We start from the raw sequence: 59,147 nt of genomic DNA on the forward strand, positions 1-59,147 counted from the left end.
TATTGCGGTTCACTTAACATGGCTTCACTATATTACAGGTTTTTAAATATATATATATATATATAGTTCTGTATCAAAGTATACATATACATATACATATACATATATATAGTTCTGTATCAGAGTTAAACTTATTGCGGCACATAATTGGCTGATGGAATGAAAGGCAACCGACCACAGAGCTGTATTCTATATCCTGGATGCTGATTGGTTCAGTAATTATAGTTTAATAAGAATGTGAAAAAGGTTTATAGAAGAGTGAGAAGGGTTTATAAAGACTTAAAATATATATAAATAATGAAATTAATAGAACGCACTACTTCGTGGATTTTCACCTATCATGGAGGTCTTTGGAACGTAACTCCTGCAATAGGTGAGGGATCACTATGTACCCAGAATATTTTATGTTCCTCATTGCCACTTCCAAACCTTGCTATGACCATCATTTAGGAACCCTCTTTGAAATTTATATGTAAACCCCCCCCCCCACTCCTACCCCCAGGTTATCCCCTTCCCGTTTAAAAGAGTTCAGCTCTAAGGGCTCAGTCTCTACCTCTAACCCATACTTGGAGGATTAGAAGTGCCAATCTCCCCTCAAACACCACCCTTCCTTTCCAGTTCATTAACCTGATTGAACTCCCATCATTTGCACCACACAGTGGCTGAATGAAAAAATATTTGATTATGTACAAATTAAAATTAATATATAATAACTAAAATTATTATTTTTTGGTAAGATTTATTAGTAATCACTAGAAAATAAAGCCACGTGCCATGCTAGCTTAGGCTGTTCAAACAGCTCACTGTTCCTTGCCGGCATAGGAAGGAGAGAGAACCACACCAGAATCCTCAATTTTATACTCCTGTCTACGTCAGCAAGTAACGACAGGAAGCCAGTGAGCTCGTGGGAAATGTAGTTCAAAGATCCCAAAATTTCCAATAACACAATATATATATATGTATATGTAACAGTGGTACCGACTCTGTAGAGTTTCCTAGCAGGGAAAGAACAGTGGTACTGACTCTATAGTACATATATATATGCTAGGAAAAAATTTTCCTGCTAGGAAAAAAAACTTTGCTATCCTTTCCCCAGTCCTACAGCTCTGAACTCCCTATTATCCCCATGCTCTCTTCTGTTCTAATCCAGAGCTCTATTTCTGCCCTTGATTCCATAAATCCCACTTAATTCCTATGGGAGCATCCTCCTTCATTTACCTCCTCTCTCATCTGAAATCTCCTTATCCCCTGGATCCTTCACTGATGCCAAGAAACATGCCCAGAGCTCCTGCCTTGAAAATCTAAAAACACTTAATTTGATCCTCCCCTCCCATTATCACTCTACCTCATTACAGTCAAATGCATATGAAAAGCCATCTACATTCATTTTCTCCACTTCATTTTTCTAGTTACCCGTTTAACCGTTTCTTTAGAGGTAGCCAATTACTGAAGTAAAAAAATAAAACTTTTGAGTTAGTGGAGCTGGATTCAAGGCCTTGTTTCTGTTATTTCTGAGACCAGAAAGGTTAAGGGCCTTTTGCCTAAGAGTAGCTTCCTCACCTCTAAAATAAGGTGTTTGGGATGACAGCGTGGATAAAAGGTCTTTGCAATCTAATGTTCAACCCCCAAATCTGATAAAACTTTCTCAAAAAGATCACCAATGTTATAATCCACCTGTCTCTTCTTAGCTCTTAATGCCTTCTTTGACGCTCTGAACACTGTTGGTCACTTTCTCTTCTTTGAAATTCTTCCCTCCCAAGGTTTTCCTGACACTGCTCCATCCTGGTTCTATTTTTCCACTCTGACTGCAGGATCATTGTCCATATACTTCTCTCTAGATGTGAAGTCCCAGGCCCACTTGATCCTTCTAAAGCCTCAGAGATCTCACTGATCATTCTCTATTCGTCACCTTTCTTCTCCTCAATATTTATCAGTTGCCAAGCCCTGATGATGTTGCTTTTTTTCATCTATCCTTTTCTTTCCACTTTACAATGCCAATCCACAGTTCAGGCTCTCATTACCTGAACTATGGTAACAGTCTCTAGTTAGTTTTCCTTCCTGTAGTTTCTGCCTTCTCCAATCCATTCTCCACAAAGCTGCCAAAATGATATACCTAAAAGCACAAATCTATGTCCCTCCTCTACTCAATAAGTTTCAGCTTTGGTGTGTCAAATTTGGCATTTAAAGCCCTTCACAATCTTATTCCAGACATTTCATAAAATGCCTCTTTATAAACTTTAATCAAACTAATTCCCTTTATGCTTCCAATATGCAACATCCCATTTCTTCTCTATGAGCCTGTACAGACGTCCTCCACTAGCTGAAAGCTTCCCCTCCTAGAGGCTCAAGTGCCAGTGTACTCATGTAGGACAAGAAGCCTTTCATAAATCTCCTAATTGTTCATGTTAAACACATACCCATTTACTTATAGATTTTTTATTTCCTCATGTACATACTTTTTCCCTAATGTTGAACATCTTTTTTTTATTTCTTGGTACTTAGGACCGAATAGGCTCTTGATAAATATACTTGAACTGATTTGAAATTAAGTTTTTGGTAAATGGAACTAATTTCTTAAAAATACAAATCCTGGAGATATGAAAGTGCTAAATTTTGCTTGTTTTTAATGTTACTAAAAATAAATTTTCTACTTGATCTTTTCAACAAAAGGCTTTTCACATTTTATATAATTTAAGATTTATAAAAGCTTGTTCCTTCATAACAATTTAATGCTCCCTTCCTCCTGTTAAAACTTCTATTTACTTTATTCATAAATCCCACCAATAAAATTGTAGGCCCCTTGAGGGCCAAGATGTTTCATTTTTTAAGCTCCCAATGCCTTACACATGAGACATTTAATAAATGCTTTTATTCAAATAGTCAAATGGATCTATGGTCTCCATCAATGTGAATATTCTCTCTGATGATGTAAATCATAATCCATCTATGCCTACCTAGCTTATACAAATCTTTCCCATGTCTTCCTATAAATTTGCCACCAAACATACTGGTAGCCTTCTCCACTTTCTTTAGACATAGAAAGGAGGCCAATGCAGCACTTTGGCTTGTCCTTCATTTATCTGTGACGCTCTGGGTAATATGACCAGTCCATTTTCCAATACTTGTTGAAGTGAGGTATAACTAGTACAACCATTATTATCCCTATTTTGTAGAAGAGGAAAATTATTTGCTCACGCAACTATTAAGTCTTTTGAGTACAAATCTAGTGCTCTTAATAGTTACACACTTGAGGAAACACAGAAGAAAAACAACTGCTTGAACACATGGGTTAATGTGGATATGATTGGGGATATAGATTCGAAACGATCACACCAATGCAACTATCAATAATATGGAAATGGGTCTTGATCGATGACACATGTTAAAACCAGTGGAAATGTATGTCAGCTATGGTGGGGAGGGATGAGGGAGGGTGAAGGGTAAAGTAAGAATATGAATTGTAACCATGGAAAATTTTTCTAAAAAAGAAAAAATAGTTACATACTTGAAATAATCCCTACGCCTTTTATTAGGCAATAAAAATAAATATTAGGTATTTTTAGTTCACTGAACTACTATAAAAAGCCCAACCCCAGCCATCTCTAGTTTGTATCTAAATATTTGTAGTTTCTTTTGAAAGTATAAGGAACCAATGACTAGAAAAAATTTCACTTGTTTTTTTCTTTTAAATTAAAAAAAAAACTTAAAAATAATATTAACTTGGCCCTTTATATTTTTCAGATACTCCAGTATAAAAAACATTGTCTACAAACATAGGAAGTAGCATTATATAAATAACTTTGGGTTTGGGATTAGAAGATCTGCACTGAAAAGTTCAGGCTCTACCATTAACTTGGGCATGTCATTTAACTACTCTGAGCCTCAGTTTCCTCATCTGTAATTGGGGTTCATAACTTTATGAAATGCTACTAATTATCAGTTATTTGTATGAACTCATTATTTGACTGATGTATAATAAAAATGAACTTCACAAATATTAAGTTCCAAAGAGTATACTCAGAGTTTCTGAAATCCTATTCTGTCACTAGAATTTCTCTAGTTACAAACTATTATACAAATTTTAAATTGACACTTTATATAGTCAGCAAAACGTTATGACACAATACATGCCTGTCTGCCATGTTTGAACCAAACATAACCAGTTAATATTTTATCTCCTAAAAAACCAGTATTTGAACTCAATGGCTTCAAATTTAGTTAATCTGAAAATCCCAATAAACTAGGCTCTTGCAGTTTTCTACAGTTACATGAAAATTTTAATTGCATCCTTACAATTTATTCAGTTTTTGTATGATCATACAGCATTCAAGCATGTCTCAATGGAGATAGATTAGTCTGTGAAAAATCATGTGTCCTCCAAGTCTGCAGTGTTTTCATTGTCATTTGCTACAAGAGCCTCTCTATTCTCATAAGTCCAAAAGCCATTCAGATCAATTAAAATGGTAGTGACTGTGTCTCCTTGATTACTGTTTATTAAATCTTGAAGGGATATTTTCAAAGGATCCTTAGGTTTCACCATGTCAAAGATTTCATCCTGTAAATGTGGAAAGATACAATAAAACATGAGTCATTTGATGGATTTTACTCAATTTGTGTTGCTAATAATCCAATATGATATTACTCTGGGGTAAATTATTCTTGCCCACAGCAACTTCTTTTCATTATTTTACTGCATTTAACAGATAATCTTAGTAACTATCTTATTCACTGTGGGAAAAACCCCACCACATTTTACTCTAGGAGCTTATTTGCAAAGAAGACCTCATTTGGAATAATGGACTTAAGCTAGACTGGGCTTTATGATTAAGAATAATTATAGTTAAGTGAATGGAAAAGTCAAGGTCTAAATTTTAGTCTATATGTTGCCTTTCCATTTTTAAATTTTTATTTTTAAATCTGGTATGAATTGTGAAGATTTTGGTTTGAGATTCCATTAGCAGATTTTAAAATGCTCAGCTCCCCAAAAAATCAATACCTATTTGACCCGATAGAGAACAATACAAAACATCTGATTTTCAAGAAAAGGCAATCATTTCAACTGAATGTGGAAAGGGCCAGATTAATATTAAAGCATTAGCCTTATCCTTCTACAAGTTATGCTAGAAATAAAGAAATATCTGGGCCATAATTCTGAGCCGAAGACCCAAACTTTAATTAAAGCTGGAGGTCTCATCATGTGCAACCTATGACAAAGACCCCCTTTATATGTTAAACCAGGTGTTTTGTAGGTTTTTGACAGTTTGAAGCATGCTATAGCATTTGATAACAAGAGTTTGGAACATATGATACAAAGTCAGAAGTTCCAATACAAGGTTAAGATAAGAAAATTTAATGAATCCTCCAGAACTATCATACTACTTCTGGGAGGGGTTAGGTCAAAGAAACCTTTTTTGGCCATAATACTCTGGGGACCCTGTAGTCTTTCCAGGATCATACAACACCTAGATATGCCAAGGTTGTTTTCCTGTGATATCAGGTCAGCTGTCCACTAATGATTCCAAATGAGCACAGCTTATTTCCTACTGCATGAGTTTCAGCTTCTCTAGATAACTCACAGACGTGAAGTTTTTATTTCTCCAAAAGAAGCCCTTAGTCTAGTTAGTTGCTACAAATTTCTAATATTGGTCAATATTCTGGGGCTAATCATTTTTAAAAATCATAGTTGCAGTTACCTACCTTAACAGATTAGATGTGGTCACTTGGTTTATGATCAATAATATAAAAGCAATAAAAAATAATTTTCTTTTCAGGATACAGAGCAAAATTTTAAAAAAATCTAACTCAAAAGCAATCAAAGAATCAGCAACATCACAGAAGAAAGTAGAAACATATATTTAAAAAGGTTGGATTTGGGCAAGTTAAAAGTACTTTTTAAATTTTGAATGTGTATAGATCTGTGAAATCTTTCCCTAGCTTTGGGCTGGCTTCAGCTTAAAAAAAAAAATTACCAGATCTTAAGACACTATTCTGAAGAATAATGTTCTGAAAATATCGTGTAACCCACATAGCTAAGTTAATATGGAAAAAAATATGACAATTGCTTAAAATAAGAACCAACAATAAAAGCCGTTAGTCATTAAAATCAGTTGAAAGTATTCTGTGATTTTGTTCTATTTTATAGACATTCTGTTATTTTTTTCAGATTCTGAGTCTCATGAATAAAAGTGATAATGAACATAAAAGAAACTCACTTTAGATACTTAGTTCTTTTGGTACTGAGGCCTGAGAAAATCTAGTAGCAGGGTAGGTAGATACACCTAATCATCAATCAGGCCTTCACAACTAGAACTTATTTGAATAGTTCCCACAAAGCACAACTTAGCTTCCATAAAAATACACCACTAAAAATTTCCTCACATAATCCAAATGAAATTTAACCTAATTTCAAATATTCTAACTGAGATTTATACATTAAAAAGAAAAAGTAACCTTAACATCTTGAAATGAAACAGGATCTTGACCATGGATTTTCATTAATTCCTGAATAGCCTGAATAGAGGAAATGAATGAAAACATGAAAGTATAAATTAAAAACAAATTTGACTAAAAATGAAAAATTAACATAGTATGTAAACTGATTTAATACGCCTTTCATCTTATAAAGAGAATGTCTAGGGGCAGCTGGGTAGCTCAGTGGAATGAGAGTCAGGCCTAGAGACGGGAGGTCCTAGGTTCAAATCCGGCCTCAGACATTTCCCAGCTGTGTGACCCTGGGCAAGTCACTCAACCCCCATTGCCCACCCTTACCACTCTTCCGTCAATACACAGAAGTTAAGGGTTTAAAAAAAAATAAAGAGAATGTCTAGCACTCCATATTCTAGCTCTGGAATGAGTATAATCTTCATGGCAGCAGTGGCAAAGTGTCCACAAAGAAGACTGAATTCTGACTAAGGGTTCTCTGAAGAGATTATGTTTTTATAGCTTATATAGTTTTCCATTAGGAAAATATCCTAGCTGCTAAAAATCCAAACCAAGTCTGATACAACTAGAGGGCAGAGAAAAACTTGATTTGCATTGGTGATAATTTTTTTTTAAGTCCAAGGCTTAGTCCTGTATAGTAATGAAATTGGGATTAAAGTATTTCTACATATTCCTTTATTATGGAAGTTGCTAACAGTGCAAAAAGTAGTTATGGGCATGTGGCCTAATCACTGTCAACCAAAGCTGACCATTGCTACCAGGACTGGAGTGTCCATCTCAGTTTATATGGATCCTTTATCTTTTAATTTAAAAAAATCACAATTTTGACCTATTAAAAGTATATTGGTTAACAAATTAAATGAAATATAAAATGTTAAATAGCAAAGTACAGGTACGAACATTTATAAAACTATAACTTGTGTTAATAGTAGTATGGTTTGTTTAGGGCAAGATTGGTTTACTACTACTTTAAAAACTATTTCACAGGAAAAAAGCCTCTGCTGCTTGATTGGCAGTTGAGCTGTTACAATGTATCACAGGCTTCCCCTGTCTCAACTGTTCTATTCCTCCTCTGAGAATTCAAAAATGGCTGCCTCTAACTGTTGTCTCAAAGAATTCTACTTCCTCTGCAACGTAGGCCCAAAATGGTAGTTTGGCCCAGAAAAGTCCCAGATCTTTTAGATTCTTTCCTTTTCTGGCTCTGCCAACTGAAATAGGTGGATAATCTTGAACAACCAAGGTCTTGGTAACCCACAGCAAAGGGCCTTGCAAGCTGCCTCACAGGGCCCAGCAAGCTTCTCAGACTGCCAGACAGATATTAAAAAACAGGTTAAGAGTTTATTTTAACCACAGGAGGATGGAAGGGAGGATTAAGGAATTCAGCTACCCTAATGTACCTGCCTCTACAACCCCAACATGGGGGGTTTCTTCTGGCCTTCCAAGTTGCTTAATTCCCTACTCTGGCTGTCTAAAATCCCCAGGTATCTAACTACCTGACTTTATATTAATCCTCCCAGATAACATTTGGTAAGATGTATATTTCGTCAAAGTAGTTTTAGGGTAAACCCTTTATGAGAGGGTTCAACCCTATCCGGGCTAGGCCTAAGATGGCTTCAGGTCTTCCCATCACTGGCAGTTATACTGGCTTGCCAGTCATAGATCTTCAGAGTTGACAGGTACTTTCAGATTGCAGGAACACTGATGATATAAAGTCAGTGAAGGTTTTCCAGTCAGGAACAGCAGGGGTTAAGGTAATTGGTTCCAGGAGTTAGGTAACTGAAACCTTCTCAGACAGAGGAAGTTCCAATCTAAAGCCCTCTTGGCAACAGGAAGTCCAAGAGAGCCCAATAATTTCTGGTGCTCATTTTTATCTATTCCTCGTGTTTCAGAATATAGGCTCTGCAGCTCCACAGCATGCAGTCTAGTTCAGCACACTTCTCTTTGTAAAACCCTCTTTTGCCTGTCTGCAACCCGTTTTTGTTCTTCCCTCATTATATGATATACATTTACGAGAGTGACTTACTCTGAAGAAATAATTTAGAGAAAAGACATTCAGGTATCCTCTGTTTTCTATATCAAGCAATTTGAAAATATACTGCAGTGCTGCAGGTTCTTTTCGGTTTTCTAATGCAAGCACAAAGTCTAGATAGGTCTTATAATCCTGTAAGAAAAGAAAATAATATTAAAACTAGGATGCACAGTGGAATTTAATCACCTTGTGGACAGCAACTATTTGGTTTTGGCTTTATATCCCTAGTCCTTAACTCACTGATGGTAAAGCTTTTAGGGATGGCATGCCTCTGCCCCACCCCCTAGACCAAGTGCCATGTCCCCCACTCCCCATGCCAGAGACCAAGTGCTCAAACTGAAAAAAACATACCAGAAAACGTGAATTAATAACAAAACTCTTCTGTGTGACCCTAGGCAAGTCACTTAACTCCCATTGCCTAGCTGTTACCACTCTCCTGCCTTGGAGCCAATGGAAGGTAAGGGTTCCCCAAAAATTAAATAACAAAACTCTTTTGAACAATTTGGTAACCTACAGTCTATAACCATACAGAACCTACTAAATTTTCCATGGTGAGAACTAAGCCTTTTCTGATTCCAGGAAGTAGTGATGCCCAAAAGGAAAAAATGTACAGATATACTAGTAGGACCTGAATTCCCCATTTTAAAGAGTGATTATTATCTTGATATGGTAGAGGAAGATCGAATACATGAGAGTTCCTTGGTGAAAATAAAACTAAGGGAATTCTACATACAAAAATGTTTGAAAAATAAACCAAATGATTAAGAATCCAGAATTGTAAAATCACAGCAAACAGTCAAATTAGCCTATTAACAACTGTCTAACTCAGTCTGTGATTTCTGGTTTGGTTTATTCAATCCAAATCATCAGTAAACTACAAACTCTATACTGTCAATTGTTATGACTGTGGGAGTTACCCAGCAAAAGCTATCTTCTCTCTTGCCCCCTTGCAGTCATACACAATGAAGTCTATTATTTAGCCAAGAGCTGTTTCAGCTTTAAGATAAGGCTTAATTCCCTTACTTCAGCATAATGTTCTTGTTGTTACTTATCTATTACTAGATTAGAATATTTTTCAGGCTTTAGATTTCTTGACCTAAGGAATGTGAGTTAAGTTTTGTGAGAATAAAATTGAATGAATACTCCAAGTATTTAAATTTATAGGATTTAATAATAACAAAAGTGAGAAAGGGATTCTTTCAGCCAAGTGAGCAGAGCACAGAGCCAGAGACCCACACCTGCCACACTTTACCAAAGCAAAAGCCCAAAAAGAGCCCCCTGATTGGGTTTCAGCAAAATTTATCTCTCAAACTTAATGACATAAAGTGAGCATATAACTTAAGAGGATGCTGGGTAAATGTGAATCAGGTGAAAGAAATTTTTATTTGCAGTTTTTATACGATTAGAATTTTCATTTTTGATATCTCAGAAATATCCTGACTGTATTAAAGGGACAATACAGCCTTCTTTTCTTTGTTTTTTCATAACCCAACCATTAGTGACATCAAGAGTATGAAATGGGTTATGCTATTTCATTTTCTCTGGTTTGCATGATAGGTATTCTCTCAAATTATCTTTTCCTATATTTCTTCTCTTTCACAATGCAATTCCTAAAAAAGCCATCTACTGTATACTCCCCCACATGCTACTCACTCCTCTGACAAGTAATTCCAATCAATCATCTTTTCTCCCTCTTTCTTGAGCTCTCTGTTGCTTTTGACATGGCTGAACCCACCTTCCTGAATATGGTCTTTTTTTTTAGATGTAATTTTATTTTATTTTAATTTTGAATATTTTCCCCCAGTTACATATTTCATGTTCTTTCCCTCTCCCCCAAACTCCCCTAATCCCCCTTAGCTGACACACAATTCCACTGGGTTTTACATGTATCATTGATCAAGACCTAATTCCATATTATTGATAGTTGGACTAGAGTTATCATTTAGTGTCTACATCCCCAATCATATCCCCATCAGCCCATGTGTTCAAGCAGTTGTTTTTCTTCTGTGTTTCTCCTCCCACAGTTCTTCCTCTGAATGTGGCTAGTTTTCTTTCTCACAAGTCCCTCAGCCTTGCTCTGGATTCTTACATTGCTGCTAGTAGAGAAGTCCTTTATGTTCGATTGTACCACAGTGTATCAGTCTCTGTGTACAATCTTCTCCTGGATCTGCTCCTTTCATTCTGCATCAATTCCTGGAGGTCATTCCAAATATGGTCTCTTATTTAGTGATGATACTCTTTAAAAGTCATGCATTATGAATTTCCTTTGTGGGATCATCATCCATGTCTTACCTCCTAAATATAGATATCTATCAGTTCTCTGTCCTGTCTTGGTGGTCTCATTAGGTAGATAGATTCAATTAACCTTGCAGAGATGCCACTCAAGTCTATATATCTAAATTCCACTCCTGCCCTACTCACTATCTACCTAGATATCACAGACACCTCAAACTAAACATATATAAATTTTATCTCCCTACATAAACCTATTCTTCCAAACTCCTCTTCTTATCCATATTATGGATATACCTCCATAATCACATATGACTTTCTCTCACCCCACCCTTATTGCTAATAATTTGACATCTTATTGATTTCTCCTCACATCTCTTAGATTCAGTCCCCTTTTCTCTACTCAAGTAGAAATCACTCTAATTCTAGCTCTCATCACTTTTTACCTGGACTATTCCAAAACCCTCCTAATTAAGTCTCCCTCATTCTAATTTTTCTCCCCATGCCAATCCTCTACACAGCTGACCAAAAATTCTCTTTAAGAATAGGCTGGACTGGCAATTTCATTGAATAAGATAAATACCAAGTGAGGAAATGCCTTCTACCAATACAGATCTGTATCTTCTCTTGTTACTTATATCTTAAAGAGTTGTCTAGAGAAATATGAAATTAATTGACCCGCCTAAAACTATAAAGCTAATACGTATCAGAGGCAGGATTTGAACCTAGATATTCCTAGGTGGCTCACTATCCTCTTTGGCATGCTGGTTATCACAATCTTCCTTTCCTACCACATAATTGCTACTATTTTTGTACATAGCCCTTTTCCTTTGTCTTTGACCTTTTTTGTATGTTTATTTTGTTTGTTTGTTTGGAGCTGTATGTTTGGATCAAAAGGCATGTTGAGTTTAGGTGGGTATAGATTCAAATACAGTTCTAGATTGCTTTACCGAACAGCTGGACCAATTCACAGTACTAACATTGCACAAAACTATCTGTGTATATCTGCCTATTCACTAAGACAAAATACAAACTCCTCAGCTTGGCTAAAAGTCTTTCAAAGGCTGGCTCTAGCCTAACTGAATAGACATTTCATATCACTCCCTAACCATGTACTCTACATTCTAGCCAAAGTGGCCTTTGGCTGCTCTCTGAACCTGACATCCCATTTCCTGCCTCCAGGGGCATTGGACATAGACAGACACCAAGTCTGTAATATACTTCATCCTCACCTCTGCCTCTGGGAATCCTTTGTTTTCTTCAATACTCAGCACAGGCACATTATGTTAGAAGTATTACTTAATCCTCCTAGTTGTTAGTGTTCTCTGCCTTCTCAAATCATCTTTTATTTGAGAAAATTAATGTTGAATTGTATTATTTGTGATATTTCTATATAAATTCATTCATTTTCTCAAGCCCTGACCTCTGAAGGTCAGGCAAACTAAAGTATTTTACTCCCAAGGCCCAAAGCATCTAACAGGGCTAGAGCCTTTATCTTTTTTTAAAGGCAGGGTAGATAACTCTATTCTTTCTTTATAAACAAGAACACCCTCCCTAAGACAAATGTCTTAAATATATGCCCCTTTGTCCTTGCTAAAAATATCATGTAGTTTTGTGATGACCAGGTCTACAATAGGGAAAAAAGACACTGAAAATGTAACTGAGACAATTTATATTTTTCTAGCCAAAGATTGCTAAGAGTTGGGTTTCATAAGCTCACTGACATTCTATTTCTTAAAATATCAGAGAAGGGCATGTCAGTCATATTTCCCTCGTTTAAAAAAAGCTATAGGGATCCATCCACCTGAAGAATAGTGCTTCTCTTATGAAAAAGTAACGGGGTAGAACCACCAGTTTGGTCAGCTAGGGGAGATCCAAATGCTGTATTGTCCAGTCAATAAGAAAGAAAACAATGTTAGGTCTCAGGAAGATCTTTTCCCAAAGAGCTATCATGTATATTAACAGACTGTATGACCTATTCTACAATATCCTACAACCTCATTTTGCTGGTTAAAATTCAGGGCAACATATATTACTACTTATTTACAAATTATATTCCTTTTCGAATGTCAACAAAACTATGTTATAATCGATTCTTTAATGTCTATTCTTCAGATGACAAAAGAATACATACATACTTAAGATCTATAGAACTGCAAGTGCCGTCTTGTGAATGTAAGCATACTGTTATTGCTTACTAAAGATGTATACAGGTACATTTTCTCCTTAATGTTGGAATCTTTGAGATGGTTTTGTTTTGTTTTTTTTGTTTGTTTTTAAAAACCCTTACTTTCCATCTTAGTAACAACTCTAAGACAGAAGGACAAGGCCCTGAGTCACAGAACCAGGAAGTATCTGAAGCCAGATTTGAACTCAAGTCCTCCCAACTCCAGGCCTGGCATTCTATCCACTGTGCCATCTATCCCCCTGCCTTGTGATGTTTTCCCCCAGGATGACTGTTAAGTTCTCTGATGCTGACATGACTGACATCCTCCTCCTAATAAATAAAATTTCTTGCCTTGACCACTGCTCTCTCCTAGTTTTCTTCCTAACAATACTCTGACCCTTCTTTTGACTCTCATTTGTAAGATCATTTTCTATATCTTTGCTCCTTACGTGTAAGCATCCAACAGAATCCCTAGAGTAAGTTGTAAGCCCTTTTGAGGATAATTTCTAATATTCTTCACCAAAAGGCTATTTCCCTTGGCAGCTGAAAAAATCATTCAATTACTTTGACGGATTTCTTCTTAAATCAATTTTTAACTGCCATGGGTTAATACTTATTTCCTAACTTGCACAACAAGTAGGCAATCAATACAATCTAAAGGCGCTGAACCTCAAAGAAATTTTCAGTACCCAAAAAAGAAATGGGTATATTTCTTCAGGAAACCATTTATGTACTGATAGGACTGAGAAGATATTAAAATTTAAGAAGAAGGATGCAAAAAACTTTGGGAAATGAACCTATCATTAAAAATACAGCTACTACCATTTCTCCATCATATGTAAGGCACTCTTGGAAGACACGGTCCAAGAAGACATTGGTCATAGTTGCAGTTCCATATCGGGAGAGTTCTTCCTTACTGAGCATTCCATTATGGTCCTTATCAAGATTCAAATATTGGCCTAGGGAAGAGAAATGGAAACAAACAAAATGTTCCAGTATCACTGGTGGGTTACAAACCTTTATTTACATGTTACTATCAATAGCCATTAAAAAGTTATTTAATGTTTCATATTTTCAAATTAAATTATGTTAATAACACTAATAATAATAACGGGCTTGTGCCAGTTAATATACCATATACTACATACATATATACTATTTGGGTTTTTTACTTTAGGAAATAACAATTTTATAAAACATTTTTATTCTGATATTACCAATGGGGAAGTCAGCATGATCATTATCTAGAAAAGTATAATAATCTGGGGAAATACAATGATAGGCTGAGTTAAACCCTATACTACTCAATTGTTTCTATGGACTTCATTATGTTATAGCACTATAAAAACTCATATTCATAACTCTGAACAAGAAAATGGTTATATTTCTAATATTATTTACCATAATATATTATATATATAATGTGTATATATATAAGAAACTTGAAGTGTGTGATACATGTAGAAAAGATTTTTTAAATCAACTTTTGGTTCTTAGAAGATACTTTAGTAAACTTGGAAATTTACCTACCCAGAACATTCTAAATCACTGAAATGTTACAATATTAAGGCTGAGTCATTTAGTATTAAATTTTTAACATAATTTAGCAACATACCATAAACTCGCAAAGCAGAAGGAGCAGAAAACCAATTTGTTTCTTGACTTTCCTTGGAAAGTTCTTCATCTCTAAGCTAAATGTACACAACAGCCATAATTAGAAATGTTCTAACTATAAACTGAATTAATGAATAAAACATTTTGAAAATAATTTACTTACCTCTAATAAATCATCTAAGAAGCTGCATGCTAAAATATCTTGTATTTTTATCTTTCCTAAAATAACATTAATACAATTAACTTCGTTTCATCTTAAATCTCAATATATAGTCATATAAATAGTTGTTATTCTAAAAACCTATATTTCATGTGTTTCTTAAATAAGGACAAGTTCAAAAGAAGAGGATATATAATTTCAAAAATGGAGGCAAGAAATCTATGAGGCAATAGATAATCCATTAGATTTCTAAATCTGGGTAGGTTAAGTCACTTAATTACAGTATAGTGTTATTAATGAGGCCAAAATTGCTAGCCTAATTTCTCCTTGCAAAAATAATTATGCTTCATGGTCAACTATTTTACAGATCTCTATAGGATCATTCATTTTGATTTGAGTTAGAATATATAACATGGATATATTTAAATTCACCAATCCAAACTTACAAGTGTGTGACAATGATACTGTCCTCATAAGCAAGTATAAAGCACATATTTTTAAAGAAATAGAATTTTTCAGAGCAGTAAGGAATAAGCTAAAGTGTCTCATCCAATTCCATTTTACAAATGACTAAATTGAGGACCTGAGGTTAAGTGTGACAGACTGTGGAACAGAAAGCCATAGCAACACCTGTTCCACATGACCAAACACAACAAAGTAAATTACTGAAACACACAGAGCCAAATTAGTGGTGGAATTAGTAGCAGTTAGTGACTAAAGAGAGTTCCTAAATCACTACTGATAGTCTTTCTTTTCTACCTTTTGAAATTTATTAGCAATACTAGCATTTCAGAAAAATGGCAATGACATTTTTAAGTCATGATATCTTATCTCATGATACTTATTACAATTTATAAGCAAACATCAAGTTTGACAAAGTTTTTTACCTGTTCTCAGAGGATCTAAAAAGAAGAAGAACTTCCTAACTGCAGTGCAAACATAAAAGGAGTAAAAGGATTTTTCTAGTCCATCTAGCTGTGGCAGAGTGGGGATAAGTTCTAATATGTAGTTTTCTAAATCCTGAAAAAAAAAAAAAGATTTTTAAAGTTTCACTATACAATTATCTCATTCTTAATTTCTGTACATTGTAAGAAAGGTAGGGAAACCCCTGGGATGTTGATATAAATGACTGGCCAGTTGGTTTGGGTGAGCTGACCAGTCAGGGTATCCCTCCCTTCTAGACAGAAGGCAAATGGGTACCCTCTGTCCCTGATTGAGTAGAATGGAGGGCAGAAGTCTGTACCAGAACAAGGAACACCAAAGGAGTGAAAAATTGAAGGTCGGTTAGGAAATTTTGCTTTACCTAACCCTCTTTGGTGTCCCTTCTGAATAAACCCCTGCAAGAGAGAGACCAATGGCGCCTGGCCCAGGATTTGACCTAACCTGGGCCTAAGAGAACTCTCCCTCTGAATCACCCTTCACTCACCAATCCTTCTTTACTCTTCTTAGTAAATTGATCTGACTGCTTTGCTCTTAAAGTTTGATTAGTATTTAATAAATGGATAACAAGGTTGAGGTTGGAAGAGGGATCCCTAGCTGGAAATGGTGATCAGTAGTTCAAGTCTTTCAGGCCTCGGCTAAAAGTCAAGGCTTGCCTGAGTCTCTCTGTCTAATGATGGAAACTTACTGCTGTCCTAAGCTATCTATGAGAAAGATTGTAGTCTTTAGGTTGGCAGGGCTGATGATTTCTCTAGGAGATTAGGAATCATGGCTATGGGAATATCCAGTCTTCCAGAAGTCTCTCTGGGAGTTGATGCTCATTCAGAGTCCAAGACCAGACTTCCCCTCCAGGTCACTAGGACCTCCCAACTGCCCCTGCCCCAGGACTCCAAATGACCTCTGGCCTCTGTCACTGTCCTCCTGCCTTCATGGCTTCTCTGTGTAAATTCCACTCTTTCAACATACAATGGCATATAATCTTTGAGGATTAAATGGCCCCATGTCCACAGGGGATACATTCTAAAACATTCCCACACATGTGGAAACTGTGGATATAAATGAACACCTGCTGACCCCAAATATATGTGCTCTTTCTCCCCCAAATCATGCCCTCAGCTAGTTGTTCCCCAGCCCCTCTCACCATCAAAAAAAACCTTGAAAAAGTGAAAGTGGAAGCAGAAGAGAACCTCCCACCCCCAAGGAGGGAGGGAGACAACTGCTGCAGATAGACTTCCAGCATTTCATGGGAGGCCTTCCAGTGCTTGGGTTGACAGTGTTTAACTGAAAACATGGAATGAGAAACCGTGAATAAGGAGGTCCTACTATACATCAATCTCTCTTTTTTTAATTTTTAATTCCATTTTTTATAAACCCTTACCTTCCATCTTGTAGTCAATACTGTGTATTGGCTCCAAGAGAGAAGAGTGGTAAGGGCTAGGCAATGGGGGTTAAGTGACTTGCCCAGGGTCACATAGCTAGGAAGTGTCTGAGGCCAGAGCATTGATCTTTTTAATGGCTGAAATAAGTTCAAAATCATTTTGAGGAAAATAAGTTCAAAATCATTTTGAGGAAAATACTTCAAAATGGTGTTTAAAGCTTTGTTCTACTTAAATTAAAATAATTTTTTTTGTTTATTTTGGTGAAGAACTTTGTTATTTAACCAAGGGCAGAAGTTTATGGTTAATTCAGATCTTTAGAGAGAATGACTAAAAGGACCCACTATTTTCTTTAAACTCTTACCTTCCATCTCACAATCAATACTTCTATCGATTCCAAGGTAGAAAAGTGCTAAGGCTAGGCAATTGGGGTTAATGACTTGCCCAGGGTCACACAACTAGGAAGTGACTGAAGCTAGATTTAAACTCAGGACCTGTCTCTAGACCTAGCTCTCTATCTACAGGGCCACCTACTTGCCCCAGTGACCCACCATTTTAAAAATTAGTTATAAAATAAAGTTTGATTTTAAAAGAGGATTAAGCTAAAGTTGGGAAAGTGCTATTTCTGTCTCTGTCTCCCTGCCTCCATTTCCCTCTCTTTCTTCATACCCTCTATTCCCCTCCAGTTCTCTGACTTGCTCCTTCTTTCCCTCCTTTTATTCTGCTTCATTTTTCTGTCTTTACAGTGACAGAGACAAAGGTGTTTCCTTATAATTAGAAAATCATGATTTTTACAATAAATAAATGACATAGTTTTTCAGTTTGCTTGTTCCTGTTCATGTAATGTAAGAAAAGAAAAACTAGGAAAAAACAATTAGCTGCTGATAGGAACCATTAGAGCAAAAGGCAGCATGTATAAGTAAATGATTTATGATACCCCTGCAGTTTTAGACACACATGATTATCTTTGATTTTGTATATTCTCTACTCTATCTTTTGGTGACACAACTCTATCATTGTTTTCTTTAAACCATACTAAATATTTCCTTTAATTAGCTATGTTCTGTCTCTTAACCCTGAGTATGCTTTCCAAGCCTTTGTCCTAGACCCTTTACACCCTCTCACATCAGGGATTCTGAACCTGGAGACTGGAAATTTAAAATCTGGATAACTGTATTTCAAATATCCTTTGTAACCTTATGTGTCTTATTTTTTTATTTTAAAAATGTTACTCTGAAAAAGGATCCATTTACTTCACTAGACTGGTAAAGGAGTTTATGACATACAAAAATTAAGAACCTTTCTTCTATACCCTCTTTTGATGACTTTTAGAATTCCCATAAATTCTCTATGCAAAAGACTCCCAATTTTGTTTACCCAACTATAATCTTTCTCCTGGACTCCATTCTCAAACTGCCAAACATCAATTAGGTATCTCTATGTAGGCATCTTATAAACATCTCAAATTCACTATCTTAAAATATAAAACTTGTACTTTTATCCCCTTGCTCCCCAACCCATCTTGTGTATGATGTGGACTCAAAGCTTTTCAATCAGTTAATGAGCATTTATTTGGTTCCTACTGTGTGCACTATGCTAAGCATAAGGAATAAAAAGAATCACCAGAAAAAAAAATATTTCCTGCTCTCAGTAAGCTAACAATCAAACAGGGAATCAACATGTAAACAACTTTATATGAATAAGCTATATCTACAAATAAGATAGACTGGGAAAAACTATATAAGACTGAACTTTAGCTGAGGCTTAAAAGGAAGCCAGGAGGCAGAGATGCAAAGGGAAAGAACTTCAGGCATGAGAGATAGTGAAAATGCATGGGGTTAGAGATAGAATATCTTCTATGAGAAATAACAAGGCCTATGTCACTAAATACTATAATATGTAGAGAAGAACAAAGTGTAAGAAGATATCTTTCTTACAAAAGGATTTTTTATTGGATCCTGGAGGTGATAGGAAACACCAGAATTTACTAAATATCAGTAATATCACTAACACCTAAGAGTGGAAGATGGTTTGAAGTGTAGAGATACTTGAGGCAAGGAGTTTATATATAGGAGCCTATGGCAGTATGGACATGTCTCTCTCCAAGTAAGAAATAGCTTGCATATAGAATAATAACAAATGAGATAACATTATTTCTGGTACATTTGAGTTTAAAAACTTTTTGATAATCCTTGCTTTCCTAAGGAAGAGTCTTAACTTTTATAATATCCTAAAGGGTTTTTGGCTGGAGAAAAATTATTTTGGATATAAGTTTCGAGGCTGGACATGCTTAAGTATTAGAATAATGACAAATAAAACTATTTTGGCAGACATGCCCAAAACATAAAAGTACAGAATTAATTTTTTCCCCCTTCAACAAAAAGGTAAAGCAAGAGAATTGCTTCCTTCTTCCTAAAAGGAAGATCTCTCAGTACAGCACAAGGCTGCATTAGCCTTTTAGCTGTTATATCATAACTTTTGGCCCATATTAAGTTAGGTCAGTCAGATAACAAGCATTAATTGCTTACTACTTGTTAGGCACTGTGTTAAGCCCTGGGGATACAAAGAATGATTTAAAAAAACTGTCCTTGATCTCAAAGAACAGAGTGTAATAGAGGAAACAACATGGAAACAATTATGTACTAATAAAAATATATACAGGGCAGGATAAATGGAGATAATCTCAGAGGGAAGGCACTAGCATTAAAGGAGAACAAGAAAGGTTTGTTGCAATAGGTGGGATACTAGTTGGCATATAAAAGAAGCCAAGAGGTAGAGATGATGAGAAGAACATCCTAAACATGGAGAACAATTAGTGAAAATGTGGAGTGGGGAAATGAGTGTTTTGTGGCAGAAGAACAAGGAGGCCAGTATCACCAGATGATAAGAGTATATAGAAAGGATTAATATACTAGAATATGGAAATTGATCCTGGAGATGAACAGGGAACCCCTAAAGTTAGTAAGTAAGAGAGTAACAAAGATTTGCTATTTAGAAGGATCACTTTGACAGATAAGTGGAGAGATATGGGGAAAGACTTGAGGTAGGAGACTAACTATCAGACTAGTATAATAGTCTAGGCCCGAGAAGTTGAGGGCCTGGAAAATAAGTATATAAATATATGAGATAATACAAGGGTAAAGATCAGTTTTAGACATCATCAACATCATCTTCATCTTACCTAATGTTTATAAAGCATTTACTAGGTGCTAAGTGCTTTAAAATTATTTTTCATTGGATTCTCACAACAACCCTGGAAGGTGGGTACTACTATTACCCCTATTTCACAAATGAGAAAACTGAGGCAAACATGGGTTAAATGATTTATCCAAGGGTCACACAGTTAGTAAGTGTGTGAGGCTAGATTTGAAGTGGGGGATTCCTAACTCAAAACTCAGTATTCTACCCCACTATGCCACCAACCTGCCCACATACTGAATTTAAGATATTCACTGAATATTGAGTTTGAGAAGCCAAAGGGCCAGTTCGAGAAACATTAAATGTGATTATTGTAACTTTTTTTGCTTGTGTATTAATAGTTTTCTTTGAAATGTAGTCACCAGTAACCTCAAACCTAACAGCTAATGGGTTTTTTTTCCCTTTTAACTTTCAGTTGAAAAAAAAAAAAAGTGTGTGTGTGTGTGGGGGGGGTTTCCAGTTGCTTCTGTCAATATCTTTCTCAGGCAGCCATCATCCTAAGATCTTTATGTGGATGCTCATACTTATATTAGTGTGGAGAAATCTGAATACTAGGACCATAGATTAAGAGCTAGAAAGGATCTTAGATGCCATATAGTCCCCCTCATTAGTGATGAGGAAAAAGACCCAAAGAGGTAGTAAAAGATGAGAGGTATGATTTGAACCTTGGTTCATGATCCTTAAATTTAGTACATTTTCCATTGTACTACAACTACTTTACTATTGATTATATAAAATTAAAAAGTTTTTGTACAAACAAAACCAGTGTAGCTAAAATTGGAAGAGAAGTAGGAAACTAAAGGAAAATCTTCGTAGCAATTTTCTCTGATAGCCTAGTTGGTCTCTGCTTCCCACTCTCTCTCCTCTTCAATCTGTCCTGCACGTAGGTGCCAAAATAATTTTCCTATGCCACAGGTTGTGGTCCTTGATGAATATTTTTCAATGGCTCATTATTTGGTTAAAAAACATTGAAGAATCTCATTCAATAATCATTTACTATTATCATCAAAAGTATAGCAAATGATTATTGAATGAGGTTCTTCAATGTTTTAAAATAATTAAAAATTTTTTAAAATAATAAAGTAATTAAAATACAAATTTATGATAATTGTTTATGCTTAGCTATTTTAATAGTTATGTTTCTTTTTGAAAGGTATATGATCGAATTGCTAATCTTTTAATCTAATAAATGCAAAATTTTCATGTTTAGAACATGAGATCATAACAACAAAATAACAATACTATTCCTAAATTGGTGTAGTTTATACTAAATGTAGTTCAAGTAAATCATAAATCAAGACTATCAAATAAATCAAGAAAATAAACCTCTTGGTATCTAAATTTGCAAACCTATAAAGCAACAATGTCATATTAATCCTTTTTTAAAATCTTTTTAAAAACCACATATTAGCATTATAAATACATTGTCAAAACTTTAAATTTTTAAAAAATTACTACTTATATTACACAAAGAAGCTACTGAGGTAGTTAGGTGGTATGACAGACAGAATGCTGGGCCTAGAATCAGGACTACTTCAGTTCTAATCTAGCCTCAGGTATTTAGTAGCTGTGTGACCCTGAGCAAGTCATTTAATCTATCTGCCTTAGTTTGCTCAACTATAAAATGGGAATAATAATAGCACCTACTTCCAAAGGTTGCGGTGAGGATAAAACCAGATAATATTTGTAAAGCACTTAGCATATATTAAGTACCTAATGAATTTTTCCATTTTTCCTTCCTTTTTCATTATTTCTTTTTTTAAAATCCTAAACTTCTGTCTTAGAATTGATACTAAGTATTAATTCCAAAGCAGAAGAGTGACACAGGCAGGCAATATAGACTTGCCCAAGGTCACACAGCTAGGAAGTTTCTAAAGCCAGATTTGAATCCAGAACTTCCTGTCTCCAGGCCTAGATCTCTATCTACTGAGCCACCTAATTGCCTCCTTCTTTCATTTTCTTAAGAAAAAACTATTTCTGTTATGAACTAAAATTTTTTTAATGTCACTGAATAATGTTTCTTAATTTTGACTTATGCCTTACCCCTCTAGACAAGAGCAAAGAACAGGGAAATCTTTTCAAGGATTTATTTAGAGTGTTATCTGTAAACTCATACTTACTGATTCCCGAAGGTAACCTTGGCCAGCCACATCATATAAACTAAGCCCTATTCTTGTTTGGTGGAGCCACACTGTAAAAGAGAATTCATAAATATGAGTCAATATACTTGAGAATACATTATGAATGTAATGTGCTGAGTAGTAGATGCAAACTTTCAAACTGAAGAAATCAATTTACACATATATCAACTGGCTTTTAGGTGCAGGATATTATAGTAAACCATAATTCAGATGGAAGGCTTTTTGGTGTTACAAATAAATTACTTTTATTCTAAAGAAGTTCACTCATTCAACAAGCATTTATTTATTATTATTTTTTTTTAACCCTTGTACTTTGGTGTATTGTCTCATAGGTGGAAGATTGGTAAGGGTGGGCAATGGGGGTCAAGTGACTTGTCCAGGGTCACACAGCTGGGAAGTGGCTGAGGCCGGGTTTGAACCTAGGATCTCCTGTCTCTAGGCCTGACTCTCACTCCACTGAGCTACCCAGCTGCCCCCAACAAGCATTTATTAAGTTTAAACTTGGTCCATCATTGTGAATATAATGACAAAATTAAAATAGCCCTCTTTACCAGAGGGTAACAATATGTTAACAGAAAAGAAAATACCAACTCCATATAAAATAAATATATAAATAAGGACAGATTTCATGTAGAAGGAGGGATAAAGTTGAATCTTAAAAGGTGCAGAGGTAAAGAGAGTAAATTCCAAACATGAAGTCAGGAGATGGAATGTACTGTGCCCACATACTCTGTGATCCAGTGACAATGACCTCCTTGCTTTTGCTCTTCAAACAAGACACTTCATCCACTCCAAACATTTTCCTTGGCAGTCTTAATGCCTACGAATGCTTTCCTTCCTCCTGACTTCCCAGGCTTCCTTCAAATCCCAGTTAAAATCCTGTCTTCTATAGGGAACTTTTTGTGATCCCTCTCAATTCTAGTGTCTTCCACCTGTTATTAACCATTTCCAATTTATCCTGTATAGTCTGTACATAATTGTTTGCAGGTTGTCTCCCCAATTAAAATGTAAGCTCTGAGAATGAGGGCTCTCTTTTGCCTTTCTTTGTGTCCCTAGCACTTAGCAGAGTTTTGTTTTGCTAAATTTCTGCTTGCTAAGAAAAGTTAAGTAGGCCATTCTGACTGGATTTCAGGTTAGAGCCAGATTGTCAAGGGACCTTGAGAAAAGAGTTTGTATTTTATTCTACTGGAATAAAAACTAGGAGGCACAGATAATTTTTGAACAAGGGAATAAAGTTCATATCTGTACTTTAAAAATACTAATTTGGCAGTAGTACAGAGGATAGATTGGAGAAGCGTAAAGATTGGAAACAAAGAGACCAAATAGAACATGACCAAATAGTTCATGTAAAAGGTAACACAGACTTAAATAAGGTAGTAGCCATAACAATATAAAGGGGGAATGTATGCGAAAGGTGCTTCAAAGGTAGAATCAGTAGCATTTGACAACCAAGTTGCTATGTGGAAAAAAAGAAAATAAGGAATCCAGGAAAACTGAGTTTGTGAATCTGGGTTAACTGCAAAATCCAAATACTAGTCCTGGAAAAGAATTCAGAGATTATTATGGTGGGAACTGTTATAGTTCCCACCATAATAATCTCTGAAGCCTCCTAAAGCTTAATAGAAAGTTTTTATTAGCATGTTATGACTCCAAATTTTAACTATTCAGTCATGAAGACTTCAATTTAACAATGAAATTAAGCAATTAAACCAAACTCTTCAAAATCATCATACATTAAAAACTCTTGAGCCAGCCTGGATTAAACTTTTCATTCTTTAGCATGTTATATATTTAAATTCTTAATCACATGATCATGACTTATTGTACTTAGTCATTAACTCAACATATGTATTTAAATTATTGTTGTTGGCTAGTCTCTTCAAGCTGTAAATGATCCTATGTGAAGAAAAATACATGGATACTCTGCTGGATCATGCTGGTTAAGATCAAAAATTTTAATTTGGAAGGGACCTAGATAATACTTCATATAAACCCCTCATTTGAAAAAACAACCCAACAATTAGTTTGTTACATGAAAGTTTCCAAGTGTTTCTCTCCCTCCCTCCCTCCCCACCTCATTCTAGAGAAGACATCTTTGACCCCCCCAAAAAATACATATATATATCTGAGTATAAGACTATGTCACGAAAATATTCATTCTTTCTCTGGAAGTGGACATTCATAGGTATCCTTCAAACATCATTTCTGTTGCTATATATAATGTTCTCTTGGTTCTGCTCATTTCACCCTTCATAATTTCATGTTCTTCCATATTTTTAAAAAATTAATTTGCTCATCATTTCTAACTGTGAAGCATTCTTCCATCATAATCATATGCCACAACTTGTTTAGCCATTCCCCAATTGACAGACAACCCCTCAATTTCCTGTTCTTTGCCACCACAAACAGAGCTGACACAAATATTTTAGAACACACACCTTCTTTTCCTTTTTCCCTCATCACCTTGGAAAATAGCCCTAATAATGATATTTCTGAGTGGTCGAAGGGTTTTATAACTATTGGGCATAATTCCACATTACTCTCCAAAAGGGTTGGATCAGTTCACAGTTCCAACAACTATTATTAGTGTCCCCATTTTTCAACATCTTCTCCAATTTGTCATTTTATCCTTTTATCATTTTAGCCAATTTGATAGGTATGAGATTATACCTCAAGAGTTGTTTTAATTTGCATTTCTTTAATCAATAATGATTTGGGGCATTTTTTCATAATACTATACATGGCTTTGATTTCTTTATCCAAAAACTTCATATCTTTTTACCATTTATCAGTTGCAGAATGGTTCATGTTCTTATTAATTTGAAAGAGTTCTCTATGTATTTGAGAAAAGAGACCTACATATGAGAAAGTCCATAAAATTTCCTCCCCAATTTTCTGCTTTCCTTTTATTCTTGAATACATTAGTTTTATTTGTACAAAATCTTTTTAATTGTGTAATCAAAACTATCCATTTTACAACTCACAATGCTCTCTCTATCTCATTATTCACAAATCCTTCCATCCATAAATCTGATATGTTCAATGTTCTTCTAATTCCCTTATGACATCTCCCTTCATTGTCTAGATCAGTGATGGAGAACCTTTTAGAGATGGAGTGCAGGGTCCTGGCCCCACCCCCCAGACTGAGTGCTGTGCCTGTCCCCCCCTCTCTAGAGACCTTGCCCCTCCCCACCACTGAGTGCCAGGCCCCACCCTTACCCCAAACAGGAGAGGAAGAAAGCGTTCCCATTTGGGCTGTTGGGCAGAGGGACAGGTGAAGTGAGGAATGTCCTCAGAGAGTGTAGAGAGGGAGGAGGGGAGTGGCCCAAGAGCTCCACTCCCCTCCAGCTCTGCTGCCTGTGAGCTGCCCACCTTACCCCCTATGCATTCCCATTAGGCTGTTGGGCAAAGGGGTGGGTCATGTGAAAAGATGTTATCAGATGCAGTAGAGAGGGGGGAGAAAGCAGCTCCGCCCAAGTTCTTCTGCCTTTCTACTAACAAACTGGGGGGTGGGAGTAGGTAGCTGTGTGCCCACAGAGAGGGTTCTGCATGCCATCTTTGGTACCTGTGCCATAGGTTTGCCATCACTGGTCTAGATCATGCAACCATTTTGACTTTATCTTGGTAAATGGCATAAGTTTCTACCAGTCTACTTTTCAATTTTCTCATCATTTTTTACAAAATAGTGAATTTTTATTCCAAAAGTTTGGATATTTACATTTATCAAACACAAGATTATTATAAATCTTTTAGTACTGTTTGTTGTATACCCCGATCAGCCTTTTATTTCTTAGCCAGTACCAGAATAAATTTAATAATTACTGCTTTATAATTCAGTTAACCCCCTCATTTTAAAAAAGAGAAAGCTGAGGCTTAGAAAGGTTAAGTGGATTGTATCAGGACACAAGAGTAAGATTACCAGAGTTTTTAGCCAAAAATCTTCTGATTACAAATCCAGAAATCTTCACTTATACCACATTTTAAATGGATTCAGATTACTATATGTGAAGTGGCTTAAATAATAGTGCTCTTTTAGAAGAAGTAATATAGAAAAAAAAAGATATGAAAAGTAATGAATTTGAAGTCAAAAGACCATTTATTAGCAGTATCATTGTGGTCAAATCACTTAGATGTTAATTGAAATTTATACTGTACTTTCACAAAAACACAGTATCTTAAAATTTTAGAGTTGAAGGAACCTCAATGGCCAGCTACTCTACCTACTCCATCTGAAAAAGAATGGAAAATCTCCTCACAACAACTCTGTGAGGTTAAGTACTCTGGCTATTATCTTAACTGCTTTTTATATGAGGAAACTAAAGTATAGAGTATTTAAATAGCTTGCTGATGATCACAGTTTTATTAAATAAATGCCAGATATGGAAATGGATGGAACTGAGGTCTCTCTTAACTAAATCTAATGTCCTTTCTACAGTCCCCTCAACCTCTATGAGACTCAGTTTCCTAATCCTTAAAATGGGGATAATACTCCTATCACTTTTTTTACAAGATTTTTGGAGGGAAAATAAATTATAAACTTTAAAGTACTATGCAAATATAAGTTATTATTGTTTCATAAAAATATGGCCATAAACTAATCACACAACAGTTGTTTTTCTACACCTTAGGAGGAAAAACATATTATTACCTTTATGCCTACCTTTTCTCATAACATAATTGAAGAACTGCATGATAGAGATTCTTCCATAGGGATCTGTATGAAGAAGTTTAGCAAAGACTTTTGCCATAAAGAACTGCCTAAGAAAGAGATTAAATAATTTGCAAACATGACATGAATTACTTTAAATTAATTGTCAAATATGTCATAAATTTGGCAATTTTAAAATAAAAGTAAAAATAATAGAGATTATTTGTTCCTTTATAAAATTATTTTTATTATGGATCCACAAACATTTAATAAACAGCAAACATTTAAGAACCTACCTTAAGTATATCCTGTACTAGTCTCTGATAGATACAAAAACAACAAATAATACAGTACCAGCCCTCAAAAGAACTGCATGAAACATGAACTTTTGTTCAATTTGGGTTTTTTAAAGTATATTAAATTTAACACAGTAATAACAAAATTACTCATGTATATTAGTAAGATACTACTGCAAAATACTTTAAGATTTACTGACTTTAAAAAATTTTCTTCTCTAGATTTAAAAAAATTTTATTGATGCTCTTTTCTTCAAGCCATTTTCCTTCCCCCTACTTTCTCCCAACCCCCTTTTTTGTTTTTTATAGTCTCGTTGCTTCCAAAAGAATATATATTATTCAGAAATTTAAAATATTAAAACCACAGAGAGTGTGAATTACTTTACCATTTGGACGTTGACCAGGAAGATTTCTAAGGTCTCTTCTAGCTTAAGACTCCATGACTAAATTGTTTAAAAATCAAAGTTTATTTTTTTAACAATTCTTAATCTTTCATCTGAAGGTCTGAATGTTTAATATAAGCACAAACATCAATTTAAATGATTCATACTTGCACTTTGGTCCAGCTTTTTCTCCAACTTTCAAAAAGTTTTCATAATTGATCATTGCTTCCTCACCAATCATAGGTGGTGTCTGGTGTTTGTCCAGTAGAAACCATAAGTTCTTAAAGTAACAAAAGTACAGACAGCAGTAAAGAAGACAACTCCTCCCTCGACTGAACTTTGACAAAACAAGTTAATTCTCTTTAAAAGTTTTAACACTAAAATCTTAAATACTATTTTCTACTATTTATTTAGGAGTACTTCTTAGCCCCTTATCTCATTAGAGGATGGTTCCAAGTTTTCAAATATTCATAATTTAAATATGTATATATATATATATATATATATACACACACTTATTAACAGTAATCTTTTTTTACTCTTACCTGTAATTCTTCATTATCTAACAGTTCTCTACTTTTCCTTTGCAGAAAAACAGCTCTAGACTCTTCTCTTAATTTCTGCAGTAAGACTTCATCTTCAGCTGGTAGCTAAAACATGTAGGAAAGAGATACCAAAAATTTTGTACATAATTTCAGACAGTGGAAGTGTTTAACTTGGACCTAAAAGAATCATTTCCATATTATAAATAGCATACACACAATTGTTTATAGTTCACTTTATCATATTATTTTTAGGCTCCTAGAGGAATACTCCAATTACAGTTTTATGTTAATGGGAAGAACCAGTGTGATGTAAAAGAAAGTACACTGAATTTATACTCAGATAATTTGAGTTCCAGTATTATAAATATGGACAGGCCATTATCACTCTCTGAATCTGTTTACTCATTTTCAAAGTAAATGACAGTTGCACTAGCTATATCAAACTCAATTAACCATTTATTAAGTACTATGTACCAGGCTCTGTGCCTGATGACATAAGCACAAAATGAAATAGCTGCTACCCTCTCAAGGAATTTACAACTTCTTAGGAGATACATTTGCATATATAATAAGCATATACAGAATAGATACAAGATACTTAAGATAAAGAAGGCATTAGGGTTTTAGAGGGGGGAGTATAAATTAAGAAAAGCTTCACAAAGAGGAACCGATCCCATTAGGCTAAGGCAGTGGTTGCCAAACTTTTTTGGCCTACCGCCCCCTTTCCAGAAAAAATATTACTTAGCTTCCTGGAAATTAATTTTTGTTAAAATTTTAATAGCAATTAATAGGAAAGATAAATGTACCTGTGGCCATCACCGCCCCCCTGGATTGCTGCAGCACCCACCAGGGGGCGGTGAAGCCCACTTTGGGAATCACTGGGCTAAGGGGAAGAGTGAGAAAATTCCATTGAAAAACGTAAAGAGTACTGCCTCTGGAGTCAGGAGGATCTGATCAGAGGGACAAAGCCTCTGATGCTTACTTCCTGTATAACTTTGGGGATGACATTTAATTTCCCTGAACCTCAGTTCCTCAACTATAAAACAGGGGTTGAATTAAATGACCTCTTAAGATACTTCCTGCTTTAATTCCATGAGCCAGGATAGCCAATGCAAAGGTACATAAAGATATATCATATGAAAAGAATAGCAAGTCTATCAGTTTGTCTAAATAGCAAAAGGGAAGGAGAGTTATATAGTAGTATAGAAGGGGAGGCCAGACTGTGAAGAGCTTTAGTTACTACAGAGAAAGATGTATTTTTATCCTAATGGCAATTGGAAACTACTGGAATGTACTAAGAGAGTAACATGGTTGGATCTGAGCTTTAGGAAATGGCTATGTGAAAGGTAGAATGGAGATGGAGAAAATGGAGACAAAGGGAACAATTAGGAGGCAACTGCAATGATCCAAGTGAGAGATGATGAAGACCTGAACTAAGGTGATAGTTATATGGACAGTGTGAGGAAAGATGTGAGAGATTAATTAACAAATAAAATCAAATGAGGGGGTTGAAAAAAATTTCATCTATGCTAAACTTTATTTTATGACAACATAGGTTCCATGGGAACAAAAGCACAAAAAGATAATATAGTAAATATATCTTAATTAATAATTAAATAAAATATCTTGACCATAACATATATATTAGAGATTTAAATTACAAAGATTCTAGGCTCTTTTGTTGTTTAATTCTATTACTTACCCTATAATAAAACCGTGGAATAGATTTGTAGAATGCATTTGCATTTTTTCTACCTCCTTTCCATTCTGTGTAGTATTTTGTAAACAGATCCATTTCTTCATCTTTAAGTTCTTTTTCATTTTTTTTTGCTGATAACACAAGAGATGAAGCCACAAAGATAATATTTAATATGAAAGATATACAGTCCTATAGATGTCATGTGAATCTTCAAGTTTTATTAATTTTATTCCTTTCCTATCATATAGCCTCCTAGAAAAATATATTTTGTAGGACAGTGAATTTTTAATATGTCATTTGAATAAAAGATATTCTGGTATAGATACAAAAGCCCTAGGAATGATAGCACCTCCCAGACCAGGAAACTCCTGTTTCCAGACCAGCCCTTTCACCTATCATCTGAGGAAGACAGGAGTTATAACCAGTCATTGCCACCAAATGCCACACTTCATTTAACTCATTTCTTCAATTGAAAAATGGAAAGAATAATTCCAATCCCTGTCATATAGCAGGCACTTTTAATAAATGCTTGTTCCCTTCCCTCTTTTCTTCTCCCCAATCTCCATCCCCTACCCACAACCAACCTAAGAAACATAAATTTTTTTATCTGATTTGCTACTGAAACTTTCCATATGCATTATCTTCCCCATCAGAATGTGAGTTTCTCCTATAAAAGGTAATTTAAGTAAGCAACTTTAGTCTATATTCATTGTTTAAATGTTTCTTCAGAGCTGTACATTTTCTGCATGAAATTCCATTAGATAATCAGTATTTTAGTGATAAATTGTAAGAAACAATTCCAATTACTAACTGACTGAATAACTGTATATAAAATCAGTAACCAATATGTATTTATGACATCTCAGCTATAGAATGATCTTGGTCATTACTATATATGGAACAGAAATTATATTATTGGCTCCAAGATTAAAAAATAAATAAAAAACACAAAAAACCTGATTTTCTCAAAGAAGACATTCTAGGAGATGAAAGAAAGTAGTAGCTGACCAACCTCCCTTTTCTGGGGGGAATCTGTGTAATGTGAATCTTTTGTGTAGACTATAAATACTTCTCAGTTCTACTTCTCAGGATCTTAGACCATACTGGGAATATCTTTGACCCTGATGTGATTTACAGCTCTCACAATAAATGTCAGTTTGGCTCAGAAAATCATTTTGTAGTATTTATTTTTCTTTTATACTTGACAGTAACAGCAGTTTTCTTTTTGTATCTCCTGCACTTAGCACAGTGCTTTGAACACAGTAAGTACTTAATAAATGTTTTGTTTATTCATTCACGGATGATGTAGCCTCTAAGTGGTTTACTTTTTCCATTCAACAAATACAACAAATCAAACTGTGATCTCAACAATGTGGCTTTCCCTCCATTGACAGAGATATGAACCAACTCATACATTCTCATCCTGCAAGACTTTTTGTCTAGAACCTATTAATATATGATAATCTTAATAACCAACAAGGTTATTTTGAAGATTAGATGAGATAATGTATGTAACACTTTGCAAATCTTAAAAGTTCTCTCTAAACATCAGTTATTGATATAAATACAATCTGGATTGCTCTCTTCTTCTGATTCACTTTTGAATCTAGTCCACTATACATCTACATTAGATATTGTCCTAGCCCAGGATCTGTACTGTGTGGTACTGGAAATTTGGGAGTCCTTGAACTAATGTTGAGGTCCCTGATCTAAACTTCCAGTGGACATTTAGGGCTCCTTCAAACTACATTTCCCAAGAGCCAAACTGGCTTCCTCTCTAGTGTAATCACAGTATAGGAAGGAAATGTAATAACATAACAGAAGGATAAATAGTGAGAGGTTGGATTGGTACCTCCTCTTTGGTGATTTGGAGCACAGCAGGATGAGGAAGGGAGCTAACAGGACGCAGATCTTTTAAAATGACTCTCAGCATGGTGCATGGCTCCACTTTTCTAATGGCTACCAATAAATCTTTTAAAATTATAATATTTTTAAATCTATCCCTTTATATCCATTTTATTTCTTACAAATTTTATGTTAACTCCATGGAGTAAGCCTTCCAACTACATGTACAGACAATAAGCATTTTTCATACATTTAGTTTTTAATAGATGGATTACTAAATTGATCTCTTTTAAGTAATCAAAAGGACATCCAGGTATCTGATGAAAGCAACATAACTTATGCATAATGTATATGACAAGGTAAACAAAAAAAGGTAAAGGAAAGTCAGGAAAGGTAAGTTTAAGATTCAAATTATGAAAGAATTTAAATGTCAGAGAAAGAGAGAGAGAGAGAGAGAGAGAGAGAGAGAGAGAGAGAGAGAGAGAGAGCCATTTAGTCAATAAAAATTTAATAAATACCTTCTTTGTGCTAGGCACTGTGCTAAGTGCTGGAGATGCAAATATGGGGGGGATAAAAAGACATTCCCTGTCCCCAAAGAACTTAATGCTCTTCAATGCACAAAAGTATCATGGATTAACACGTTTCTAAGGGCTTCGTGATATTTAGAATTGCCTTGGAACATCAGGAATATCTGATAAAGCAGGTATGGAAAAAATTTTGCAATGTTCCTGACCACAAGAAATGGTAGGAGTGCCCTGAACAGTGCCTCACTTCCCTCTATGTTATCAAAGTTACATCATGGTTTAACGTTCCAAACTGTTGCAGTATACCTCTTGTGGTGGGCAGAGGTTTTCCCAAATTGCCCAATCCTAGAAGCTCCCTACCCTCTTCCTTGAAACACTATTAAAGCTATAATCTTTGAAATTTCTCTGATTTTTCTTCTATGCCCCTGAATTGGATACCTTCCACAGCACTCTCCCCTAGCTCCCCTAGCCTTTGCTTTTCAAAGTAGTACAGCCATATGAGAAATGAGAGGTTTCAAACTGAGCTCCCTCGTTAAAAATGGAAGTTTAGAAGTTCCTAACTCAACCCTCCAAAAGGAGGAACTATGATGAAGTAGAATACCAAAGCCAATAGATTCTTTCAAGATAATGAAATTTTCTTAATAATTCCTGGGGCTTTGGTAAAAAAGACAGAAAAAACCATATCAACAAGCAAACTAACAAAAATCACATGATTATCTCAATAGATGCTGAAAAAGCCTTTGACAAAATATAACACCCATTTTTTTTGAAAACACTAGAAAGTATAGGAACACAAGGGCCTTTCCTAAAAATAACAAACAGCATATATCTAAAACCATCAACAAGCATCATATGCAATGGGGATAAATTAGAAGCCATATGCAATGGGGATAAATTAGAAGCCTTCCCAATAAGATCAAGTGTGAAACAAGGATGCCCATTATCACCTCTATTATTTAACATTGTACTAGAAACACTAGCAATAGCAATTAGAGAAGAAAAAGAAATTGAAGGTATTAAAATAGGCAATGAGGAGACCAAGTTATCACTCTTTGCAGATGAATCAACTAAAGAAGCTAGTAGAAATAATCAACAACTTTAGCAAAGTTGCAGGATACAAAATAAACCCACATAAAACATCAGCATTTCTATATATTTCTAACACATCTCAGCAACAAGAGTTAGAAAGAGAAACACCATTTAAAATCACCCTAAACAATATAAAATACTTAGGAATCTATCTGCCAAAACAAACGCAGGAAGTATATGAATACAAATATGAAACACTTTCCACACAATTAAAACAAGATCTAAACAATTGGAAAAACATTAACTGCTCATGAGTAGGTCGACCTAACAATCAAAATGACCATTCTACCCAACTTAATTTACTTATTTAGTGCCATACCTTTCAAACTACCAAGAAACTTTTTTACTGAATTAGAAAAAATTATAACAAAGTTCATTTGGAAGAACAAAAGACCAAGAATATCAAGGGAAATAATGAAAAAAAATGTGAAGGAAGGTGGCCTAGCAGTACCAGATATTAAACTGTACTACAAAGCAGCAGTCATCAAAACAATATTTGGGGGGGGGGTGACTGGGTAGCTCAGTGGATTGAGAGCCAGGCCTAGAGACTGGGAGGTACTAGGTTCAAATCTGGCTTTAGACACTTCTCAGCTGTGTGACCCTGGGCAAATCACTTGACCCCCATTGCCTACTCTTACCACTCTTCTGCCTTGGAGCCAATACACAGTATTGACTCCAAGACGGAAGGTAAGGGTTAAAAAAAAAACAAAAAAAAAACAAAAAAAACAAAGCAATATGGTACTGGTGAAGAGACAAAAGGGGGGATCGGTGGAATAGACTTGGGATAAGTGACCTCAGCAAGTATATGATAAACTCAAAGAACCCAGTTTTTGAGACAAAAATCCACTGTTTGACAGAAACTGCTGGGAAAATTGGAAAACAGTATGGGAGCGATTGGGTCTAGATCAACATCTCACACCCTACACCAAGATAAATCCAGAATGGGTGAATGACTTGAATATAAAGAAGGAAACTATAAGTAAATTAGGTGAATACAGAATAATATACTTGTCAGATCTTTGGGAAGGGAAAGATTTTAAAACCAAAGAAGAGTTGGAAAAAAATTACAAACTGTAAAATAAATAATTTTGATTACATTAAAAAAAAGGTTTTGTACAAAGAAAACCAATGCAACCAAAATTAGAAGGGAAGCAACAAATTGGGAAAAAATCTTTATAACAAAAAACTCTGACAAAGGTCTAATTACTCAAATATATAAGGAGCTAAATTAATTGTACAAAAAAATCAAGCCATTCCCCAAGTGATAAATGGGCAAGGGGCATGAATAGGTAATTTTCAGATAAAGAAATCAAAACTATCAAGGAACACATGAAAAAGTGTTCTAAATCTCTTATAATTAGAAAAATGCAAATCAAAACAATTCTGAGATACCACCTCACACCTAGCACATTAGGTAACATGACAGCAAAGGAAAATAATGAATGTTGAAGAGGATTTGGCAAATTTAGGACATTAATGCATTGTTGGTAGAGTTGTTAATTGATCCAACCATTCTGGATGGCAATTTGGAACTATGCCCAAAGGGTGCTAAAAGACTTCCTGTCCTTTGATCCAGCCATACTACTGCTGGGTTTATACCCCAAAGAGATAATAAGGAAAAGAACTTGTACAAAAATATTTATAGCCGCGCTCTTTGTGGTGGCAAAAATTGGAAAATGAGGGTGTGCCCTTCAATTGGGGAATGGCTGAATTGTGGTATCTGCTGGTGAATACTATTGTGCTCAAAGAAATAATGAACTGGAGGAATTCCACGTGAACTGGAATGACCTCCAAGAATTGATGCAGAGTGAAAGGAGCAGATCCAGGAGAGCATTATACCCAGAGACTGATACACTGTGGTAAAAAAATGGACTTCTCTACTAGCAGCAATGCAACGATCCAGGACAATTCTGAGGGACTTATGAGAAAGAAAGCTGTTCACATTCAGAGGAAGAACTCTGGGAGTAGTAACAAAGAAGAAAAATAACTGCCTGATCACATGGGCTGATGGGGATATGATTGGAGATGCTGACTCTAAAGGATCACCCTAGTGCAAATATCAATAATATGGAAATAGATTTTGTTCAATGATACATGTAAAACCCAGTGGAATTATGCATCGGCTACAGGAGGGGGTTGAGGGAAGGGAAAGAACATGAATCTTGTAATCATGGGAAAATAGACTAAATTAATTAATTAAATAAAAATTCCAAATTAAAAAAAAAAAGAAAAAGACTAAAAAAATGTTTTATTCTAAATGCAACTGGATGCCACTGAGGCTTCCTGAGAGATCCAGATTAACATGGTCAGACCTGTACTTTAGGAATATCCATTGGAAAGGATATGAATTTGGATGGACAACCTATATAGACCTATTCCTGAAATGCAAACTGATAGATAAGGTAAGTCATACTGATAAACTGGGCCCAGAATTAAAAAGGCGAAGAACAGTGGGCTCTGAAAAAGTGCAGCGCTACTTTAACCCAACACTTCCCACTGAAATAAAGATCCATCTCTTTAAAAGAATTCTGACACAAGGAATATTATAATTTTCAAACATTAAAAATTAATTTCACTCAGGAGGCAAATGGTAAAGTATCACAGGGTTGGGGGGAAGTTATATTATGTAACTAGTGTGGAATTTCAAAGAAGAAAACAGAATTTTTACTATCAAAGAAATGTATGGTAGGAAGAAAAGCTGGCTGGCCATATGGTGAGCAATGAGTGGGCAAATGCATTAATAAATCTATAACATTTATTAAGAGCTTACTATGTACCAGTCCCTGGACTAACCTGGAGAGGCCAAAAGAAACTAAGGAAACCCTTTAGTACACTGGGAGGACCCCCTGAGAAGAGCTTATGGGCATACTTTGCAAAACAATAATGCTAGCCCCTTACTATTCCTGAAATAAGATATTCCAATTCATGACTAATGCATTTTTATTAACTTTCTCATATGCCTTGAATTCTCTCTCTTCATAGCTCTACCTCATGGTTTCCCTAGCTTTCCTTCAAGTTTCAGCTACAAGAAGTCTCTCCTAATCCTGCTAAATACTAGCATCTTCCCTCTGAAATTATATCTGCAATTTAAACTCAATACATTTCCTTTGTAAACAGTTGTTTAAATAGTGTCTCCCCCTTAAGGCTAGGGGCTCCAATGGTTTGCATACTTCTTTGTATCCAAAGTCCTTAGTACAGTGCCTGATATATAGTAGCTACTTAATAAATGTCTGTTGGATTCACACTTTTGGAGTGAAAAATTTGAGCAGTAAGCTTAAAAAATAAGATTATAACAGATGGAGAAGAGAGGTAATATGAGGAAATGGAGGCACAGAAAGCTTTTTAGGGAAGACAGCTCCTTCTTCCACTGTTTTCTGTTGTTTATGGGAAAATGCTGCTCTTAATTTGCTGCCTTCCCACATACTCCAGGGAGGTCAATGACAAAAAAAGGAGGGCTCCATATACTCACTCAGAAAGGCCTGGAAAAAAGTTAATGCCCATTAATTGGGGAATGGCTATAAAATTGTGGTACGTAAATGTAATAAAATATTACTGTGCTGAGAGTTCTGGGTTAAGATGGTGGCAGAGTAAAAAAGCAGCTGCTCTCCTAACCCATACATATAGGACTCCTCAAGAGGACACAAAAACAAATCCAGATGAACAAAGGGACCCCACAACAGGGCACAGCATCAAAGGTACGTGGGATTGGGGCATTTCCATTCTATAAGGGGTTGAAACAGCTCTCACTAAAACCCAAGCTGAGCAACCCCCTCCCCCCACACCACCTACAGGGCCAAAGCCAGCTCACAAGAGTTAGAGCAAGTTTGGGGTATCTATTAAGTACTTGGCAGCTAACTTGGATCACCAGGGCCTGCTCCTGAGAGCAGCAAGACTTATGACCCCACGAGGCTAAAGAACAGGACTTTAAACACAGACCCTGAGCCCAGGCGTGGACCTTTTGGGGACCCAGTGCAAAGGGGTGCATGACTGTGGAAGCAGCACCCTGAGACTGTTAAAAGAGCTTCAGGCAGAGGAACAAGCAAGGACCAACAGGAGGCTTCACCCTGAGAACAACTAGACCTGAGACCTCAGGAGCCTAAAGAGCTCTGACAGAACCTGGGCCTAAGGATAAACCTGAAAGGGCACACGGCTAACAATGGCAAGCCAATCACAAGAATCCCAAAAGAGAAAGATCAAGAAGAAATCTTTAACAATCGACAATTTTTACACAGAAAAAATCCAGACAACAGAGCAAACAGCAGAGGAAAACAAACAAGTAATCATATCCAAACCTTCCCAAAAAAATGAAAATTGGTCACAAGCTCTTGAAGAGTTCAAATCTGAGATCAAGAGAAATATGGAAGAGATTTGGCGAGAAAAGTGGGAAATAGATCAAAAGGAAATTAACACGTTATAAGACAGAAACTCCCAATTGGAAACCAAAATTAAACAGCTGGAAAAGATAGACCAAACCGAAAAGGAAAATCATAAGATTATAACAGAAAACGAGTCTCTAAAGATAAGAATTGGGCAAGTAGAAGCCAATGATCTCTCAAGACAGCAAGAAAAAAGGAAGCAAAGTCAAAAGACTGATAAAATAGAAGGAAACATGAAATATCTCAATGAGAAATTGACAGATCAAGAAAACAGGTCTAGAAGAGACAATTTGAGAATCATTGGTCTTCCTGAAAAAGCAGAAATTAATAGAAATTTGGACTCCATACTAAAAGAAATTATTCAGCAAAACTGCCCTGAAGTTCTAAAACAAGAGGGCAATTTAGACATTGAAAGGATCCATAGATCACCCTTTACACTAAACCCTGAAAAGACAACCCCCAGGAATATAATAGCCAAATTCAAGAGCTTCCAAGTAAAAGAAAAAATTTTACAAGAAGCCAGAAAGAGACAATTCAGATATCAAGGAGCACCAATCAGGATCACACAGGATCTGGCAGCCTCCACACTAAAAGACCGCAAGGCGTGGAATATGATATTCAGAAAGGCAAGAGAACTGGGTCTACAACCAAGGATCACCTACCCATCAAAACTGACTATATACCTCCAGGGTAAAGTATGGGCATTCAACCAAGATAGAAGATTTCTAAGTATTTGCACAGAAAAGACCAAGACTAAATGGAAAGTTCGATATCCAACCACAAAAAATAAGAGAAACATGAAAAGCTAAATAAGAAACATAGGGGAAAGAAAGAAAACTCTTATTTTTAAATTTGCCTCTTTAAGGGCTTCAATAAGATCTAATTATTTGTATTCCTATATGGAGAAATGTTATGTATAATTCTCTGTAGTGAATTCTATTCACTATTATAGTAATTAGAAGAATTATTCATAGGGAGAGGTTGGAATACTAAAAGGTCTAAGATGATATGGGGGAGGGACAGCTGGGTAGCTCAGTGGATTGATAGTGAGGCCTACAGACGGGAGATCCTAGGTTCAAATCCGGCCTCAGACACTTCCCAGCTGTGTGACGCTAGGCAAGTCACTTGACCCCCATTGCCCACCCTTACCACTCTTCTACCTATGAGCCAATACACAGAAATTAAGGTTTAAAAAAAAAAAGATGATATGGGGGTGGGTGGGAAGGAGGGGGGTAAATAGTAGATGGCACCAAGAGAAACTTGAATGAATAAGAAAAATAGGATATTCTATTACACACAAAGAGGGCATGGGAAAGGGAAGGAGTGAATACTATTATAAGAAGGAGAGGAAGAGAGCATTAAAAGGTAATATTTAAACCTTACTCTCAGTGGAATTAATCCTGAGAGGGAAGAGTAGCTATGCCCATAGGGATATAGAACTCTTATCTAACCCTACTGAGAAAGTCAGAAGGGATAAACCAAGGAGTAGAGGTCAAAAAAGGGAGGGAAGGAGAGGGGGGAGGGAATTCATTAGGCCTTAAAAATAAAAAGAGGGGAATAATAAGGGAGGAGGTAGAAAGGGAAGTAAATCAAAGTAAGGGAAAAGGGTTACTGGTTTAAAACAAACCACTGGTTTAAAAGAAAATACTGTAAGAAGAAGGGGTAGAACTAGAAGAGGATACCAAAATGTTGGGGAATACACAACTGATAATTATAACTCTGAATGTGAATGGGATGAACTCCCCCATAAAACAGAAGCAAATAGCAGAGTGGATTAGAAAACAAAATCCTACCACATGGTGTTGACAAGAAACACATATTAGGCGGGTGGACCTACACAGGTTTAAGGTAAAGGGTTGGAGCAAAATCTTTTGGGCTTCAAATGAGAAAAAGAAGGCAGGAGTGGCGATCATGGTTTCTGACAAAGTCAAAGTAAAAACAGATATGATTAAAAGAGATAGGGAAAGAATTTACATCCTGATAAAAGGTAGTATCAACAATGAGGAAATAATACATCTCAATATGTATGCAACAAATGGCATAGCATCCAAATTCCTAAAGGAGAAACTGGCAGAGCTCAAAAAGGAAAGAGATAGTAAAACCATACTAGTGGGAGATCTAAATATTCCTCTTTCAGATCTAGATAAATCAAACCAAAAAATAAATAAGAAAGAGATAAGAGATGAATGAAATCCTAGAAAAATTAGATTTAATAGATAAGTAGAGAAAAATAAATAGGGACAAAAAGGAACACACCTTTTCAGCTGCACAAGGTACATTCACAAAGATTGACCATGTAATAGGGCATAGAAACATTGTAAACAAATGCAAAGGAGCAGAAATAATAAATGTAACCTTCTCAGACCATAATACAATAATAATAATAATTAGTAAGGGCACATGGACAGGCAAATCAAAAACTAAGTGGAAATTAAATAATATGATTCTCCAAAACCAGTTAGTTAAAGAAGAAACCATGGAAACAATCAACAATTTCACTGAAGAGAATGACAATGATTAGACCTCCTACCAAACTCTGTGGGATGCAGCTAAGGCAGTACTCAGTGGCAAATTTATATCAGACCAATCTCCCTAATGAACATAGATACAAAAATCTTAAATAGAATACTAGCAAAAAGACTCCAGCAAGTGATCAGGAGGATTATCCACCATGATCAGGTGGAATTTATCCCAGAAATGCAAGGATGGTTCAATATTAGGAAAACCATCCACATAATTGACCATATCAACAAGCTAACAAACAAAAATCACATGATTGTCTCAATAGATGCTGAAAAAAGCCTTTGACAAAATACAACACCCATTCCTACTGAAAACACTAGAAAGTATAGGAATAGAAGGACCTTTCCTAAAAATAATAAGCAGTATATAACTAAAACCATCAACAAGCATCATATGCAATGGGGATAAATTAGAAGCCTTCCCAATAAGATCAAGTGTGAAACAAGGATGCCCATTATCACCTCTATTATTTAATATTGTACTAGGAACACTAGCAGTAGCAATTAGAGATGAATAAGAAATTGAAGGTATTAAGAAAAGCAATGAGGAGACTAAGCTATCACTCTTTGCAGATGATATGATGGTCTACTTAAAAAATCCTAGAGAATCAACTAAAAAGCTAGTAGAACTAATCAACAACTTTAGCAAAGTTGCAGGATACAAAATAAATGCACATAAATCATCAGCATTTCTATATATTTCCAACACATCACAACAGCAAGAGGTAGAAAGAGAAATACCATTTAAAATCACCCTAGACAATATAAAATACTTAGGAATCTATCTACCAAAACAAACACAGGAATTATACAAACACAACTACAAAATACTTTCCAAACAATTAAAACTAGATCTAAACAATTGAAAAAACATTGATTGCTCATGGGTAGGACAAGCTAACATAATAAAAATGACCATTTTACCCAAATTAACTTACTTATTTAGTGCCATACCTATCAAACTACAAAAAAACTTCTTTACTGAACTAGAAAAAACTATAACAAAGTTCATTTGGAAGAACAAAAGATCAAGAATATCAAGGGAAATAATGAAAAAAAAATGTGAAGGAAGGTGGCCTAGCAGTACCAGATATTAAACTATACTATAAAGCCACAGTCATCAAAACGATATGGTACTGGCTAAGAGACAGAAGGAAGGATCAGTGGAATAGACTTGGGTTAAGTAACGTAAGCAAGACAGTGTATGATAAGAGCCCAACTTTTGGGACAAAAATCCACTATTTGAAAAAAACTGTTGGGAAAATTGGAAAACAATATGGGAAAGATTAGGATTAGATCAACATCTCACACCCTACACCAAGATAAATTCAGAATGGGTGAATGACTTGAATATAAAAAGGGAAACTATAAATAAATTAAGTGGACACAGAATAGTATACTTGTCAGATCTCTGGGAAAGGAAAGATTTTAAAACAAAGCAAGAGTTAGAGAAAATTATAAAACGTAAAATAAATTATTTTGATTATATTAAATTAAAAAGCTTTTGTACAAACAAAAACAATGCAACCAAAATCAGAAGGGAAACAAGAAACTGTGAAAAAAATCTTTAAAACAAAAAACTCTGACAGGGGTCTAATTCCTCAAATATACAAGGAGTTAAATCAATTGTATAAAAAAATCAAGCCATTCCCCAATTGATAAATGGGCAAGAGAAATGAATAGGCAATTTTCTGATAAAGAAATCAAAACTATCAATAAACATATGAGAAAGTGTTCTAAATCTCTAATAATTAGAGAAATGCAAATCAAAACAACTCTGAGGTATCACCTCACACCTAGCAGATTGGCTAAAATGATAGCAGGAGAGAGTAATGAATGTTGGAGGGGATGTGGCACAATTGGGACATTAATGCATTGCTGGTGGAGTTGTGAACTGATCCAACCATTCTGGATGGCAATTTGGAACTATGCCCACAGAGCGATAAAAGAATGCCTGCCCTTTGATCCAGCCATACCATTGTTGGGTTTGTACCCCAAAGAGATCATAGATAAACAGACTTGTATGAAAATATTTATAGCTGCGCTTTTTGTGGTGGCAAAAAACTGGAAAATGAGGGTATGCCCTTCAATTGGGGAATGGCTGAACAAATTGTGGTACATGTTGGTGGCGGAATACTATTGTGCTCAAAGGAATAATAAACTAAAGGAATTCCATGTGAACTGGAAAGACCTCCAGGAATTGATGCAGAGTGGAAGGAGCAGATCGAGAAGAACATTGCATACGGAGACCAATACACTGTGGTAAAATAGAATGTAATGGACTTCCATACTAGCAGCAATGCAATGACCCAAGACAATTCTGAGGGATTTATGGAAAAGAATGCTACCCACATTCAGAGGAAGAACTACAGGAGTGGAAACACAGGAAAAAAACCAACTGCTTGAACATATGGGTTGAGGCGGACAAGATTGGGGATGTAGACTGGAAACTACCACACCAATGCAACTATAAACAATTTGGAAATAGGTCTTGATCTATTAACACATGTTAAAACCAATTAAGGGGGAGGAGGTGGGGGGGTAAAAGGGAAAGTAAGAACATGAATCATGTAACCATGATAATTTTTCTAAAAAATAAAAATTATTAAAAAAAATAAAATATTACTGTATTGAAACAAAGTGTGATGAAGATACAAAAGCATAGAAAGACATACAAACTAATGCAAAGTGAAAGTAAGCAAAACAAGGAAAACAATATGCACCTCCATTACACATCTTGACTTTTCCCATTCCAGTTTGATATATATCACGAGTTGGCATAAAAAATTAAATGGGAGTTTTGGGGAGTTGTGAAGCTATAGATAATACATGAAAGCCAGTTCATAACACAGAAAAAGTATAGAAACTCAGAAATGCATAAAATATGTGCAGTATTATATAATTTCAATATACTTTATCTTTTAATACCATAAACATATTCTTTTTAAAAAATTAAATAATTAAAAAGTTAAAGTTTGCAAAAATGACACGAAAGCCAATAGCTGACACCCAGACTAGAAATGTAGATATCTTAACTCTGATCTACATATAGCTTAACCCAAATTTTACAATAAAATACTGTAAACACCCCATAAAAGAAAAAGAAAAAAATCAAACTTCTCTGATACAAAGGGAAAGCCAAAACATTTTATGTGAATTTTCCATACTGTGAGGGCACTGTCCCCTAGCCCCTGTGATGTGGAGGGGATACCTATACATAACTATAGTTATGTAAATGGTCAAAATAATAAAAACTGAATACTACTGTGAAATTATAATAACCAAGTTATTTCATCAGAGAAGAAATATGAGAAAATACCTCCCTGAACTCCTCTGCAGAAAAGGCCATTGCTGGGGGATGTTGCATGTTATTAGACTTTTACAATAAAGTATGAATAAAGATAGAAAGAAAAAAGTTATATGAAACTAAATAGTATATCAAACATGGTCCTCTGGCAAGGAATGATGGAAAAGACATAGTAGGAAATACAGGTGATGTAAAAACAAAAGACATCAATAAAAACATTTAATAATTTTTTAAACTGCCATCTTTTTCCATATTATTTAACAAATACAAATTAGGCACAAACCAGATTCCCTTCTGACATAAAGCATACTGTTTTTTAAAGACTCATTTTTAAAGACTCATTACTCAGAGGGAAAACTTGATTTTTTTTCTATTTTTCCTTATCAATCTTTATAAAATAAATGGTGATCACATGTTACTGTTTTAAAGCCATCCAATAATGTATTAATCAAACAGGTGATTAAATAAGTTATGCAGTTGGACCAAATGATTATAAGTCTTCATTTTATCTCATACATATTATCCACAGTACTCTGCATAGTAGATATTCCAAAAATAATATGAAAATTATATGCATGAAAAAGCAGTTTGGAATTGCTGTATTTTCAACTATTCATGATACTGGAAAGTTTTTTTTTTTTAAGAATTCTTTAAATATACTTCAAAGAAGTAATCAAGATAATATGGGACCAGAAGTAAGAAGTAAAGAGGCCAAATTCAGATCCTAGTAATGACTTCTTAGCTTTAAGACCTTAGGCACAGTCACAATCTGTGTCTTAGTTTCATCTTTAAATGACGATAATAACTGCATTTTTTACATAAAAGCTGTTATGAGAATTAAATGACATAAAGTATAATAGACATATAGGATGTGTGTGTATATATATACACATATATATATATATATATATATATCCTAGAGAAGCTGAAGGTCTAGCAGTTTCTACCTTTCTGGAAAGGAACAGATATGATCCTAGCAACAAACTATATTTGATCTTTAAGGGGCAACCCAGGAAAGCACATAGAAGAATTTCAACAGTTTACAGCCCAGTCCTAAAGATAGGAAATGCCAAAAAATGTTCAGATTGCCAAAGAATTTAGCTCATTTCACAAGCCAACAAGGCAATGATCCAGGACAATCCTGAGGGACTTATGAGAAAGAATGCTATCCACATCCAGAGAAACAATGACATATATATAACCCAGTGGAATTGCTTGTCAGCTTCAGGCAGGGGGAAGGAAGAGGGGAGGGGGAAAGAACATGAATCTTCTAACTATGGAAAAATAGTCTGTTAATGTAGAATCTAAAAGCCCCCAAACTTGTAGCTTAGAAAGATTTGATGAACCTGTTTACTTAGCTTGAAGGTGAAGACCCTGGGTTTGACCTTGTCCAATGATCCTGGAGGGAAAGTCCAACTTCATTTGTCTCAGACTAACAAAGAGTTTAGGTAGGGACGGCTTATCCCATCAGATGAGTCTCTTTTGTCTCAATGGTTTCTCCCCTTAGGCCAAAGTCCAAGGTAGCCCAACCCTAGGCTGGATCTTCCCCTTTTGTGTCCATTGTAAAGCATCAGCCCCTCAATGTTATTCCTGTCAGAGACTCCTCATTTTCCTTTGTTACCATTGTAAAGTCAATCAACTAACCCTCTCATCCTTAGTCCCTATTTTCTTCTAGAAAGGTATTTAAGCTTCCCAACTTCAATGGCTCCTTGGAATTTTCCAATCTAGCTTGGCTGGCTTTCCCAGGGATCAGGGACAAGAGCATTCAGAGTTCAATCCTCAGACTCTGAGTAGGAGTGTGGCACACAGCTCTGTATAGAGGCCTAACTCAGCCCAAGACCCCTTTCCTTAATTAAAGAATGGTTTTTCTGACTATTTTAATAGTTCTATGGGTTTTTTCCAAATCAACAATTCTAAATAAATTTTTTCTAATTAAAAAAAAAAAAAAAAAAGAATGTGCAAGCTAGACTTCAGCAGTATGTGAACCAAGAATTACCAGAAAAGTAGGCTGGTTTTTGAAGAGGCAGAGGAACTAGAGACCAAATTGCTGACATTTGCTGGATTAAGGAGAGAGTAAGGGAGATGCAGAAAAAAATCTACTTTTCCTTTATAGACTACAACAAAGCCTTTAGGGAGCACAAAAAAAATGTGGCAAGTCCTCAAAGAAATAGGAATATCAGATCATCTTACTTGTCTCCTTAGGAACCTGTAGATAGGTCAAGAAGCAACAATCAGAACCAAACATGAATCAACTGATTGGCGTAAGATTGGAAAAGGAGTATGACAAGGCTGTATATATATATACATTGTATATATATATATATACAATGTCACCTTATTTATTTAATTTATATGCAGAATACATCATGTGAAATGCCAGGCAGAATGAATCAAAAACCAAAACTAAAGCTGCTGGGAGAAATATTAACAATCACAGATATATAGATGATAAAACTCTGATGGCAGAAAGTGGAGAATTAAGAAGCCTCTTGAAAAGAATGAAAGAGTCAAGTATAAAAGCTGGCTTGAAGATTAACATTAATAAAACTACCATAGCTAGTGGTCCCATCATTTCCTGGCAAATAGAGGGAGAAAAAATGGAAGCAGTGTCATATTTTAAATTCTTGGGCTCAAAGGTCACCACAGATGTGACTGCAACAATGAAATTAGGAGATGCTTATTCCTTGGAAGAAAAGTTATGACAAGCATACAAAAAAGCTGAACTGAAATATCACCTCACCAACAAAGAACCCTACAGAGAAAGCTATGGTTTTTCCAGTAGCAATGTGAGAATTGGACTATAAAGAAAGCTTAGTGCCACATAATTAACACTTTCAAACTGTGGTAATGAAGACTTCTGGGAATCCCTTGGATAGCAAAAAGATCAAATAAGTCAATACTCAAGGAAATTAATTCAGACCACTCATTGGGAGGACAAATACTGAAGCTGAAATACTTTGGCCACTTAATGGGAAGACAGAATTCATCAGAAAAGACCCTGATGTTGGGAAAGATTGAAGAAAAAGGAGAAAATGAGGAGATCGATAGCATCATGGAAACAACAAATATCAGCTTGGACAGACTTGGAAAGATAGTGAAGGATAGAAGGGTGTGGGGGCATGCTATGGTCCATGGTGTCACAAAGAGTTGGACATGACTGAAAGAATGAACAACACTTATATGGTGATTAAAGGTTTATAAAGTTTTTACACATAAGATCCTCATAACTGCTCTGTCAGGCTGATGTTATCATACCTGTTTTACACATGAGAAAACTTCTCTGTGTTCAAGACTGAGCTGAGAAAGACTAAGTGACTGGCCCAGGATAAAAAGAGGTAGTAGGTATATAAAATAGGATTTGACCCTGAAGTCTTCCTAATTCTAAGTCTAGCATTTTATCCATTGTACCATGCCAGGCTGTTCATTTTCCTTTGGCAATCCATGAAACAAAGTGGCCTTCCAAACTGTACACTTATGCGTCAGTGGTAATGATAGCAGAATGTTAGGAAAAAAGGCAGGAGATGCAAAGAATGACACTGTTTACGCTATTTATCATTATTAACATAGTTCTTGGTAAAAATGGACAAGGATGATGAGCATATTATTAGGAAAGATGAATTCTATGTCTTGATCCTTTTTTTTTTTTAAACTCTTACGTTCTGTCTTGGAATCAATACTGTATATTGGTTCCAAGGCAGAAGAGTGCTAGGCAATAGGGGTCAAGTGACTTGCCCAGGGTCACACAGCTAGGAAGTGTCTGAGGCCAAATTTGAACCTAGGACCTCCCATCTTTGGGCCTGGCTCTCAATCCACTGAGCCACTTAGCTAGCCCCTTGACCTTCTTGATATAAAAAAGTTGTTATGGCTAAAATGTAAGGACGGCTCATAGTTTGTTTCTCCTGGAAGAGGCAATGGCAGGTCATCTGACCTCTGTTTACTTCAGTTTCCTCAACTGTAAAATGAAGATAATCAATGAAATAACATATGTATAGAACTTTACACACCTCAAAGCCCTTTATAAATAATAGCTATGAGTATTATTATTTTTATTATTATATTAAAATCTATAATTTGTCTTCAGGGCAAAACAAAAACAAACCAACTATATGAAACACTTGGTCATCTTGCAATGCTTCTAATAAGCTTTTGCAATTATTTTCATGATTTTTTTTTGGTAGACTAGCCTATATTTTTGTTTCAGAAGATGGGCAGATAGAAAAATACCTTTCATTTTTATATTATAGTCACTTGAAAATATTCTCTTCCTCATTCCTACAGTTTTCTTCTCTAAAGAAAAAATTAAGCTAAACAAGGTCACACAATGACTTCATTTGTGTTTAAGCAACACTGAAGCCTAGTGCCCTTTAATGAAAAGAAGAGTTATTTCTTTTATCTTTTCTCTGGTGCTGAGATTAATTATTGCAATAACTATGAAGTTCAATTCTATTTTAGTGTCCCTTTCATTTATGTTAATTTAACCACTGTGTATAGTTTTCATTACTTCATTCTGCATCAGTTCATAGGAACAAAAATACATAGGTGGAAGGGATATTCAGAGGTCATTTCAATTGTTAATTCAGCATTTTATTGGTGACAATTTCCCCTCCAAGTTCATCAACAATTGGTTTTATTGACCATAGAAAGAAGACAGAGTTGCAAACTAATATTTCAAAATGATGGGACAAAAGGCTAAGCAAAAGAAATCAAATTCCATTTCTGGACTAGTGTGCAATTATTAGAAGTCAAGTTCCTAGATGATAAGATATAAAATCTACAGTTCATAGCTGCACAGGAAGTTAAGTGATTTTTCCCAAAGTAACTCATTAAGTGTCAGAGGTAAGATATAAGGTTGGTTGTTGTTTTAAGAGGTCCAAAATGGCATTACTATATCAGGGTCCCTGTACAATGTGTCCAATTGTGGCAGTGGAGCACAAATAGCTCATATAAACATTTGGAATAGAGATGTCTCTAAAGTTGCTGATCTCACATTTCTTTCAAGCTACTACAATTTTACTCTGCTTATAGAGCACAGCACCTCCTTTAATATGGGCACACCATCCATGCTGGACAGTCCTGTGCCAGTGTCTCCCAGGTCTCACAATCAAAACCATGGTTTTTCAGAGAGATTTTTAGAATGTCCTTATATCACTTCTTCTGACCTCCAGGGTGAGTGCCTGCCTTGTGGTAGTTCTCAATAAAATAGTCTTTTAGGCAAATATGTGTTTGGCATTTAAACAATATGGCCAGCCCATCAAAGCTGCACTCTCAGCAGTAGAGTCTGAATGCTTGGCAGGTAAACTGAGAAAGAACTTCAGTGTCTGGTACTTACTTTGCCAGGAAATTTTCAGAATCTTCCTAAAATAATTTAAATGGAAGAGATTCAATTTCCTGCTATGGCACTGTTAAGACTATCCAGATTTCATAGGCATACAACAATGAGGTCAGCACAACAGTTCTGTAGACCTTCAGTTTGGTAGGCACTCTTCTCCCATACTTTCCTTTAGAGTCTCCCAAACAATGAGCTAGCTCTGGCAATGTGTGCCAACCTTCATCATTTATGTGGGCATTCCTGGATATAATGCCAAAGATAAGTGAACTTATCCACAACATTCAAAATTTTTCTATTTGCTACAACTGATGGCAACTCAGTTGTAGTTAACTGTAGGTAACTGATAGAAAACCTCAGTTTTCTTGGTGTTGAATATCAGGCCAAAATTAGCACAAGAAGCAGAAGACTGATCCATACTCTGTTGCATCTTAGTCTTGGGGGCTGACATAAGTACATAATCATCTGTGAACAGGAAGTCTTATACCAACTCTCCTTCTACTTTAGTCTTGGCTTATATGCTTTTCAAGTTGAATAATTTACCATGAGTGTATCTGACTTTGATGCCATTTTCATCCTCACTGAAGGCATCCAACATCACAGAAAACATCATGCTAAAAAAAAGCATGGGAGCAAATACATATCCCTGCTTCATTTCACTGGTGACTGGGAAATCAAGAAAGAATCTTTCATTATCCAGAACCCATGCAAGCATTTTGTAATGGAGCTGGCATACAGTATTGATGAACTTTTCTGGGCCACCAAATTTTGCCATGAACTTCCACAAGCCCTTACCAAAGTAAGTACTCATGACTGACAGTATCAAAGATCAACAAATGTTGTAAACAGATGTTCTGCTCCTGACATTTCTCCTGGAGTTGTCAGGCAGCAGACACCATGTCAACCATTCCTTATCACTTTCTGAAGCCACACTAGCTCTCCCAAGGGAAGGATCTGACTATTAGAAGGACTCAGGCAAGAGTCTTGTTGGCAATGACTAAGAGAGAAACACCCAGATACCATCACCCATCACCCCAAATTCTTGTCACAAGATAGCCTATTTCCTTTTCCTTTATAGAGATGGGCAATGGAAGCATTCTTAGTCTCCTGGAGAGTAACCTTCTCTTGCCATAAAACCCAGATGATTTCAGTCAGGAGCAATGGACCCTCTTCCTTATAAATCTCTGCTAAAATGAAATCAGCACCAGGCTCTCTAAGAGAAACTTAATGGCATTCAAAACCTCTCCAGCTGGAAATTCAGCTAGAGAGGAACAGATAAACTGAGGCATAAAGTCAATTTAACACTCATTGATGACAGTCTGCTGAGAATACTATGGAAATGTTGCACCCATCTCTCCAGGAGAATGTCCTTATCACTGGTGAATGTGGCTCCACCAGTGCTGAGTAGGTGAGATGCACTATAGGTCTTTGGATCAATGAATAACCTTCAGAGCATTACAAAAGCACTTTGGGTTGTTAATACCAGTGTAAAACTGAATTTTGTCTGCCTTTTTACTGAGTCAAGAATCCTGCTTCATTTGCACTTTACTGATGGAGTTAAATGCTACTTTCTAGGATCAAGACAAACAATCCTGCTAGTAAACTCTTTGGAATTCTTATTTTTCACTTTGTAGTTTCTAAATTTCCCCATTATTTTCATCAAACCAATCCTGATGTCTGCATGTTCCAGTCCAGATGAATAAATATGGTCTGTACTCCAAATCTCTGAAAGGTGCCCACTCCTTTTGTGATCCACTGTTGCCAACCTTGTGTTGACTCAGCTTTCCCTCCAAGTCAGCAACAAATTGTTTTCCCAAGAAAAAGCACTCTTATCTGTTGACATTAAGTTTTCTGGTAGTGTGTCTTGCCTTGGGGCCACTACTTTTGTTGAATGCTCATATTTAGCTTGACCCAGATAAATCTAAGACCAATTCAGCACTCTGTACCACATCACCTTCATCACTTTCACATCCTATCCTTCTCTTCTCCTCACAATGATATAGTCTATTAAATGCCAATACTTTCTATGAGGATGTGAAATTTTATTACATTTAGGTAAATGGAAGACAATGTTGGTGATGAGGTCATGAGACATAGAAGTCTTCAGTAGGAAGTAATTACTACTATTGCTCTACCAAGCCTGATAATGTGTGCTTATTCTGGCATTAAAGCCATCCAGAAATACAAGTTCGTCCTCTTTTGGTACGCTGTTGATGAAGCTCTCCAAATCTTCAAAAAATTCTTCTTCGACCTCATCAGGGTCCTTCATGGTGGGAGTATAACATACTGATGATGATGTGACATTTCCTTTTGTCCTCAGCCTGCCATTTCTTTGGGAAGGCCTACAAAGCTTGATGACTAGACTAAATTGATTGCAAATCCTATACCAGCTCAACAGTGCTCCTCATCATGGTGACCACTCCAGAAAAAGGTGTACCTTAGCTCCAACTTTGATAAGCTGGCTCTCATTTACCAGCCTTAGGGCTGCTCTTTAGATGTGATACTTGCTAAGTTCTCTCACAACAAAAGCTGGTCTACTGGATTTTGTGTTGTCCAAAAGCATGTACATATTTCATGTTGTAATGTATCCTACCATCATAGTAGGATATGACCAGGTCCTCTGACTAGTGTCAGTGCTCATTCTACTGCAGAATAGCATTTTCTTTCCATTTCTTCCAATTCTTTAATTTTGTCATGTCTTGTGGTACAATTATGCTTTAAAACATTCATATACATCAACCTGTTCAACTATTTCCTAACCAAAGGTATGTAAATGGAATTAGCTCATCCTCATTCATTGTTAGACTCTAGCCATCAGAAATAATGTCACCCCACCCAACTTAGAATTAAGTGGGGAGGGGAAGATCAGTTACCCACACATGACAATAAGTAACAAATCAAAAACAAGGAACTGCTATTTGTCCACTTGAAATTTAAGGTGGATGCAGGAAGTGACGAAAGATGCTATCTTTTAAACATGATGGTAACTTCCTGTGAGACAGTTGGTGCTTTGAACTTGGTGTTGAAGGATCTCTGGTGAGACCTCAGGCTGCTTCCCTCTGAATTGTCACGTGGGTGAATTAGGCTGACTTCCTTTCTCCTTCCTTGGCATTTCTGGAGGCTCTATCCTCAAGGAGGCCTCTCTTGTCTCTCTAATTGTAAAAGGCCTTATGGCTAGAAGCCTTGTTTAATTAATCTCTGTGCTCCTCTGCTGGGGCCTCTAAATTCTTATCTGGTCTGGACCTCTGGTCTGGGCCAGAGTTTTTCTCTCTCTCAATTTCCCTACCTTCAACCTTCCTAATTGTAAATAAACTTCCATAAAAGTCATCCTGACTTGGGTCTATTTTTAATTTGAAATCGAGTTAATCCAATTTCTGGTGACCATACCTTAAATATCTAGTTTCCCCTCTTACAAAGGTACCTACTTTGAGCAGTTCTTCGATATGCCAAAAAGTACCACTATGAATATTTGGTATATGTGGGACATGTTTTTGCTTTTTGTTGTTGAGTATATGCACCTTGCCATGGATTCTCTGGGTCAAAGTACATGAACAGTTCGCTAACATTTTTCACATAATTCCAAACTGTTTTCTTGAACATTTGGACCATTAATATGCACCAATGCTATATTAAGATGTCTATCTTCCAGTACAGAGAATACTTTCTCAAAGCAGAGAGTACAAGGTCTGAACATAGACCTTTGTACTTTGTTTGTACTTTGAACAACAAACAACATAACAAAAAGAAAAACTGATTATATTTTAAGAGAAAAGGCTGATTGCTAATAAGATAAAGACTTTGGAATCTGTTGCTCTGTATAATCAATCATTCTCCTGTTATAGAAAAGATCAAAGTTATTATCAAATTAGAAGGAATGAAAATAAGAAGTTGTAAGCAACTAAGACAATTTATTTAAATAAACTATCAACATTGAAAAATGGGAAATGCATTAACAGATAAAGTGATATAAACCAACACCATTTTAAAGAAAGTTTAACTTTCTTAAATAATCCACAATATTTATAAATATGGATATAGGTAATCCACATATATATGTGGATATAAATAATCCACAACAAAAATCAAGTGAGCCTAGAAACCAGCTCAGCCCGAAAACACTTACCTCTTTGGGAATGATAATAATAATACAACTAACATCTATATAGTGCTCATTATATGTCATATCCTATGCTTAATACTTAAAATTATTAACTTATTTGATCCTTACCCCAATACAAGGGAGGTAGGTACTATTATCATTCCCATTTTACAGATGAGGAAACTGAAACAAAGATTGAGTGGACTTGATGAGAATCAAACAATTAGGAAATATGTAAGGCAGATTTGAACTCAAATCTTCCAGTTCCTCACCTCTACCCACTGTGCCATCTGGCTGTGAAACAGAAATGGATTTGAACCCAGTTGCCAAAGGCAACACCAGTTTAAAATATAAATTTGTTTGTAAAATATTTTAAGAAGATGGTTGAAGATCATTAGTAGAACCTTTTCTTTCTTTTTTTTAAACCCTCACCTTTATCTTAGAATTGATATTAAGTATCAGATCCAAGGGAGAAGTGAGGTAAAGGCTAGGCAATTGAGGTTAAGTAACTTGCCCAGGATCACACAGCTAGCAAGCAACTAATGCTAAATTTGAACTCAGGTCTTCCTGAATCCAGGCCCATTGCTCTATCCACTGCATACCTAGCTGCCCCATGGTAGCTCTATACAAAATAAATAGGAAATAATCAACAGAAGGGAAGGCACTAGAACTATGGATATCAGGAAAGGCTTCCTGTAGAAAGGAGGATTTTAGCGGGGACTTTGAAAGAAGTCAAGAGAGAAATGAGGAAGGAGTACATTCCAAATATGAGGGCTAGCCAGAGAAAATGACTGGAGCTTGTTTTGGGAATTTCAAATATACTTCCTCTGTTACTAACTCCACCCTGATGCAGACCCTTATATCTTCCTGCCTGGATTATTGCAATAGTCCCTTGTTTGTTCTCCCTTCCATAAGCCAGTTAATGGCAAGGAGGCCAGTGTCACACTGGATTGAAGGATGGGATATTCATGTAAGGATTAAGAAGCCTGGAAAGAGGAGGGAAGATTTGTGGATCCATGAGAGTTTGCTGGGGAGAAGGGGGGGAGGGCAGGAAGGGGTGACATAGTCCAACCTGCACTTTAGGAAAATCACTTTGGCATATGAATAGAGGATGGTCTGGAGTGGGGAAAAGCAGGAAGATATAAGGGTCTGTATCAGGGTGGAGACAGTAGCAGAGGAGGGGTATATTTGAAAGATGAAATCAACAGGCGTTGGCCCCAAAATGAATATAAGAGGTGAGAGGTAGTAAGTAATCAAGGATAACATCTAGTTTGTGAGCCTTGAAAACTGGAAGGACAGTGGCACCCTTGCCAGTAGCAGGTAAATTTGGAAGCTGGAAGGTTAGAGGAAAGATGAAAGTTTTAGACATGTTGAGTTGAACATTCAGTATGAGACTTTTTGGTAGGCATTTAGAAATGCAAAACTCTGAGGTCAGCAGAGAGATTAGGAACAGATAAATATATCTAAGAATCATCAATCTAGAGATTACAAAAGATGTCAAAAGCAAAGATTATGACTAGACAAAGTAAACCACACAGGAAGAGTGAAGTAAAAACCAATTTTGTAACTATATAATGATAGAGGAAGGCCTCCAGTACAATTAAGTGAAGTCTCTGTGTAGGATTTATGACAGAAGGTGTAGGTTACTAGTTGAAGCTGAAGGAATACAGGGGGTGCCCAAAACTAAGAGATCATACCTCAGGGTATCACCAACATGCATTTGGTCAATAAAAGTAGTTTCCCTAAACTATTTATGCTCATTTTTTTTTTCTAGCTTCTTGAAAAGCAATGTCTTTTCATCTCCCAACTGGCCACATCTTACTCATTCTTTGGGGCCCAGTCCAATTTCATTCAACAAGTGTTTGTTTAATACTTCCTATATGCCCTGGCATATAAGAATACTAAAACTATTCCAATCCTAAAATGTTGTCCTGGAAACGGGATACAACTATCCCCAGTCTTCGGTACTTCTGCATAAATTCAGTGCCTAAAAAGCAGGTACGTGAACACAGACACTAGGTAGAAATTATCTGGTTTTTATCTAAGGTGTCGTGGAAAGGCAGAGAAAGCTCAAGGTACACCCTTTATTACTGACAATGGTGGGTACCCGGCCTCCCAGCAGCAGAAGCACCACCCCTACCCAAAAATATTCCTCCCCCAATGCCCGAGACCAGCAGATGCCGAGCATTTTCCTTCGGCGGCGGCACCGAGAAATAGGGGACCACCAGGGCAAGACTACCTCGACCTCTCGGCCCCTGACTCCTTGACCTCTCCGAATCCGCCTAACTCCTTTCCGTACTCACAATTTGGGTCTGCTAACCGTCTTCGAAGCACCATTCTCCAATCCATAGATGAATCCGTGCGTAGTGCTTCTGACCGTGGCTCTTAACTAACTGCTGCCTAGTCGCTCCTTCTCTAGAGCCCCAGCAGCAGGCCACCGTAGTCATTTGGGAGGGGGGGTGGGGCGGGAAACGGAGGGAGGCCCTGGGAAGGAGGTTGACGCTCATCATCCATCTTAGGTATGGGCGGAAGTCTGTAGGGAGTGGAACGTGGGAGTTATGCCTACCACGCCAGAGAAGGCTGCTTATTCGCGAAGTTCTGAGACAGAAAGGGCGGAAGAATTCTTTTTTAAGAATTTTATGCAGTTAGCGTCAGCTTCCCTCTTCGCTATTTCTTTATAAAGAACGGGTGTCTTTCTCTTCTTGTGCTTTGTTGAGCCATAATAGTCACGTGAAGTCGTGTCAGGATGAGCTATCAATAGAGCGCGACTTCAGAGAAGGCGCTGGTTCTTCCCTGCCACCGGCGTCCATAAGGGTGAGTTTCTCTTTGGGAAACTGGGTAGGTTTTGGGAAATGTAGGTTACTGGATCGGAAACAGAAACGAAATATTCTACCATCTGCAACTGCTATGTAGAGTAAGGGGTACTGAGACGGTTTGATGGCGAATTGCTGAGCCCTTCCTGTCTTTTTTTTTTTTTTTTGGCAGGGTGGCCCATAGTACCCGCATTCCCTGGGATTAATTGTGAGGCATGTTAGGAATGGTAGTTGTTGTTTCTGACTTGTTTTTCTTTAAATTTATTTTATTTTATTTTCAGTGGTCAGCCTTATCTCTCTCCCGTTGAGAAATTTAAAAAAGCAAAACCCTTTTTACAAGAATATATAGTCAACTAAACTTTTTACCGAATTGGCCAAAAAGTTTTAAAAGTGTCACTATCTGCATGCTCTTAGAGTCCACCTCTTATCACGAAACCCCTGGGATTGCTGTTGACTTTAGAGGTTAATTTATAGGATCTCTGACATAACTGGTTGAACCCTTGGGCTGGTCACTTGATCTCTTTGAGTTTCGTTTTGCTTTAAATGTAAAATGGGAATAATCCTCCTAGTTTTTATTGGACCCAGAGTCAGATTCCAATTCTCATTCGTGGCCTTAAGCAAGTTGCTTAACCTTTCTGGCCCTCTCTCATCTGTAAAATGGAAAGAAAGTTAGCCGGTGAAGTCCCTTCCATGTGTACTTCCTACAATGTAATCCAAGCCTCTTTTTTTGTGTGTGGATAAAGAAACATAAATGCAAAGTCACTTTGTAGTAAACACAACTGTGTTTGGAACTAAGCTTAATTAGATGAATGAATATCTTTTCCCTACCTGCTAACACTACTCTGAAGTTTTTATTTAATAAACTGTGATTCCACTTAAAGGTTTATTGTTTTGGGGGTTTGGGAACTTAATCAGAGCAGGTCAACACATCATTAGACACTTTGACTTTCTTGGCTTACTAATAATCTCTTAATTGCCAAATATGATGGCATTTTTTTCAGTATACCATTTTTCTGCCTTATTTGCAGGTCTTCTCCTCTATAAGTTTTTATGACTCTACCCTCTCCTGGATTGCCTCCACTTGTCTAACCTTTCTTTTGGTAGTTCATAATCAATATCATGGTCCCTTAGTATGTATTCCCCTAAATTCTGTCCTGGGCTCCCTTTTCCCTCTATAATCTCTCTTGGTGACCACATCAACTCTCAGGGATTTGCATGTCTAAGCAGATAATTTAAAAATTTCTATCTCCAGTCCTGATCTCTTCCTCGAACTTCTGTCCCACTTCACTAAGGTTTGCTAGATATTCTGAAGACATTACAAACTCAGTGTATCCAAAAGAGAACTCCTTATTGTCTTCCTCTCTCCCTAAATTCACCAATTTAATCACTCCCCTACCCAGTAAAATTCATTGGCTCTCTAGTGTCTCTAGAATCACAAATAAACTGCTCTCAGAGCCGTTTACAACTTTGATTAAATAGGGTACTAATATTTTTCAATGTTTTTCATTTTTAGGCCCCCTGTCTGACTTATAAGGAAGTAACTAACTCATTTGGAGTCAGAAGACTTATGTGATTTTGGGGAAAGTCATTTAAACTTTCTGGGCCTCAGCTAGATGACTTCTAAGGCCATTTCCGCTTCTGAATCTATGATCTTATGAACCTCTGGACTACATAATCTAGAAGAAACAGCTCTACTTATTGGGATAGTGCTTTGCCCTAGATATTGAATCCAACTGCCTCTTTGCTCCTGGAGAGAAATTACCCTTCCCTACAAGTTAGATTTTAATGTTTTCCTTTTACAAAGAAAGATTCAAACTTGTTTTTGATTGAGAAACTGAACATTTTTCTTCTTAAAATTTATCCTTGGTATTATATAGCCTTTTTGATCCATTTTCATCCCCTCAAAATCTCCTTCCCATCTTTTTATTCTTTTTATATATACTCAGTCCCTGGATAATCTCTCTCCATTTTTTGTAATGGCTCTCTTTTTGTCTTTCTGTCGGAATTTCCAAATGTTTTGGAAGAACAGTCTACATCAGGGATCAAATCCCAGGAACCAGATATTTTCTGTTTTATACTCCTCCTTCCACTTTAGTAAAAAAAAACAGAGATATTTTTCTCTTGCTTTACCATTTCTGCAAAATGTCAAAGCAACTCATTTGCTGATTTCCAAGGCCATATCTAGTAGTAAGAGTGGTAAGGGTAGAAGTAAACAAAATTCTTCTGTTTCCCCTCATCCCTTGTTTTCAGCTGGAACAGCTAAGAAGAAATCAGAGAAACTTGGATATAAGAAAGATCAACAACATGATTTTCCTATTAGTGGTCCTGAGTTGCTTCCAACAAAACCTTTGACTTCAGAAGAATGGGAGAAAAGAAAGGAAAATTTTGCACAAAGACACATTTTTGAAAATTGGATAATGGCGCAGATGATCAAATATAATTGTGCTATAGATATTGCAAAATCTTTGCTATCTTGGATAGCCAAGAAAAATAATGGTATTGTGGGGTATAAGCTACTTATTGGGTATTTGACTTTATGTGTTTTTCAGAAACAAACAACAGAGGTTATTGATGTCTATGAAATTGTAAAAACCAGATATAAAACTCTGGAACCTGAAGGTTATACGCTTCTCATCCGGGGCTTAATCTATTCAGATCGGTGGAGAGATGCCCTGATACTGTTAGAAAACATCAAAAAAGTCATGTCTCCTACAAAAAGGAATTATGGTGACTGTATTAAAGGAGCCCTTCTTCACCAAGATGTGAATTTAGCTTGGAACCTCTATCTTGAAATGCTTAATCATAGACTAACTCCTAATTGGGAGACTTTTCAGGCTTTCTTTGACTTTGCAAAAGGTATGGAGAATAATCAGTTGGAAAGAAGACTCTTAGACATCCTTTTATATCTAAGACACAACCAAATGTATCCCAGCGAACCATTTGCACAAAGTATAAAAGCATGGTTTGAGAGGTAAGTTGATTAAAAAAAAAACAGTACACATTTATACAACTCAACTAAGTAATGTTTTTTCATAATTGTTCATTTTAATCATCTGTAGTATTTAAATTTCACATTTCTCACATCTCCTAATTGATTTTAGCAATAGCAACAACTCTAAACTATGCTAGTCTCTAGCCTCCAAATAAGAGAGAAAAATATTTGTGTTTTGCACCTTTTTCTCTTTTCACTTCATCCAGTTCATTCAACTTTGAGTTTAAGTGATTTTTTTTGTTCTTGTTTTTGTTTTATTACTTGGGTGCTTGCAAGAGAGTGAGAGAAAAAGGAAAGGAATTTAGCTGGAACTAAAATTCAATTTCCTCAAAAGTTAGAGTGGCCCAGAAACAAAAAAAGGGGGGGCAGCTAAGGAGTACCAAGCC

The 59,147-nt window shown here is 36.0% G+C and overlaps 1 protein-coding gene across 1 annotated transcript; it reads right to left on the bottom strand.

Moving 5' to 3' along the window:
* Window positions 1-4,259: 4,259 nt before the first annotated feature.
* On the bottom strand, window positions 4,260-55,739 carry PPP2R3C (protein phosphatase 2 regulatory subunit B''gamma). Its single transcript, XM_044664761.1, has 13 exons — window positions 55,260-55,739; window positions 29,872-29,999; window positions 28,170-28,274; window positions 27,792-27,904; window positions 26,958-27,055; window positions 22,277-22,347; window positions 15,531-15,663; window positions 14,647-14,702; window positions 14,485-14,560; window positions 13,692-13,828; window positions 8,465-8,602; window positions 6,451-6,510; window positions 4,260-4,555 (listed from the first exon to the last, which is right to left on the bottom strand). The coding sequence occupies exons 1-13, from the start codon at window positions 55,303-55,305 to the stop codon at window positions 4,367-4,369; spliced, it is 1,350 nt and encodes a 449-aa protein (XP_044520696.1). The 5' UTR covers window positions 55,306-55,739; the 3' UTR covers window positions 4,260-4,366.
* Window positions 55,740-59,147: the final 3,408 nt, after the last annotated feature.

This window comes from Gracilinanus agilis, chromosome 2 (genome assembly GCF_016433145.1).
Source record: "Gracilinanus agilis isolate LMUSP501 chromosome 2, AgileGrace, whole genome shotgun sequence".
Taxonomy (NCBI): domain Eukaryota; kingdom Metazoa; phylum Chordata; class Mammalia; order Didelphimorphia; family Didelphidae; genus Gracilinanus; species Gracilinanus agilis.

Bases quoted from the DNA above. Each gene is read 5' to 3' on its own strand.
- PPP2R3C (XM_044664761.1), bottom strand. From the start codon at position 55,305: ATGGATTGGAGAATGGTGCTTCGAAGACGGTTAGCAGACCCAAATT. The intron at 28,275-29,871 runs GTAAGTAATAGA...TACATGTTTTAG, and splicing joins TTCCACGGTTTTATTATAGG to CTACCAGCTGAAGATGAAGT. The intron at 13,829-14,484 runs GTATGTTGCTAA...TCTCTTCCCTAG, and splicing joins TTCTGCTTTGCGAGTTTATG to GCCAATATTTGAATCTTGAT.